Below are 72089 nucleotides of genomic sequence, written 5' to 3' on the forward strand. Positions count from 1 at the left end.
GCACAAACGTGGGTGGGCGTGGGTGCAGCAGCATTACAGAGATCCTTCTGAGTGACGTTCTGCTCTCCAGCTCCAGGGCCTGCTGAGAGCTTGCCACGTGACTCGGGAGTTTACCCTGGCTCGGCGACAGGAGGATACTTTGGGTATATAGTATGTAGTCCCTGGGTGCTGGGAGGAGCTGGGACAGAGAGAGGCCACCTCCCATGGGAGTACTGCCCACTCCATAGCATCCGGCCTGCCCTGCTCCCCACATTCCCATTCCAGCCACCACCACCAGCAGCAGGTGCCAATGCCATTTCTCCAGCCCAGCAGTCCCAGACCTGGTTCCCCTTCCATGTCCAGGTCACTGTGTTCCAAGGTGGAAGGTGGGTGGCTGGGTGCTCTGTGTCTGCTGCCCCCTGCATGCTGCTGGGGCTGAGATCCAACTCTGGAAGTCAGCATGTAACCCCAGCAGAGCATGTACTGTAACTCCATGGCAACAAGCATGTAACCCCTGACAGTGCATGTATTGTAACTCCATGGCAACCAGCATATTAACCCCTGGCAAAGCATGTAACCCATGACTGAGCATGTAACTCCATGGCAATGAGCATGTTAACCCCTGGTAGAGCATGTATCACCTGGCAGAGCAGGTTAACCCCATGGCAATAAGCATGTTAACCCCTGGCATCAAGCATGAAACCCATAGCAATGAGCATTTAGGTAAGCAGAACTTATGTGGCATAAAATGTGTGGTATTATATGTAATAGGCATTACAGTGTGTTGCATAATATGTAATGAGCATTATGGTGTGTGGAATAACGTGTAATGTGCATTATGGCATGTGTTAAAATATGTAATAGGTATTACGGTGCACGGCATATTGCGTACTGGGCACTATGGTGTGTGGCATAATGTGTAATGGGCATTATGGCATGTAGTATAATATGTAATGGGCGTGTGATGTGTAATAGGCATTACGGTGTAAATTTTTGGCGTGCACTGTCCCTGTATGCGCCTTGGAAGCAGTGGCGTAACAACAGGTCCGCAGACCCCGTGACGGCTTGGGGGAGCCAGTGCCAGCATAGTGTGCGGGGAGCTCTGTCCGTGGGGTCCCCCGGGAAATTGTTTTACCGGGGCCCAGGATTTCTCTTGGTGGCCCTGGTGATACCAACTAGTTGTTAGAAACTGGAGCTGTCCAAATAACTAGCCAGTCCAAACCTAGGCCCTTATTCTGGTTGGTGCGGTAATATCCGCGTGCGTTCGTGCCGCCGATGTTTTGTGTCTGCGCATGTGCAGAGGCGTCTCTGCGCATGTGTGAGCGGGACGCACGGCCACATTCCGCATGAAATGTGTACACTACGAACAGGGGTGGAGAGGGGTGTGAAGGGCTGTTTGGGCTCATTACCATATGTTTACACCCCGGGCGTTCCGATGCAAACGCTGGGCGTACGTATGGTAATGCGGCCGTGACGCACGTGTAGGGGGCGGACATATGACATTGCCGGATGTCAGCTGCCCGCCCAGATCCCTGATTTTGCACGGAGAAATGCCTGTGTGGTCTGAGGTTGCGGGAGCTGCCTGGCCACTCGGTCCTGCATTCGATGGTCTGCGACCATCGAATGATGGGGGAGGTTCCCTGAGATGGAGGAGGTGTATTCGTGAGAAATACACGTGCGGTCCGTTCGGAGAGCTTATTACCGCGTACGGACGGAGTTGGCGATCCGTATGGAAGGCGGGGTTTAGGACGCACGGTGCTGGCCGCATATTCGGATCCGGCCGCACCGATCAGAATAAGGGCCCTAGAAGCAAGATGTGAAATGTAATAGGATGAGAGATTCAGAAAGTGAGAGATTTGGTAAGAAATCTCCAGTTTTATAAAAAGCGGCAATCATTTACACTGCAAAACCAGTTTGATTTTGAAGTGTCAATGATTGCCGCTTAAAAATATGGAGATTTCTTCCCAAATCTCTCACTTTCTGATTCTCTCATCCTATTACATTTCACCCTAGGAAGGCAACACAAGCCACTAACACACAAAATAATACAGAAAATTTCTAATATACAGTATATGAAAAATATAACAAAACTGGAAAAAAAACATATTTATGTGTATAATACAAAATATATTGTACATATATATATATATATATATACATATACCAAAGAATAAAGAAGGCACATTTCTGCACGATATATGCACGTTTTACAAGACCCTCTGATGTGCCTTATTTATTCTTTGGTATGTAATTTCGTTTGAGTGACACCAGGGGCAGTTGCACCTATTGAGGCGAGTGTCAGTCCGCATTGTTTGGTGTATATATATATATATATATATATATATATATATATATATATATTGTACATCTAGCTTACAATTTCAGCCAAAATTTAAGGGAGGATGCTTGGTGGTGAAATCTAGAAAGTGATTTGCCACTGGTTTATCCATGGCTCCTATGGCTAATGCCCATCTAATTGCTCTCCTATGTTGGCCATGTGTTCACAAAAGCTGCACATAGTTATTTCAAAATATGCCAAGGGCAACTCAGCTGGTAAATAATGTGATCCATTCTGCAGTGCAATTTTTCTTGAATCCGCACTGCCCTATTATTTTGAGGATGGGGAAAGGTAGCGCCAGGAAGCATTGAACTGTAAGTAACACACTCCACACACTTGAAACAGCCAGACTTTTGTATCGCTAGCCAGGTGCTGATGCTTACTTTGTTCTGGGTTGATGAATGCATTAACAAATGCCTCAGGTTCTTTACATATCTGTAGGCCATCAGCAGATTCTGTTGAAAGGGTTCTGCCCAGTGCTGAATCCATTGCCAAGACCAATTTTTCTTAACAGATCTGGCAATAGCTGGGGGTGCTGGATAACGCGCCGACAGTGGGGATCACGACAGACAGTATACTGACGTCGGAATCCCAACTGCCGGTTCTCTGACAGGGGGGATCCCGACTCACAGTGGCTATTCTCCCTTGTGGGGGTCCACGACCCCCATAGAGGGAGAATAGAACCTGTGGTGAGCATAGCGAGCCACCGGGCCCGCAGTGTGGCGAGCACTGCGAGACCGCAAGGGGCTTCTTTGTGCTCGCCCCCCTGTTGGAGCATCGGCAGTCAGGATACTGACTGTCGGGATCCCCACTGTCGGAGCCCCATACCACACCCTAGTTTGGAAGCTCTCATCATATTGAGTGACCAATGCCATATGTTTTAACCTTTTTTTTTTTTTTCATGTTGGCACGTGCCTTGGTGAGGCATCCTTCAGTCGTGTTTATTATAGCCTCTCTGTGCAAAATGTAGTTTCATTACTTGCAGCTGTTCTTCTGCCTTTATGAACTGGGAAATGGGGAGGTTATTTTTTAAACTGGGTGGCGAGGGGGGGCACCCTGGGACTAGATTGTACCCCCGGGGGATGCGAGGGTCCCGGGGGGGTGCGGGGGTCTGAGGGGTGTCTTACCTGTTCCTGCGTCTGGTTGAGTGAGCCCGTCCTTAGCCCGCCCACTCCGGCATCTCTGCAGCCTGGATGGAGCCTGCAGCCTGGTCACTCCTGCGGCCGCGCCTGTCTGACTTCTGGCCTGCACTGCCTCCCGCTGCCGGACAGGGCTGAGCGCCGCTGGGTGAGAGCGTAGGATCCTGCGCCGGGTGAGTGCTGTGATCCCGTGGACTGAGGTTAGTTGGTGACTTGGAAATAACTAGCGCTGTCCACTGGGCGGCGGCGAGGGAAGCGCTTTTGATTGAATACTCGCTATACGCTGATCTCAGCCAATCAGCTAGCGGCCAGTGTTTTCAAACCCCGCACTGCCGCTCAGCGGATAGCGCTAGTTATTTCCTAGTCACTGCAGAAATCCCGCCAGCTTAACACACAGCGCCGTAGGGACCCCTCTGACCACGGCTTGCAGACAGCGCCGCAGGTACCCCGCGCTGCACGGACCCCCCTGCCCACTCCAGTCTCTGCGCCTCCGCTCACCTCCATCCGGGGGGCGAACTGCCACCCTCCAGTGGCCGGCGCCCTAGGCAAATGCCTAAAGCTGCCTAGTGGTGGTGCCGGCCCTGTGTAGTCCCCAATCATCACCCATCCTGTTATGTCCAAAAAATTTATGTAATTATTATGTGACTGGCCATCATATGGACATTGGTGTTAAACCTGTTGAGATCCTTAAGCATATTGTTGAACTCACCCTCCTTGAAACTCACCCACCTTGAAATGGTCCTCCGTTAAGAGGAAGAAACGCGTTGGTGTTTATGCATATGGATTGATGAGACGGACTGAGACCCGGGAGATCGTGACAGGACCTGGAGCCCAGCTGATATACTCCATAAAACTGCACACTTAAGCTGTTTTGGAACTGTTTCGCTGATCAGTTCCCACATACCCGGTAATTCTCAGTACCTATTCATTCAGGATTCTATCTATGCACTTTAAAGCAGTGCTGTATACAGTATCTTGTGTATTTGAGATTTTTACACGTTTTTATGTCATGTTTTTATGTCATGTTTTTTAATGGAAATGTATTAAATGAAGGAGTGCTTTAAAAAAACGTACTTCACTATTGTATACATCTTTTTCATTTCTATGTGAACTGTCACCGGAGAGATCCAGGTGAAATCAGGATCCCAAGCGCCGGATAAGTCTGATTTCCACAAGCAAAACATTGTATAGACACATCTTTATCTATCTATCTAACTATATTTATTTATTATCAGTTTCTTATATAGCGCATACATATTCCGCAGCGCTTTGCAGAGAATATTTGAACATTCACATCATTCCCTGCCATGTACACGCACAGAAAGATGGGGAAGGGGGGAATGTAGGGAGAACCCACGCACAAGTTACACCTTACAGTAAGATAATGTATAAGGTATCAATTATTTTGTAAATTTATGAGTCCACAATGCGAAAAAATTAATTGAATTGTTAGTCACTCATGTGGAGGTGCACCCCTGAGAGCAAAAATGTAGCATCAGAAAAAAGGGGAGAAAAAGTACTCTCCTTTGTTTGGGGGCACGCTTTTGTAGAAAAAGAAATTTCTAAGTAATGATGATAGAATTTAAAACATAGCTTTTAATGATAGTACTAATAAAAGATTGTTGAAGGACAGGGACACACAAACTACACAAAACGTATAAGATTGGTTAGTATAACCAATAGTGACTCACTCGAGTCTCGTCAAAAAATTGCTGACGTAAAAGAAGTTAAATTACCAGATTTGTATAGTAAATAGACTAATATTAAAGTTTAATCACAATGGATAAGTCTATTATATACGTATTGCTGGTATTTTTACAAGCGAAATGAAAAGACGTATCATAAATATGGTCAACACCAATAATTGTATGGTGTGTACCCACATGCAAATTTCAGATTTTGTAAATTATATCAGAGTGCATAATTCTTATGCTATGACATCTGTATAGTATATATATTCTTGCTTATGCTTATTACCTGGTAAGTCCAAAGACTTTGTCTTATCCAGTGTATGCGATTCATTGTCACATTGGCACCGAAACAGAGTAAAAACAGCTGGAATCTTCAATACAGCAGAGAACCTTTGACAAGAAAGCTACCTGTGTTTGGTTATACACTGTGCAGCTGTTAGGAACCATTAATAATGGTTCAGTTCTGTCTTGTGTTCTGTTCAGATTGTGTTTGGCATTTGACTCTCTAGTGGCCTCCAGTGGTCAGTCTGTGCCATTGCAGCTGAAATCTTCTAGAGACTTGATTTATTCACAAGGCTGATTGATAATGAGCTCATTATTCCTGCTGGCAGGTTGGCTGGATATGTCACAGGTGTGCTAATCACCTGAGTCCTTTTTAAGGCATTCTCCCCAGAAATGCAGGACCGGTGATAGTTTCTGGTTTCCTGTTTGCAGTTTCCTGTTCCTGTTGCTGAGAGCTGCAGTCTTGGGCTTTCTGTTGGTCATCTGTCAGCTCATTGCTCCCTACAGCTTGTCCTGGCTGTACTCCTGTCCTGGTCTGGATTTGCCTAGTCCTGTCTTGGTCCTGGTCCTGTCAGAGCTTAGTCCTGCTTCAGTCTGGATCCGGTTCCGTCTTGATCCGGTCCCGTCTTGGTCTGGTCCTGGTCCACTCTTGATCCGGTTCCGTCTTGGTCAGCATATCACCATCCAGTCCTGCCAAGTCGCTCCTGGTGTACACGTTACCATCCTGTGCTTCCGGAGGGTTCAGTCTGGCCACGTAAGTGCTCCAGTGGAGCCTGGTTCCTTATCTCTTTATTTCGGTGGGCAGGCTGCCCGTTATCCTGAGTTATCCTTACTATTGTCCTGGTCCAGCTCTCCGTGATTCGGAGAGGCCCACGGTTGTGGGCTCATGCCTGTTTTGGGGTACCATTTCTGTAAGTGTACTGTTTTATGTTGGCGTGAGGCGCACGGGTCCCCTTCTGACGGCACTTCCAGCGCTTCCCCCGGGGTCCCTGCCGCCTGCCCGCACCCCCCCCCCCCAACCCTGTCCGTCTCCCTGAAGCGGAGATGGACAGGGTTCTCGTCGCCCAGCCGACGGAGATTGAGACGCGCGTGAGAAGCATGCGAGTCTCAGTCAGATGGTGAGGCAGGAACGCGGAGACTAAAGGAGAAGCCTAGCACCTCGCAACCTATGGTCACCTGCCCAGGACTTCCAATACAGTCAGAGTAGGGTTTTGCCCTGGCCGTTCTAAACAGCAGTCCCGGCTGAGGGCTTAGCCCACCACCATCATCCACACGTGCCTGTCACGGTACTCCAACGGTGGGGTCACACCCAAATCCCTAGTCTGGGAGCCAGAAAAGTGGTGTGGTTAAGGAACTGGTTAGTCTGTTCAAACCTCCCCAGTTTGTTTCTGCAGTGGAATAACAGGGAAACTTGGAGTTGATAGGAGGTTATGGGAAAGGTAGCCAGCCTTAAAGGGCCGTATCATGAAAGAAAACTGTCTGCAGTTTTATGTTAAGTGGCTAGTAGGCAGGTGTCAGATAAAGTCTGTTGTGTGAGTCTGGCACATAATATTAAGCTTCTGAAGATCACCCCAGCTTATGACATAGAGGCATCCTTTGAACATTTGAGGACCCGGCCATGCATCTGGTATGGCCTATGAATGGCTTCACAGGCTGGCTTCCTGGTTAACAAAGTGAGTCAGAGAGAGCCTATGTGAATATGTCTCGAGAGAGAGCCTATGTGGAGATGCTCGCGCACCCCGTGGAGACGGAGCTCGCCGTCCACCACCTCCCCCGCCACCACCTACAGTTTCCATCGCCACCCCGACTCCACCTAACCCTGCCTGTCTCCCTGAAGTGGAGATGGGCTTGAACCATTTAGGATTGAACCATTTAGGACTCAAGGAGGACATGAGTTTAGATTAGAGGAAAGAAGATTTTGTTCCCTTAGAAGAAAACATTTTTATACAGTAAGAACAGCCAAATTATGGAACTCTCTCCCTGGAGATGTGGTGTCGGCAGACACAATAAATAAGTTTAAAATAAGGTTGGACAAACATCTATTGGTTAAAAACATACAAGCAATAATCATAATCTGTCCTTAAATATATCAGTATACACTACGTATAACAAGGGATGAAGCTAATACACCAAGGTTGAACTGGATGGACGTGAGTCTTTATTCAGCTTTAAATACTATGTAACTATGTATGAATACTTTCAAAAATAGAAAATGTCGGAGGCTTAAAACTAGATAGGGAACAGCCTAAATGTAGAGTACAATTTCATGTCACAGGTCATACACTATGGCAGGATTGAGCACAGCAACAAGACACTAGGTAGTTATACTGCATTGACAATGTCTTTCCCAGGCACAAATTTTAAAGCAGACTGGGTTTTCAAGATGTGCTGTTCAAGCTCTTTTGAATAAACAAAAGAAACCGGCAACATTGAGGACTGTAGACACAGTGGTCCACCAAGAAAACAGTTAATCAGACAAAAGAAACAGTGCATCTTCCCTTAGAAATTTCCAGCGGTGCCACCAGTTCAGAACTGGCAGAAACTAGTTGGACAGATATACACCCATCTACTTTTGGAGAAGCCTGGCCTGAAGTGCAATACAATCAGGGAGGCATCTGATTGGGTCCAAATTTATTCTGCAGCAGGATGACAGACACAAACTTAGAAAATTTCATTAAGACCTATCTTCAGGGTAATGAAGAACCAAGATTAATGATATGGCCCCCACAGAACCATGATCTTAATATCATTGAGCCTGTCTGGGATTTCAGGAAGAGACAGAAGGATTTGAACCTACATCCACAGTAGATCTGTGGTTAGTACCACAATATGTTTGGACAACCTCCCTGCCAAGTTCCTGTAAAAAACTGTGTGTAAGTGTACCTAGAATAATTGATGCTGTTTTGTTCTTCACAAATCTAATTACTTCTACTAACAATATATAATTTTCTCCATGGAAAGAGAGAGGCATTCTCCACCTAAATGATATTACTAGAGATACAAGTGCCCAGATTAAAGAAGATACTGCTCTTCCTTCTAATTTTTATACATTTTTACAACTTGGACACTTTCATTCTCCAATGAAACATTTCCTCAACTGTAGACCCCTTTCCGGTTTCTTGGCTTTATACCTGACATGTTTCTTGACCAGAGATTTAATTTTCCTCTTGTACATACTACTTGTTGAGAAATCTTCTCCTCAACATGTCCTTGGCCCTTATTCTGATCGATGCGGATATTCCCGCTTGCGTACGGGCCGCCGATGTTTATCCTCTGCGCATGTGCAGAGGTCACTCTGCGCATGTGCAGGCGATTTCGCCGCAAGGATTCTCTATACGCCGCACAGGGGGCGTAGAGGGGCGTGAGGGGCTACTTATCCTCATTACCCTATGCATACGCCCCGCGTTTCATGGGCGTTCCCATGCAAACGCGGGGCGTATGCATGGTAATGAGGCCGTGACGCGTGGGTACGGGGCGGGCATCTGACATCGCCGGATGTCAGCTGCCCGCCCCCATACAAGATTTCACACGGACAAGTGTCCGTGTGGTCTTGTGTTGCGGGACCTGGTGGAGCGTGCGGCCCTGCATTCGATGTTCGGCGACCATCGAATGCAGGGGCTGCTCCCACCATGGAGGAGGCGTATCCCCGTCCAATTTCATGCGGATCGCCACATATCCGCGTACGGACGGCAGGTGGCTATCCGTATGGAAGGCGGGGATTCGCCTGCACGGTCGCGGCCGCATATTCTGATCGGGCCGCACCGATCAGAATAAGGGCCCTTGTGAGAGTGCTTGAGAGGTGGATTTGGGTACTGCTATAGATGACAAGGAATGGACTGCATTCTAAGATAACACTGCATCAAGTTCAATTTGTGTTAAAATCAAGGATAATGCACATAAGTTATTTTATTGTATTATGTGCCCTCTCAACTGAGTAGAATGTCCCCCAACACATTGGACAGATGCTGTAGATAATATGATACTGAGGGCTCCTTTCTCCACATATGGTGGTTCTTCCTTGATTGCACATCTTTGGTCATCAGCCTTATAACATGTTTACTTCCATTCCTATTCCATTTGATTCTAAGTATTTTCTCCTACCTTTAGGTCTCCCTATGTTGACTAGGTACCAAAACAAATTGATGGGCCATGTATACTCTGCCAGAACATGCCACTTAGCAGTGTATTGGAAGTATCTCTTTCTACTTCAATTGTATCCAACATCTGGTACATCTATCTATTGTATGGTGTACATGACTAGCATCATTAATCATTCTTCCAAATCATTTGACAACCTATGGAGCCCGTGGTTAGCCTCTAAAAATGCCCAGTGCTCCTTTGCCTTTTAAAAGCCAAATATATGTATTAATTTACATATTCTTAGTCTGCGGACCCATCTCATAGAATCATCCTCCTTCTTACTTTTTCACTTATGTCTTTCCTCTTACTCTTCAGGTTATTTATGTTCTACCCTTTTTATGCACTACTGTTCCTCACAGTTTTGTAAGCCAACATTTTCTTTCCTTGTTCTGTATTATGGTTTAAAAATGGATCATGGGATATCCCCCAACTTTCCTTTGTTCCACTACCCTCCTTTTCCCCAATGTCTCCTTTCTTTTTTTTTTCTTTACCTCATAACACATTTTATTTTTATTACATATTATTGATGTTAAAAACATATCTACTACCTATGTTATTGAGATCCTGAAAAAGGAGGCCAGTCTCCTGCATGCCACCAACTTGCTGAGCTACACCAGTGAGTAAGCTATGGTAAAAACACACTCATTTTTGTTAAAAGAGGTTTTAATTGATGAACTTAATTATAGTCATAACAAGATGAAAATGCTAATAATTGTTGCTTGTTGCATTCATTTACTTGCCATTGGCAGATATTTTCTTTAATGTAACTTTCCTCTTAAACTGGTTATCCTTAAAGCACCAATTAATCTATTTTATACAAATGCAACCTCATCAGGATAAATATACAGCAAAGACAGTGACATGTATTGTTTCAATGCACAATGCCACTTTGGACCATTGGAGAAAAAGGTTCATGTTTACATGTGAAGTAACCCTACTTCTTATGTGTGTCATTCCAAACCTAAACTGTATTCTTCTGCAAATGAGTGAAAGCAAAAATAACAATGTTTCATCATACTGCTGTACAGTATGTCTCTCAAGGATTAACTCAGTCATATGTTGTCAATACACCCAAATGGTCAGTATGGCTACTGTATGGTCAAAGACATGTATTTGTTGACCCAAGTAAAGCATATGACATAGTCTACAACAAGAAATGGCAACACTTCATTGAAAAGCTAAGTTGTAGACAGGGTGACCTGAGAATAAGCAGAAGTATCATCTTCTCTAGCTTCTTATTGTTGCCTGTATTAGTGACAGGTTACACTATAGCAGGGTTTCTCAACCCATTGATGATGGTAAATGTACCCTCCCTTAGGGTGTTTGCTCGATGGTAAATGTACCCCCCCCCCCCCCACCCGCCCATGTTTAAAATACTGTATAAGATGAGTTTATTTTTACTAAGCTTCCTGAAGTGCACCTTAAATGTACCTGTGGTACTGTGGAGCATATACACATCCAGGTGTATATGCACGACAGGTTTAGAACCTAAGTTCTAAAGTATTTGACTATGATCTAGACATCATTTTTAGTCTCCAAGAGGTGCAAAAAAAGATTTCTTCAAAGGCACACTGAGATGGTATTTATATAAAGCACCTCAAATTTACATTGTGACCTTATGCACTTTGAGACTGATTCAGAGTCAAAGAGGCTCTCATTTGCAGAGTGCATTTGGCATTAGCACTGCACATGCTCAGTGTTGTTGACAAAGTTCTTGCGAATGTGGCCTATACAGAGCCATAAATTAAAACATGACTTTATGGGGCCTATCTTTTGCATCTAGTAAAAAGCAAGCTGATGATGATGATGATGACTACTAGTAAACCAGGTGAGTTTGCAGTCATACTGTTTCTGAAGATGCATACAACTCTGAATATGGACACATCTATGCATTTTATGCCCATTTTTCTTGATTAACGTATGCCCAAATTGCTAGCACACCACCACTTAACACTGTCATCATGTTTCCCTTACTCCTAAACTTCTCTTCCTTGTAAGTTTCTTCACTATACCCAATCTGCATCTTGTTCATTTCTGCATTTTATATTTCATCATTTAGACTCACTTCTATATAACAGCTCAATAGACATGCCTTTCTTCAACTAGAACAACATCCCTCACCAACAATAAAACCTTTTCCAGATTGCACCAAGACCTTACCTGTTGAAAATATTGCATTTTCTTAAATAGAACGGTCTACCTCTGTGGACTAACATTCTGTAACAAAGAGAAAATGCTATTGTGTATACTGCTTCAATGCTTATACTATATGTAGTAATGTGTGCTGATGGCGATTATGAAGCACTGGATCCAGTCTTCGGAGAAAGCATTGGTCAATCGCGAAATAGTACATCTAAAAGCTGCTATTTATTGTATTCCGAGGACTGAAAGATACCTTCTAAAGAGTGGATGCATTTTTGCCAGTGTTTTAATAAAGACAAACTTTGTAACATTTCTTGGTAAATAAGTGCCTGTTTACTTTGAATAAACTTGGCCAGTGTGATTATTATCAGCTGATTATTAGTACGGCAGGTGTGCTGCATATATAAAGTTATACTTATATAGCAATGACAGGATCAGTTTTATTAACCCTTTACTGAAAGAGCAGCCTGCTTAATAGAAAGATGATTATATAATTTTTTTCCTTGTGTTAAGAGCTGCAAAAATGTTTTAAAAATATATATGTGCATATGAAAAAGAAATAAAATGAATCTGAAATGTGAAGAAGGTTATAAACTGAGCTGTCCAAATGGAAGGAGTCCCTGTATCCTTCCTAATCACTGTCGCTTCTCTCAGCCAACACCGCATCAGTGTCCTCTGTGATCTGTAGAAGTGCATTGGGGTCAGGGCTTTCTCCTCTCAGCAATTCGTCTACCTCTCCTTCTTCATCACCATCCCCTCCAACTTCCATCATTTCTGTGGCCTGCACTTCAACTTCCCCTTCACGGATTTTCTTGACATAGAAAGTGAAGGGAGGTACTTTGTAGACAGCAGTTTTGGAACGAGCATAAACTGGGTGGTCAGGTGTGAAGGACTTTTTTATCTTATCCCTAGAGGTCTTCATCTTCTCTCGCCTCTCATTTGTAACTATCTTGGTTCCAAGCTTGTTCATCTTCTTCTCAATGTTATGTCTGGTCTTCTCCAAGTTCTGCTTGGTCTTTTCTAAATTCTCTTTGGTTTTCACCTTGGTCTTTTCCATCTTTTCCTTTGAGAAAGCTTTTTTTATGTTATCGACTCTCTGCAGTCCACTTCTCTTGATGCGCTCAGCTCTTGACTCTTCAATAATTTCTTCTACCTCGACCTCTTCATCAGAGGAAAGCTGGATATTATCTGTATCTTCCCTGTTCTCCTTCTCCTGGTCTTCCTCTTCCATTTCCTGCTTCTCTGTGTCTTTTAGAGACTTGCTGATGCTAAGCTTGGATGGCATCTTCACCTCATCCTGGAATAAACAGATGAAAACATGACATATTTAGAGAAAGAGGTAACTGCCATGGTCAACAAAATATGTAAGACTTTATTGTAATAAATTATGTACAGCTCTAGTACCAATTATTCTGTGCAGATAAAACTAGAATTCTAAAAAATCTATTTAATGAAAACTAGCAAATACTCTCCAATGAGCATATAAGCAGTATAATACATGACTGTTACCCTCACTTTCACAACATTTGGAGAGCATGGATGACCCACTTTTCCATCCCCTCTTTATTTTTACCATATTAACAACTCTCAATTCTATCCAGTGGGGAATTTCCCATTAGGCATGTGAGGCACATGCCTCAGGCGGCACTTGTTTGGGTGAGACGTTGATGCATGTTTGGTACTCTCAGATCATAATGTACAAGTAAATGTAAAATATTTGCTCCAACTATACCATATTCCATCTTGAATTGATTGTAAATGACTAAGACATGCCCATTATGACCTACAGATGTGTCCACATACATCTTGGTTTTACTGCGCCATGTATGGCACAATTTGGCACACCTTGGACTCTGCAAAAGTCACACTTTGTGATTTTTCAAAAGATTTCCACCTCTAATCTATTACTTTATACAAATTCTACTGCTACAAACAATTTTCAGAATCCACCCACTTGCTACATTTGGAAAAACAGCTAAGCCGTGTTTGTTGTGACAAATTGAGAAAAAAAGCCAAGATGTATGTGGACACATCTGTACTTAGTAACTGTCTATACATAATTAAAAATGTAAAAAAGTCAAAGTTAGTGGCTTTTCTTTATTATTCTATGAAATTGGCTATCATCAAATGAAGGCTTATAACCAATTATTGTTGATCCAAACACCCTCTCCAACTATGGACCCATCTCTCTCCCCCTTTTTTTCCCTCCAAACTCGTTAAACATATTGTCTACAACTGCCTTTCTTTCCTTACTCTCCCTGCTTGACCCATTCTAGTCTTGCTTCCACCCTCTCTACTCCACTGAAACTGCCCTAAAAAAAGTTTGCAACAAACTCCATACTGCCAAATCAAAAGATGGGAGTTCTATTTCACATGGGATGTTGCTTTGAGCAACCAATCAGATGCTATATATTACTGTATCTTCTAAAAGGTGCTAAATAAATAAAAAGCAGATTCTAATTGGTTGCCCATAGCAGCATCCCATGTGAACTAGAACTTCGATCTTAGTAAATGTCCCCCCAAGGTTCTGTTCTTGGTCCTCCCTTTTCTCTCTCTATGGGGTATATTCAGTTAGTGTCGGATCCATTTTGACATTCTGTTGTCGGAATGGATCCAACACTACATATTCAATGCAGCGGCCAAATCGGAATGTTGGAGTTGTTCGCTGATTGATGGTCACCCGGCCGGTGCTGGGACTCGGTGAGCACATCGGCGAGAGGCAGCAATATGTGTCTTGGAGTTGGTGGTATGCAGCCGCTAGGTGGTGGGAGCTGGGACGATGCCGGGTGACCTGCTCTCACCTGGCCCAGCGGCGGGACGGGTGAGTGATGCAAGAGGCGGCGGGAGGGTGTGGGAGGCAGGGAGGGGACAGTGGGCGGCACCAGGCGAGCTTCTGCTGGTCGCCCGATGCTGTCCTTCCTGCCTTAATCTGACATCAAAAAAGCAGCTAGAACTGAATAGGTCGAAACCACTTCCAACCTATTCTAGTCGGAAACTGCCGTCTTTCAGACAAGACGGCAGTTCTGACTGAAACTTAATAAACCCCTATATGTCCTCTTTTTGGGAACTCATTAGCTCTTCTGACTTCCAATATCATCTCTATGCTGATAATACTTAAATCTACCTTTCCTCACCTGAATTCTCCCCCCTGCTCCCTTCACTCTTGTCGCTCGTGTCTCTCCTCGCTCATGTCTACGACTGTCTCTCTGCTATCTCTTCTTGGATGTCCCAGCGCTTTCTCCAACTTAACATGTCTGAGACTGAGATACCAACCTAGCACTTATTTCAGTGTTGTCTTGTTTATATACCTTGTACTTGTCCTCTATTGTATTCAATTGTAAGTCACTGTTTTTGCTTAAGGTGCCCACAGACACATCGATCCCGGCGTGCGTTCTGTGCTTAACTAGCACACATAGCATCGCATCGTATGCCTTGTGCATGCGATGTGCATGCGATGCTATGCGATAAAAAGCTAGTACAAAAAGTATGTGCAGCACATACTTTTTGTACTGTGCAATGAGGTGCAGCGGGAGCGCGCACCCCATCGCATAGCATTGCACCGCCGGGATCGGTGCGTGTGTGGGCACCATTAGTCATTTATGTACTCTATAATTGGGTTCTGCAGATTACGTGTGGGGCCAAATAAGTAAAGGATAATAATAAAATATAAAAAAAAAAACCTTAAGATAGAAGTATTTTGTATCAGGGTGCATCTGATCAAAAAGGGAAGTGTGTTCGATTGACACCCTAGCTCTGTGAGTATTTTCCTGTTCTTGTGTGGGTTTCCCCAGGGTGCAGGGTCAGCGCCACCACTAGGCAGCCACTGTACTGTTCATGGAGTTGAGTGCCTCCCCTTCTTTAAGAGGCAATGAGCAAGAACGAAGCAGCTTCCCAAGTGTGACCAGTCCAACAGCCGGCACTCAGGCACTGACAGTCTGACACCAGGTGAATTAAGCAGCACTGGCAGTATGCTGCATTAAATAAACCTCCCCACCCTGTTTCATGATTGGACACAGACAGTTGAGGTGTGCCACATATTACCATACCCAGTTGTTGCATATTTCCAACCACCACCCTAGGGATTAGGTAAAAAAAATGGGCCGTATGAGATTCTGGAATGCTGGACCAACCCTATTCACTGCAGCGCCCCTGCCTTTAAGGAGCACTGTAAGCACGATCCCCTACAGAGATGTGTGTTTCACATAGGGTGACCAACTTTCCAATGGGCCAACCCGGGACAGGGGGTCTGGGCAGGCTCGGCCCCCCTCCAGGAAATTCGGGGGTTAGGGGGGCGACAGCCCTCCAAATTTTTTTTGGGATATGAAGTACTTTTAGGTGCGTTTTCCTTGCATAAAACTGTAGTTAACGCATTAACTCAGAGCAGTGAACAACTGACCTTTCGTAAATACTGGCGTTAGTTGCGCTTGCGTTCAATATTGTGACATGAACCGTTCATGTCGCCGGGGACGGGCTAGCTGCGTCCTACTGTAATCGCCGTGGCCCGGGAGTGTTGGGCGCTGCCGCTGCGTGAGTGACTGCTATGTGGCTTGAGCATGCGGCTTGCGCAGAGAATCTCGTTAGCGTGGAGGGACAGGGTGCCGCCCATCAGCGTTGTACAAGTGTGACAAGTGCGACGAGAAACTCAGCCTCAGCACAGTGTCTGACTGATGGCGGCGGCCATTTTGGTGGTTACCTTAAGTTTGCACATAGCTGCACAGAGCCATTGGTCTCCAGAAACATGGCCGCGGCCCTTTATTTCCGCATAGCTTGAGGCTCCAGCCTGGAGCTCAGTCACTAGGGTGGTATCAGTATTCACTGTCACTTAAAACCGGGATTTTCTGCTTCCCGAGATTTGTTTGACCGGGATGCGGGATTTACTAGTGAAAATCGGGACAGTCCTGGGCAAACCGGGACGGTTGGTCACCCTAGTTTCACAGGCAGTCTCCAGGAAAAGAGGGAGACATTACAGCTGTCTACCCAGCAGACTGTCAGCCCTGCACAGCAGAGGTGGTTTTGTGCTGCTGCCATTAGATGGTGAAGTTACATCATAAACCGTGTCTAATTTTGCACTGATTTGACTTAATGGATGACTTCAACCACAACTAAATCACCCCCTCCCCGGCTGCATGCTTCCTGTAAACTACCCTAACAGATAGAAAATAAGAACATAAAAAGTCAGTGATAAAAACAAAAATCATTGCGAAAAAGCTCTGTTTTTGTGGTTGAAAATTGTCAGGATATCAGCATTAGTAAGACATATTAATGTTTCCATTTAATCAGTTTACTAGAATGAAATAAAAAAAATCTTAATTTTAGATAAAAACTATTTAAACTATATAACAAATATAGGGCCTGACTGCAGTAGGGATATACACAAACGATGTTGTAAGTCGCGTTGTGCACGCATCCAAATTATTATTTCTCCGATACCCAGTACAGAGTTGGACATAGCGCCTGCAAATTTTAGTGTTTCACTGAAAAATAGATGCTGAACCGCGGGTCCCCCTCCCGGCCCCACTGAAACAAATTCCGTAATGCGGTGGTCCTCTGGAGGGGGAGAGACTAAAATTATGCAAAGCCATTTTGCGTCATTTTAGCGGACCTGCAAAGTTTTTGTGACTTGGGAGCGAGGCTTTGTGACTCCAGCCTTGTCCCAGCCCCCCGAAATGCAGATTTAGCTCTCCTCTCCAGGCTTGTCCTTGAGAGGCAACTTCAAAAGCAGACAATAGTATAAAGAAGCAGTTGCGGCATAATATACAGTTGCAGCTGCATGCACCTCTGATTGAGGGCCAGATGTACTAAGCTTGAAAAGTGATAACATGGAGTGTGATAAACCACCAGCCAATCAGTTCCTCTCTGCCATTTGACATGACAGGAAGGAGCTGATTGGGTGGTGGTTTATCATTCTCCCTTTTATCACTTTTCAAGCTTAGTACATGTCGCCCTCATGCCCATAGCGTCTCAGAAGTTTGTTAAATATTTATAAGGGGGTCTGCAAGTTTTGTTTTTTTGTATTCTTGTAAGTACATAAGTATTGGGGTTACAGAAACTCTCACCTGTCACCTAGCAACACATTTAATAAAGGCTGCGATGTCTGACACATATTCTGTTTGTTCATAACTGTAAACTTATGCTGCATTTACACAATGTTCTGCAGCCGGTTAGTAGTGGAATAATTACTTTTTTCCATGTGAATATTATTTTCCATGCCTTGCTCTGAGCCAGCATCTTCCATACACAGGGAACATTTAGTTCCATCCCCCCATTTAATTGTGAAAGTTGCTTTATAAGGGCAGCTCTCATATTTTTGTATGGGTTTTGGTTTTTGTGATATCATGAGAAGACATCAATTATAAAAATTATATCCTGGAGCCAATCTCTAAACTGTGTAAACCAGATTTCTCAGTAAATAGTGTCAGAGATATTCTTGATGACTTTTTACTTTAAACAGAGCAGGTCATATATTTAACTTTTGTGGTGTAAATGAACCTAATTGGGAAGGTCATTGCATACATACAGGGGGTGATTCAGGTTTACTCGCTATTTAGCGCTTTCGGTCCGGGGATTGTGTTGTGGGGGTGCATATGCGTATGGCCGTCAATATGCATGTGCAGACCCACTATGCGAACACCTGCGGCTAGTATCACATTCCCCAAGGCGTTCGCACAGAGCGGGGCAGGTAGGGGTGTGTCCCATGGACGTGCCTACAAACATTGGTGGGTGTTCCCAGAAAAACGCTGGGCGTCCTCATGAGAATGCAGGTGTGTCGTCAATGTCTGCACAGTGTGGGTAGCTGACATCATGTGATGTCAGCGCCTGCCCCAACATCATATGATGGACCATATAATACCCCTCTTGCAGCAGATATATATTATAATTCACACTGGGTAGCAGCAAGCAACCATCTCAACACATCTCCAAATGTGTTTAGGGGGCCGGTAGGTAGCGTGAGGAGTGCATGTTCCTTGGGGAGCGGGAGGGGGTGTTTAGCATATAACAGATAGGTGTACAATAAGCAGTATAACAATGGCTCCATTGAAGGTTAGAGCTCAGAAGGCAGGATGCTCTCGGAGCCAATGAACATTAAGAAAGCAACAGCAGGGCTTCGTGGTTAGGCACCACCCCAGAGGCTTCCAAGAGGGTGAGTCAGCCTCCAACTCTACACAGTGGCAGAAGATGGAACAAGAGCAAAAAAAAGGAGGACTGGGAAGGAGAAACAATTGACAGGTGCTGTAGCAGGAACCACATCCCCAAAGCATCAGCAGCAGGTACTTCATCTGTACACTGTTCCCACTTAACGGCACTTTGAAGTACCCAATAACTGTAGCCAATAACAACTGCTGGTTGCTTTCCACAGTGTGGAACACAAATCCTGGCATGAATCAGCCCAGCTCAGTAGGCAAGGTGGTACAAACTGGCCTTGATCGTGGCTCCCCCTCAAATCCAGTGTCCTAAAATCTCTAGCCCCCGATGCCCCCTAGATGCAGCCCTGGTGAAAGTATCGCCTATAAGGGCAGAGCTGAAGAGGGTATGTAATGCTCCACCTGATGTTATATAATTGATATGAACCTGACTGATCAAATTCCTTGAGGCTAGGTACGGGAACTAGGTGCTTAGGGTGGTATCAGTCATAGGATCACCGACATCCTGACGGCCAGTATCCTGACATTTTTGGGGTGTCATTTAATTTAACCTCTCCTCTTACTCTCCCCACACCCTCCCTTTCCACATCATAACCCAGCAGTAATCCTCCCGGTACTTGTGTATTATCACGGCGCCCGAGTTTACTACGTACGCAAACGTAGTGAAATCGCATTGCATGCCGTTATGGTATGGCATGCGATGCGATTTTGACACTTATAATGGCATTTAATAATGTCATTTATTAATGCCCCCCCCAGTATCGACGTGATCCTGAAGCGTGGCGAGCGGCGGCGGTACGCGTACGACCGACCTTTTCATACCCCCAACATTCCACGTTGGCGTGGAGCTGATTCTATACAGTGTGGCGAGCACAGCGAGCCACCGAGCCCGAAGCGTGGCGAGCGCAGCAAGCCCCGCGAGGGGACGTGTATTATGTTACATGTATTACGCGTACGACCGACCTTTTCATACCCCCAACATTCCATGTCGGCGTGGAGTTGATTCTATATAGTGTGGCAAACCACCGAGCCCGAAGCGTGGCTAGCGCAGCAAGCCCCGCGAGGGGACGTGTATTATGTTACATGTATTACGCGCGCGATCGCCGCGCTTGGGGCTCGGTGGCTCGCTGTGCTCGCCACACTATATAAAATCAACTCCACGCAGACGTGGATAGTGGGGGTATGAAACGGTCGGTCGGATGCGTACCGCCGCCCCTCACTGGGCTCGCTGTGCTCGCCACGCTTCGGGATGACGTTGATAGTGGGGGGCAAAATAAATGACATTATATGTTATTTTACCATTAAAGGGCATTATTCTATACAATAATAGCATGCGATGCAATGCGATTTTTTATTGCATCCTATCTTTTTAATGGATTCACTGACACAGAGCAGTGAATACATTACATAGGAAAATCGCAACGCATCGCATCGCATGCCATACAATATGGCATGCGATGCAATGCGATTTCACTACCCTGAATAGCCCTCTACGCAAATGGAGTAGTTGGCGCTGTGATAATACACAAATACCATCCTCCCTTCCTGCAGCCAAGCCCCAATCCCCCTCACAACCTAATCCTAACCTTCCAACCCTGCCGCCCAGTCTTAACTCCCCCCTCCACAGCCTAACCACTCTCCCCCCCTGACATATGTTGATATACCGACGCCCAACGTCCATCTGCCAGCATCCTAAGCATCAGTATGCCAACTACATCCCATACCTTCTTAAGCTGTTCAGGCAGCCCCGTTGCTTGTCAGTGACACAAATATGATCAGAGAGAAATTCCCAAACATGGGACTCTACAAGACTCTGGTGATTGTGTATTACACTACTCGTACTATACACATAGCTGTACTGTCTTAAAATAGCTTTTATTTTTGTATTTAGGACTCGGGAGTGCCTCCAAATATCTGCTTCATGCTTGAGATTAATCTGGTTACAAGCAATGCCCAGCAAATCATGGTTTAACTTAATTCAAAAAATGAATCTCTATTCTATGATATAACTTACACATTCTGCTGTCATAGTAACACCAAACTGTTTGGTGCGAAAAGATTTATGGGAATGTGCTTTCTTTGTAGCACCTGCTTCTCCCTGTCATACTGACACAGCGGAGGAACCGTGCTGGACACAGATGTGGTAATCTGTGCTTGAAAACATATTCAGTTCTGAGCCTAAACTCACTAAACCAACTGTAGTTACTTTTCTACCTTCCTGAATAAATAAGTTACCAGAGCGCCCCAGGCGAGGTGTGATGGGGGCGCCCCGGTGCCCACCGGCTACAGGGGGGTCCGCACCGTCTGAGGGGTACCTGCCCACAGCAACTTACAGAGCCCCGTTGGGCGCCGCTGTCCAGCCAGGAGAGAGAGAGCTGCCCACTGTACCGCCCAGCCAGAGTGAAGTGCTGCCCGCTGCCTTCCATCATCATCCGCCGCGTGGCGGCGCGGGAATCGCTTCTGATTTTGAAAACACTGGCCACACGCTGATTGGCTGAATCTCAGCCAATCAGCGTGCGGCCAGTGTTTTCAAACCCAGAAGCACTTCCCGCGCCGCCACGCGGCGGATGATGATGGAAGGCAGCGGGCAGCACTTCACTCCGGCTAGGCGGTACAGCAGGCTCTCTCCTGACCGGACGGCGGCACCCGACGGGGCTCTGTAAGTTGCTGTTCACCTCTGCTCACTCCATCGGGGGGGGGGGGGGGGACCTGGGGGACCTGGCTGCTCCAAACTTCCGCCCTCCAGTGCCTGACTGCAGCATAACCTTTTATGGCTATCTTTGTTGTTTAATAGCTAAAAAGATGGACTCTCAACAGTAAGTAGGTCATTTGTGCATTATCTAGGTTATCTAAGTTCATGGAGCATATCATTTCCTTGCAGTTTGTCCTCACTTGCACTAGAGGTAATTGAGTTGCATTCCTATATGAGAAAGAAATGTTGCAAGTGCGCTTATAGGCTATAATAGCTTAATCCATACATTTTATCGGATACCACTGAGTCCACACACATATCAGTGCGATCGAAATTAGAATGGAGATTTCAGCAGATACTCTTTTAATATATTTGGTTAAGGACTCAGGGGCACATTTATCATGATCACATTTACAATGCGATCTGGGCGGAATATTACCGCCCATGATCGCATTGTAAAATGCGATCATTTCGCCCCCATGTATCATCTAGCAGCCCTGACCCGGAAGCCGGGGGGTCTGCGCATGCGCGGTTATGTGCTGACCCCCCCCGCGACCCCGCTGACCGTACTACAGTATAGGCTACAACGGGCTATCGCCACATTAGAATGGCGATAGCCCAGGGCTGCGATGCCGGGCTGCCCGATGTTGATACATCGGGCAGCTTCGCATCCCCCATAGAAACCTATGGGAGATGCGGCCGGCGGCGGTGCAGGGGGGGATCGCAGCAGGGATCGGAGATAATACATTTAGGTGATACTTAGTAGTTGCAGCTAAACCCCGAAAACGTGTGTTTTCGGGGATTTAGCCGCAAATATTGCTTGATAAATGGGCCCCTAAGGTCTATACCTTCTGTCCGGAGTAGTGGGGCCTGTCACTGCACCGTGAGTGAAACACCGCCACTGCACACTGGAGAACTCTCACATTGACAATCAGTTTCGTCAGCAAGCCATGCGGCTTACATTTTATGAGTAAACGTTATAGCATTATGAAGCGCCCCGTCTGCTTCTTTTCCTAGATTCATTTTTGTTCATAGAGGTACCTGGGATTTATATAGCTAGGAGAAGCGATCTCTTAAGCACATTGGGGTTTATTCTGCTTGGTACGCTGGGACCGTATACGGGCGGATCGGGTTTTATTTTCATCTGCGCATGCGTAGCTTTCGCAATGCTCACGGGCGGGTCTCTCCGTGCGAAAAATCCTGTCCGCAAGAGTACGGTCATTGTGGGCGGCATGTGGGCATTTTTATGGGAGCGGCCGGAATAATGAGGAAAACTGGGCGTAAACATGGGCGTACACGGGGGTGTGCACACAAAATGTACGGTGCCACAACCGCCTTGATCGGCAAACGCACTGTACATTTTGGACCAAAAACAGGCGGATGCAAAAGATAGCTCAAGACCACCCCTAGAGATTCCGTATGAGAGCGGACGCCTGGGTCTGCTAATAACGCTGATTACTACACCTGAATGTAATAAGCAATGCTGCAGCCTATTAAGTGAAAACCATGATTTCACTACCTGCAAGCCACACACAGCCCTCAAACACATTGGAAGCATATGTTTCTACAATTCTCTACATGTAAAGGTTGCTTTAATTTTAGGTAATATTCATTCTAAGACCTGGTTTTATATGTCAAGGTAGTTATTTTATAACCATCTACACCCATTCAGAAAGTGTTTTGGTATACTTTAAAAAGCAGGACACAGAATTTACAAAAGTCGACGTGTCAACTTTTTAACTGTAACACAAACATAACAGTTTTTTATATGGAAAAATACACATAAACCACATCTAAGAGCAACAATAATGGGTACTTATGTATTATCTGGGCTGCCGATTTTTTGATTGTATGCCTTAACTTAAGGCATACAATCAGATGCGATGCGATGCGATATCGCATCGCATCGCATACAACCATATCGCATGCGATGCGATGACCCGATTTTTCCATAGGATTCAATGTTAAAATGGACTGAGTCCATTTTTACATGGAAATCAATGGGAAAAATGGGTCCTTTTCATACCCCTACTATCCAAGTGGGCATGGAGTTGGATATAAACCTGTGGCGAGTGTAACGAGCCACCGAGCCCAAAGCGTGGCGAGCGAAGCGAGCCCCGCGAGGGGACGGTATTCTGTGTCCCCTCGCCGGGCTCGCTACGCTCGCCACGCTTCGGGCTCGGTGGCTCGCTACGCTCGCCACAGGTTTATATCCAACTCCATGCCCACTTGGATAGTAGGGGTATGAAAAGGACCCCTTTTCCCATTGAATTCCATGTTAAAATGGACTCAGTCCATTTTAACATTGAATCCTATGGAAAAATCGGGTCCATCGCATCGCATGCGATATGGTCGGATGCGATGCGATGGACCCGATTTCAAAATCGGCAGCCCAGTTAGTACATAAGTACCCAATAATGTTTTTGGACTCAATTTCTACTTGCACTGTGACGTACGCTCAGATATACGGAAGGTGTCGGTGTAAAAATGGACAACATCCGTCCATACACAGTGGCGTACGCTCTGATGTACGCCAGGTATCGGTGGCTAAGAGGGAGATCTGTCCGTACACGGTGGCGTACGCTCAAGTGTACGCCACTCCCCATTGTCGGTGTTTGTGACCGTCCATGTGCGGCTGTTCTGTGGGCGGACTTTCGCTCACCGCGAGCGTACGGTGAAACGGACCATACGTACGTTTCACCGACCTAACCAGAATAAGGCCCATTGTCTCTTAAGCACATGTGCAATTAGCATTACTTAAACTTTACCCTTCTCTTGTTTTAGGCTTGACAGCTCTTCCAACACAACAGACCCAGGAGGTGGCTGCTTAGTGTCATCTGAAGTTCTCATCCGAATCCATCCAGCGGAAGACCCTGCACATGATCCCCATGCCCATGGTGTGCCCGGATTACACCTCTCTGTGGTCAGCTCCCGGATCTCAGCACATTTTTTTTTCTTAAACCCCATGTTCTCTTCCCTCTCTATATTATGCAACTTTGCCATATCTTGCTTCCCTGACCCACTTTGTGTATGGCCAGACCCCTTTATAGTCCCCAGGAACCCCATGGGTTGGGGTAATTTGACACTCCCTCAGGGCAGGCACCCCCAAGGCAGTACTGAGCAGAAGCAGCAGCAGCAGCAAAGCTCCCGCGGAAGAGAGCAGGAAGAAGGCAGCTGAGAGCAGGTGAGTGAGCCGTACCCACCCCCCCTCCGGATCAGATGCACCCTCTGTCCCCCGCCACCCCCCCATGCTGGTTATTGTCAGTGTCAATCTGCGGTGGGGGTAGCGCCCGCACCGACCCCCCTGGAGCCCGCCCAGAGCTGTGCCATCGCCGCATCTCTAGCTGCCCCTGTGGAGTAAAGCGGCAGCCGCATCACCCCCCCCCCCCCGCAGAGCGGGTGAGCATCTGGGCGCCCCCCCCCCCCTTGCCTGGCGAGAGGTGCCCTGCACTCCCTCCCTGGCGAGAGGTGCATTAATCCCAGGTCCAACCCGGCTCTGACCCATGTTGCTCATTATAACCCTATAACCAGGTGGAATTGTCAGGTTGGTCCATAAGTCGGTAAGTCACTAACGCTGCAATAACCCAGGTCCGAGGTGCGATGTGAAAGTGGTAAGTAGGGGTATAAGTCTATCAATAGTTGTTATTTGCATTAGTATTCTTATCATTGGTGTGCATCAGATAATTAAGCTAGAACATAGTATGTGACCTGCAGATGATATGCATATGTAATCTGTATCCACAATTTTTCTTAAATTAACATTCACAAGAATTTAGTCTATAGGTTATAAAGAACTATTGGTGACGACATGCTCGGATTTCTTTTTTTCTACTCCTTCATCACTACAGAGCTTCACTTTCCAATTCCACCAAATCCCTCAAGCCCAGAGGCAGAACTCTGGGAGGCAATGGAGTAATCTGCCGCCGGGCTCCTGCTCCCAAGGGGGCACCTCTCCTCCCCTGGAAGTTTAAATCAGTTATTTAAAAGCCAACAATATTGCTTCTGTGGCTGAGTTCTGAAATATATATGTGTTCTCTATCTATCTGAACAGAAATATATATTTTATATAAGGTTATATAGGGTTGTATGTGTATGTGTGTGTGTGTGGGGGGGGGGGCACCAATATATATCTTGCCTCCAGGCAACTGGAACGAACTTACGCCACTGCTCAAGCCATTAGGACAAAATAAACTATTGCATGTTATCACTTAGAAATGATCATTGTTTTATACTGGCAGGCATACAATTGATAAAATGGAGTAACAAGGCTGAAAACATGTCAAAGGCTATAAGGTCTAATAGTATAAAGTCTGAGTACAGAAAAATACGTGGAGGGCTTAAAGTATGTCAGTGACAGGGCAACCTGATATGCTTCAAGGAGCAGATGTGCCTTCTTCCAGCCCTTCAAAAGGACCACACGTTGCCTACAATTTCAGTAATAGCTACAAATCATCCCAAAATGATCCCACATGACATTCCCCAGACTGTCACAAAAATTTTCCCACATGCGCTCAAACCCCTCCCCCCCCCCCCCACACACACACACACACACACTTGACATAAAATGTCCCTACCCCTGCTCAGAACTGCCCACATGCCGCTCAGACCTTTAGACATGCTGTCTAGATCCTCCCATTAGACTTTCCTATATAAGCCTCAGACTTTCCACATGTCTCTCACAACGTCCCATGTGACCCTCATACTTCCCAAAGGGCGAGATTCTCTATCACAGAAATGCGGTAAAAACCCTGTTATCGGGGTTTTTACCGCATTTCTGTATTCTCTAACCTCCCTCCGCAGTGTCACCGCTGCGGAGGGAATCGCCAGCAAAAGCTGGCGGTTCCCTGCAGAAGCCTATGGGCTTCTTACCGCAGCGGTGTGTGAGGGATCCGTCACGGATCCCTCCCAGCATGCCCTGCGGCCGGCGCGTCAGTCTGCACATGCGCAGACGGACTCCCGGGTCATAGACCCGGAAGTCCAGCAACGGCGCCGCATCGCAAGGGATAGCTCTTATCGCAAGAGCTGTCCTTTGCGTTAATGACCGCATATTTTAGAGAATATGCGGTCATTAGAAATGCGATGCCGGGTGAAGAGGGCTGTGGATTTTAGAGAATCCCGCCCAAAGTGTTGAAACTGAAATGGCTGTATAAGTAAGCATAGCACACTGCCTCCTCCACCTCTAAATCTATGTAGTGATCATGTAACAGTGTGCACAAGAGCTCACATTGTACGATTACGACACAGCTGAGTTTGACTAGACACTTGCCCCCCCCCTACTCGTAACCTGCCATAAATATACATGGACTATTAATCACTCTGCATCCAAATTCTCTATGTGACTGCTGTCAGATCAGTTGCAACACATGCATAGTAAAAGGGGGGGGGGGGGGAATCAACCAACGCAACAGTGCAAACATTGCGAGAGTTAGATTTGTGTGTTATTTTGTTTCTGTGCAGGGTAAATACTGGTTGCGGTACTGGTTGCGCCCATCGCATTGCATACCATAAGGCTTAATATGGTATGCAATGAGATGAGATGCGATGCGATGGGACCCAATCTTATACAATTTAAAATTGTATACCATTGTATATGGCATACAATGAGATGAGATGAGATACGATTTTAAATTGTATAAGCACAGTAATGGTTGCTTACAATGTTAATTGGCTCCCATATAAGATTTTTAATTATATAAACACCCTAATGGGTGCTTACAATGTTAAATGCACCCCCACGCCACCCCCACTATCAACGCCAACCCGAAGCGTGGCGAGCGCAGCGAGCCCGTGAGTGGCGGCGGTACGCGTCCTCCGACCTTTTCATACCCCCACTATCCATGTTGGCGTGGAGTTGATTTTATATAGTGTGGCGAGCGTAGCGAGCCACCGAGACCGAAGCGTGGCAAGCGCAGCGAGCCCCGCGAGAGGACGCATAATACATGTAAAGTAAAACGCGGCCCCTCGCGGGGCTCGCTGCGCTCGTCACGCTTCCGGCTCGGTGGCTCGCTGCGCTCGCCACACTATATAAAATCAACTCCACGCCGACATGGATAGTGGAAGTATGAAAAAGGTCGGAGGACGCGGGCTCGCTGCGCTCGCCACGCTTCGGGTTCACGTTGATAATGGGGGTGGCGTGGGGGTGCATTTAACATTGTAAGCACCCATTAGGGTGCTTATACAATTAAAAATCTTATAGGGGTGCCAATTAGCATTGAAAGCACCCATTACTGTGCTTATACAATTTAAAATCGTATCTCATCTCATCTCATTGTATGCCATATACAATGGTATACAATTTTAAATTGTATAAGATGCCATAAGATGGAAATCGTGGGCGACGTGCTAATACACAAGTACCCTGGTTGCATTGCAGCTGCAGTGCACATGGTTTTGCCCATTTTGTGAACAAATTTTTACTGCGATCAGATCTGAATAAAGGCCCATGTCCTGAACCAAACCCATAATGTGGACTCATTTTCCATGTTATTCTCTGTCTTATAACATAAAGCAGAGAATAAGCCAAAGCAAGCCCCAGGTGAAATATTGCCAGGCCACTGGGTACTTACATGTCACCTATTGACTTACTTTCACCTGCTCAAAATATGGGGTTATTCTAGTTCACTCTTTCTGACAAAATCCAACTTAGATGGACAAAATCGATTGCACTGCAGGTGGGGCAGATGTAACTTATGCAGAGAGAATTAGATTTGGGTGAGTTATTTTGTTTCTGTGCAGGGTAAATACTGGCTGCCCCTGGCTGTATATTGTTACACTGCAATATAGATCTCACTTTGAAGTAAAACCCCACCCAAATCTAATTCTCTCTGCACAAGTTACATCTGCCCCACCTGCAGTGCACATGGTTTTGTCCATCTAAGAAGGATTTTGTCAGAAAGAGTGAACTAGAATAAGGCCCTGTGTGTGAATAATAAGTGTGCATAAATATGCAAATCTATTTTCAATGTGCTTCTTTAATATAATGATTACCTTATTACATCTTCTAACTCCTACGAACAAAGGGTTTATCTATTTTTTCAAGAAATGGCATCTGGTAAATGATAGTTATATTTACTGCCAATTTCCTTCCCCACAATGCATTGCAGGAGGTGTAAATAATGGTCCAGGGAGCTATTTGTGGGCTGTTGAATGGGACGTCCAGCATTTCCTGGGCAAAAATGGTGGGTGCACCCAGGAAAAAGTTGGATGTCCCCATGCAAATGCAGGAGGTCAACTGCCTGCCGGGGGGCGGAAGAATGATGACACAGGACGCCAGTTGCCTGCCCCATTCTCCGAGCTGGACACCACAAATATAGGTCAGTCAAGACTTACATATATTTGAGTACAGGGGAAAAATCATTTGATGGTCGGCAACCATCGAATGATTTCACCCCCACACGCTCCCCTGCGAATGGATGTTTATGCTAAACATCCATTCGCAATGCGGCGGGATGTTCACATGGCGTCGTTCACATGGTCGTTAAGCAGAATTTATGCTGCTTAGCGAGTCAACCAGAATCCATCCCTAAAGGCATCTCGAGGGATTGTATGATGTATTGTATGCAGATTGTGTGCACATAATCATGCAATGCCGGCCCCGGGGGGTTAGAGGATTGGTCCTCTGATCTGACACGATGACAATGAGTTGGGATTGGGAGCAGATTGCATGTGCTTTTCAGCACATGCAATCTGTCATTAGATGGCTCATACAACCGGGGTCATTTGACACTCCCTCAGGGCCGGCGCCCCCAAGGCAGTACTGAGCAGAAGCAGCAGCAAAGCTCCCGCGGAAGAGAGCAGGAAGAAGGCAGCTGAGAGCAGGTGAGTGAGCCGTACCCCCCCCCCTCCGGATCAGATGCACCCTCTGTCCCCCGCCACCCCCCCATGCTGGTTATTGTCAGTGTCAATCTGCGGTGGGGGTAGCGCCCGCACCGACCCCCCTGGAGCCCGCCCAGAGCTGTGCCATCGCCGCATCTCTTGCTGCCCCTGTGGAGTAAAGCGGCGGCCGCATCACCCCCCCCCCCCCGCAGAGCGGGTGTGCATCTGGGCGCCCCCCCCCCTTGCCTGGCGAGAGGTGCCCTGCACTCCCTCCCTGGCGAGAGGTGCATTAATCCCAGGTCCAACCCGGCTCTGACCCATGTTGCTCATTATAACCCTATAACCAGGTGGAATTGTCAGGTTGGTCCATAAGTCACTAACGCTGCAATAACCCAGGTCCGAGGTGCGATGTGAAAGTGGTAAGTAGGGGGTATAAGTCTATCAATAGTTGTTATTTGCATTAGTATTCTTATCATTGGTGTGCATCAGATAATTAAGCTAGAACATAGTATGTGACCTGCAGATGATATGCATATTTGTTCCTTGCAAATCCCTAGGTTACTTACACTAGCAACATCCAGAAAATAAAATCTGCTTTTGCAATTAACACCTAACAGGAATATAATGGAACAATGGAGAGAGCCTGGGCGGGCGTCGTTCACTGAACAATGAGTGTGAACAGGGGCCGGATACACAAGGTTTCACCGGCTGAATTTTAGTTCCATTACACCAATGTACTGTACATTAACTCTTTTTTTTTTGTCACTGAGGGCAATGGTTTTTTTCCTTTACAGATTGCTTGTTATAACATATGGTAAAAAAAAAAAAAATTATGCAGTTTTTAAAGAGGAACCTATCCCCTCAAATAAAAACATTTTGTAGTCCAGTAGATTATACGTGATGAAAAACAAATTCAAGTGCTAGAGATATTTCAGTATTTTAAAATGAGATACTTCAGGTTTGTAATCTTAGCTAGTTATGTCAGGGAGCAGAAGTGTCACAATGGGGGTGTGCACCGCACCCAGTTACTTATCACCCGTGACCCGGCTCCTCTGCAGTAAAACATCATGCAGCACCTGGCTCCTGGAGCCGGCAACATGCTCGGGCAGACCAGCATGTCTGGGAATGCGGTGAGCACTGACAGGGAGTCTTCCTTATAATGGTTGGGTCTGACCAGGGCCAGATTAAAGCAGGGGCAAAAGGGGTCAGTACCCCTGGGCCCCCCTCTAGCTAGGGGCCCCCTGTGGTTGGCATGTATTTTAAAAAATATATATTTTTTTTTAGCTAAAGGTTTTGTGCATGGCAGTGGGGTAGTGCTGCAGCTTCACCTATCTACCAATGTGACAATAATTAATGGTGCTGAGCATGGGGTGCCAAGGCACACTGACTGCACAAGTGTGCAGTGCATAAATGGGAGTTGACTAAGTCCCATGACACTTTGCACAAGAGGGCAGAGGCTGAGAGGTTTGTGCTGAGCTCTGATTGGTGTAGCTCATTACATGCTTCTCAGGTGCATGGAGGACAGCAGCAGTAACCTAGTCATGGGAGGGTTTTTAATCAGAGGCAGCACTGGGAAGTCTCCTACAAAGTAAGGTGCAGAGAGACAAACACAGGCTTTTCATGATGAAAATGCACCTGCATTGAAACGTTGCTGTTTGTCTCAATAAAGAAATTGGAAATTTACAAGTTTGGAGTGCCGCGTCATTACCCCACAGAAGTCTACATTAAAAGGACGAAGGCAACCAACCAGCAGTTTATTTGGAGGTCGTGCCCGGCCAAATATACAAGTCTATATATATATATATATATATATAGATAGATAGATACAGGGGGGGAGGCGGTGGCACTCGCGGTGTAGGAATAAATACACAGAGGCAGTAGTATCCCAACGTTTCGTGGCCGTGTCGCCACTTTATCAAGGTGCCGTTTATGGCACCTTGATAAAGTGGCGACACGGCCACGAAACGTTGGGATACTACTGCCTCTGTGTATTTATTCCTACACCGCGAGTGCCACCGCCTCCCCCCCTGTACAATCTTGTCTCCACACCGGAGCCAAGTTACGGAGGGCACCGCCGTTATCCTCTATATCCCCGCTGGGACTTGTGCTTTTTGGAGTGCCGCCCTGCTCTCTATAGATAGATAGATAGATATATCTCCCCCTGCAGTTACCCATTGACCAAGTTTATACTGCCTTTGTTTTGACAGTGTAATATTCTCCCATGCAGTTTGCGTCCAGTAATGACAAGTGCAAGGGGGCCCCCCTGTCTTAAAGTGCCCCGGGCCCCCCGAAGGCTTAATCTGCCACTGGGTCTGACACAGTATTGGACAAAAACTGTATGCGTACAGCATGCAGAGAAAGATGTGTATATTCGCCCGTGTGCAAAGTTTAACACGCACCCGCATCTCTACACTTGCTTTAGTACTTGTCATCGATGCACACGCGCACTACTAGCTGTATAGTACTGGCTGTAAAAGAAAACAGCCATATTGATTCTTACATACTGCTCTGCAAAACCCACAGCTGTATTGACACACCATCACTTAGCTGTCTTAGCCCATGAGAACAGACATAAGTGTATTTGCATCTGTTGCAGAGCATGTGCAGTAGAAATACATGCAAGATATGTTCTAACAACGTGTACATTTATAATTCTGTATCAAAGCCTAAGACAATCTTATAGATATTATTAAATGAGCAATGTAAAACCCATTAAGGCCACGTTAAGGACCAGATATCCCTTGAACTTTCCCGGAAGCTCTGCGGGAGTGCTGGCATCCGATTTGGCACTTAGGCCCTTATTCTGATTGACGCGGACTTTACCGCATACTTTCGGATCGCGTGTTTACGGCGTCTGCGCATGCGTGGCGAACGCACCGCGCATGTGCCACGCCTTGACTCGGTACCAGTTCGGCCAGATCCCGTCCAGAACTGATCACCGCTATCATTCGGGAAATAGGGGCGTATTATGGGCGTCATGCGGAATGACACATGGGCGTAGTTTCAAAGTGGGCAAAACGGGGCGGAAACATGGGCGGACACGGGGGAGTACACTTATGTTGGGGGGCGTACATTCGGAAACCACTCCGAATGCACGCGATCAAAAAGGGCAGAAATGTGCGGTGTCCACAAGTGTACTATTGCTTTGCGGACACCACTCGTTCATGCGCTAGGCGAACGTACGCCTAATGACTACAACCATTAACACCTGAACCCAATAGAATCTACTCCTTTACTCATTACTCACTAATAGGACGCTTGTCAGTGCTTTAATTGAAACCATTGCACTTCAATTGCTGTAAGGGTTAATGTGTGCAATGCATGTGTTAGGCATGCTTGTAAGGATATATTGGCATCTAATTGATTCCAATTCAAAATAAGAAGTTTTTTATGAGGATAGGTAATTGAATAAGTGGGTCATGTGATGTATAGCAGAAGATACTTCATAGTGGGTTGTTTGGCGTAAATACTCCGCTTACGTGCGGTAGCACCGCTTGGCTCCCGTTCGGATGCGGTATTCCCGAGCATACACTGTAATACTCTGTAATACCGTGCCGAATCGGAGTGTTTCTCCCGCACACGCATGCTTTGTATGTCGTCCGTAAACACGCCCTGTTCTTAAAGAGTGAGTCCGTCCGAATGCGGAGGACACGTGGGCGTTTCTACGGACGATGGCCGCATGCGGCAAAACACCGTGGCGTGCGGACCGCTCCGTAAGAATGCGGGAATTTCCGCACAGATCAGAATAAGGGCCTTAATGTGCCATTTTTACTAGAGATGTGCAGGCTCTGATTTACTCTGATTTCAAAGCAGGATCTTATTGGCTATCAACTGTCAGCAACTGTCAAGTGATTTGGGCTAGCCAATAAGATTCTGCTTTGAAATCAGAGTAAATCAGAGCCTACACATCTCTAATTTTTACATATGATTTATTGTAAATGATATTAACAGGACTTCAGTGGAGCAGTCTGGGAAGTTTACGGGAAATGTTAAGGGAAACACCCGCAATTTGCACCTGAGGGCTGCACATATGATTAACCTTATGTGCGGTACGTTTAATCTCCCAAACCAGCTGCTAGAGGAGAAAAGGCTTCTACCGGTGGGCCAAGATGGGTGCAGATGATTGCAAGTAGTCGAGGGCGATTCCACTTCTTTTCAGGCTCCGATGCCAGCAGCTGGCATTGAAGCCTACAAATGTGCATAATCATCACTGGAGTGCTCAAGCTGTGTTGCAGTAGCTCTGGCTAAGGGGGCCCCCATAGACAGGGAGGTCCTGGGGTACTCACTACCTGTGACCCCCTGTTAATTTGGCAAATCCAATATCTACTTTCCAGTAAGTACAGAGCTAGCGCCTTAGAAGACGGGGCCTTATTCTGGTTTACTCCTGGCAAATTCCTTCTTAGATGGACAAAACCATGTGCACTGCAGGTGGGGTAGATGTTACTTGTGCAGAGAGAGTTAGGTTTGGGTGGGGTTTTATTTCCAAGTGAGATCTATATTGCAGTGTAAAAATAAAGCAGCCAGTATTTACCCTGCACAGAAACAAAATAACTCACCCAAATCTAATTCTCTCTGCACATTTTACATCTGCCCCACTGTAGATGTCCTAACCTCAGACTCAGGGGAGAGCCATGGCTCCTGGAGTCCTAGGCAGCTGCCAAAAGAGCCAGCCCTGTTATCATGACTACTGCTTCATAACTTATGTATTCACCAAGGTCACACTGTTGCTGTTACATATCATCTTTGTTTTTGGGTCTAGGATTTTGTATTCTTTGCAATTCTCACTTTATCCAACAGGATTTCTTCCAGTGCTCGGAAAATATAGATATTCATCAGCCTTAGCTCTGGCTATCTTCCATTCAGGATAATACACTTGACATCCTGGAATTTGATGGTGAGTGGTTTAGTTTCCATGCTTCAAGGAAGAAACAGCAGCACATGCTTTACTTATTTCTGCAGTTTGTTCCCACATGTATTGGAACAAGTCAGTGAGCGATACTTGCCTACCCTCTCGGAACGTATGGGAGGCTTCTGAACATCGTGTGGCATTTCCGGCCACCTGGAAAGGCAGACAAGTCTCCTGTATTCCACCTCCAAATCCCCCCCCCCCCCCCCTTCCTGCTCCGCATTGCCTAATTTCTCGGCACTGTGAAGCTGAGGGCAGAGCCATGATGATGCTATTTTGTCACCATGACCACGCCCCTATGAGCCGACCAATGTGTATTTTTTATTTTTTCAATCAATTGTTGATGTTTCATATGCAAATCTTAATAAATCAATAAAAAATCATCTTTATTATAACCAAGGTTTGGCATTCATTTAGTTTTTACAAAAGTTTAAAAAGATCCTACTAGTGTTTGAGAGCGCAGAGTGACACCGTGAGGTGTACCCTAGCTTATTTCTGTATTCTGCAAGTTATTAGTAGTGTACCTGACACACACACCGCCGTCCAAACACTAGCACAGTCCACAGCCTCCAGCCAACCAGTTTCCATGTTACTGTTGGTCACTTTATTTATAAATGAAAGTCAAACACTTATTTATTTACAGTTTCTTATATAGCGCAGCAGATTCCGTTGCGCTTTACTTGGGATATCCCAAAATTGTCATTTTTTGGTGGTATTTCCAAATATTATGAATCACTTTAATTATTGCCGGCAAACGATCTGAGGTCAATTAACTGAACTTTGCGCCAAAAAAATAACAGTCGCAGTGAAACTGGAATTTTAAGCAGACATTTTGCACATCTCTCACAGCAGCGTTGGCCATCAAAGGTTTAAGGATTCCTCGAAAGTACCATGGAGAGACCATATCTGGGGCCTGATTCAAAGCTGATTGCTGATTAGCAAATTTAAAGGTGCGTACCCACGGTAAGATATAGTGCAAAATCTAGCACACTATCTAGCTAGTTTCGAATAGCATGCTAGATAGTGCACTATATCTTACCGTGTGCACGCACTATCCGCACTATCCACTGTGATCACTGTGACCACTGATGTATCTGCTTTCATCAGATACATCAGTGGTCACAGTGATCACAGTGTTCACAGTGGTAATAGAAACAATGGGGGACATTTACCAAAATGGATTCGTAGAAAAAAGGTGTATTCGTAGGGAGAAATACACCTTTTTTTTACGAATTTGTATTTTCGGGATTTACAATCCCAAAAATACAACAATTCGTAGTCCTAAAGATGGAACATTCGTATTTGTAGTTACAAATACGAATGTCCTACACCATCGATAGGATACGACAGAAATCACCATTCAAAAGAATGGTGATTCCTGATTTACTAAGCAGCCGTATGGATAATACGGCTGCTAAGTGGTGTGAAACACCCACGCAAATACGACAGGAAAATAGAACACCATTTTCCTGTTCTATTTGCTTTAAGCCTGCACGGATCAGTCAGATCCGTGCAGGCTTCGGTGTAAAAAAATAGAAAAATTAAATAAATAAAAAAAAGAAACGCAAGTCCCCCCGGCCAAAGCATTCATCCCTACCAACCAGTCAGCCTGGCCAGGGGCCCTGGGGGAGTGGGGACCCCCCCAATGAAGGGGTCCCCCCCTCCAGGACTTACCTGACCAGGCTGAAGCCTGGTACTGTCCCCGATGCCCCTGGGCGGTGGGCATCGGGCTGATTATGGTGTAAAAAAAAAGATTAAACTATTGTTTTTTACTGTGGCACTACAAGTGCCAGCAAGCCCCCCCAGCAAGCTGGGACTTGGAGAACCACAAGTCCCAGCCTGCTGGGCATTAAAGGGCCCGCTGGCACTTGTAGTTCCACAGTTAAAAAAATAGTACAATAAACACACTGACACAATGAAAATAAAAGTTTAATACATACATTACATACATACTGATACTTACCTTTCTTGATCCCGTAGGTAGCCCTGGTCCTGATGTCCTGTGTCGTCCTCCAGGTCCATGTCGGCTGTCTGCGTCGTCCTCCAGGTCCATGTCGGCTGTCTGCGTCGTCCTCCAGGTCCATGGCGGTGTCCGGGTCCGAAGAAATCCATGTTGGAGCTGTGGAAGGAAATCCTACTCACCTGGTCCTGCGCTGAAGAAGTCTTCTCCCTGTCCGACGTAATCCAGGTAATGTTGAAGCTGTCGCCGGTCCCCGCTGTCTCCGCTTCGCGCTGAGGAGAGATGCTGAGATATTTCATACTCGGCGCCTCTCCTCAGGATGAATTCTATTGGCCGCCTAGCGGCCAATCAGGAGCCGACTACACAGCCTGGTGTTGTCGTTCTTGTGTGAGTGCCGCCTTCGGGGGTTTATATCAGCAGAGTCTTGATACCTGTTTGTATGGAGGCACCCTGGTCATTTGACCATCTACATTTGTTTTAGTAACCAAAGCCTCTTTGAGTGCCGCCTCAAGGAAAGTATATATATAAATATATATATATTTTTTTTGTTTGTTTTTGAATACATTTGAAATAGATCTTCTTAACCAAATGAAATCATGAAAAAAGTAAACAACTACAATATATATAAAAAATATATATTTTTCAGTTTTTATGTGGTTAATATAGGGCAGAACTATACTGGCATAAATATTTGAACATAATGTTATCAGGCGCATTCCATCTTGATTCTGACCGTTGGAATGTTTCTGTCAGAGTACGGGGCCTGATTCTGGTCAACTTGGTAAGCTGTGAAGAGTCCCAGAGTGGCCTGTGGAGTCGACAATCCAGTGTTTATTTTCAACAATACAGATTCAACTTTTTAAAACTTTTTATACTGTAGGTGAGTCCTGGAAATGGCCAGGATTGAATCCTGATGGCCAATATTTCTGACTGTCGTACATATTGGCCAGGATTGAATACCCCCCTAAATATTCTGCAATTGAATGTACTATCTTCCCATTATAGCCATACAATTTTGACCATCACTATTTACCTTACATAATACTGTATATACAGTCATAAAAAAAATAAAAACTACTTCAGTATAGGAATGTGCGTACAGTGGTGCTAACACACAGCACATGGTTTGTTACCACTACTCTCAGATTAGTGACTCACTGCAGTACTTCCAATTTTTCCACAGTGACAGTTACCATAACACTTCCAAAAACAGTCTTCTGCAATGTAAACTCTCAAGCTGGCCCAGATAACTAAACTTCAAAGATTTATACAGCTTTTTATAAAACCCATTCAGGAGTCACAGGACTGTTCAGAGACTGGAACACCAGCATGCTCCCCGATGTGGCCACTGAATGATATCATTAACGATATGGTGTAATGTGTATGCGCTTTATCCTCTGCCAGGGAGTTAAAGGCAGTTCAAGGGAAAGCATTATCGATTTTGTATTATTAGCAATTTCATCTAATGTGTACCCAGCTTTAGGTTTAACTCTGAAAATAAAACTTTCTCTATACAGTATTTACAGGATATACAGCACTGCATACCTTGTAACAGTCCAGATTTTCAGACACAATGAAAGGGCATAGGACCCTATTCTGATTGACTCGCAAGTGATGCCCGCCCCCCCCCCCCCATCCTTGCTTGCACGACCCCCCACGAATGGATGATTTACATAATTATCCATTCGCAGGTGGGGAGAAATCATTAAATGGTGCCGACCATCAGATGATTTCTCCATTGGTCGCAGTTCAGAGACACCTATATAGTGACTCTAAACTGCCGCCCCCGCATCTCCGTCACAGGCTCATTAGCCTGAGAATGCCCAGTGTTCTCATGGGCATTTCCATATGCTAATATGGTTGCCCAGCGTCCCCCGCCCTTCTCCGCCCCTCGCTCGCCGTGTAGGGTGCATGTACCTGATGAACCGAATGTGTGCACCCTGTGTCTGCACATGCGCAGAAATGCACCTGCGCATCCGCACGGAGGACCGATCGGATCTGAATAAGGTCCATAGTGTGTCTGACAATGGTTATGACCTTAAGAGAAAAACACAAGTTTTGGGCAGTTTGCTGAAATAACTGAAAACCACAATGTAAAATCCAGTTAGATTTTATTATGATTTTATATACAGTACTTAACTTCCAAACTGTACTCCCAGTGGTAATTTGGGAGGACTGTGCCACTATCCTGTTTGTTCCAACAGCATTTCCTGATGAGAGGGTGCTTGTACAACATTACCAGGTGTCTCTGATGTGTTTGTCAAATTGAAGGGGGAGGGGGGCTGGGCACACCGACATAGAACGGTACACGACCTAATGTGTTGTGTTACACACCCCTTTTGTGCGTCACTACAACTTAGTGGCCCCATTTTCTCATTGAAAAAATGGACAGATTCAGTGATGGGGAAGTTCAATGTCACATGGAAGCACCACTGAATTTTCATTTGATCTCTATGTGCCCTTTGTCGCAATGTTACCTCGCAGAAAGCCAGCTAAAGTAGCCTTAGCTTGTGTAGCTAGCCAACGGAAGTGTCTCTCCCCTCCTATAAGCAGTGATGCCTCTAGAGGGGTGGAGTGGGTACTAATTACCTGGGCCAAGGTCTGATGGAGTGGCCAAGTCTGGCCCATGTTACCTGGTGGCAGCAGCAGCAGTTCGTCTTAACTCAACAGCTGCTGTGTGCTGGGCTGCAGTGTGCCCAGGGAGGTGTTTAACCCTTTAGCGCTAAGTGAATTTGTCAAAATAGGTGGAAAACTTTTTTATTCATCATAATGACTTTTTTCTGCATTTTACACTAAGGGTGCATGGCCACTCCTACCACAATTAAGCCCTGCCCTCTGAAAAGTACCTGAGTACCTGGGCCTAGTTACGCTCCCTATAAGACAGGGGCAACACATCCCATAGGAATGCAGTCCTCCCTACACCACCTGCCTGATTTGAGGGCAACTACAATTGACAGACATAGATTCAGGATGTTTGTGAATCTGTGTGCAACCCCTCTCATGCGCTGAGCTCCAGGCCCAAATATTGGAGGTGTGTGCAGAGAATCATTTACAGATTTTTTTTTTTTATGCATTTCTGTCCTGTACACCAAAAGAAGCAAGAGTGAGAGAAAATGATGCTTTAAGATACTGACATCTATAGTATGCATTAAATAAAACTGCAATCGGGCAGTAACGTCAGATTATTCTATGGGTACATTTAATTGTCGAGATATTTCCATTGCACTAAATTCATTAGGATTACATCAGAGGGGGAATGTACCGATGAACCTGATCTTTCCATAGAATTATGTACATGCATTTCTCCTGTTCCCTTGTCTTCCTATGTGCTGTAGACTGTAAGCAGACACTATATTGGTGTTCGCTTGCCAGAAGCTGCAATCCATATTTAGCTTTGTGATTCACGTTTCAGACATGCAGGGTCCCTGCATTCCTGCAGCCTACGGGAAATAGGCAATAGCAGCACTCCCAGAGCTGGACCTTTCTGTCAGACCACTCTCTGCCACTGACTTCATACTGTGGCTCTGTCACAACCTAAGAACTTAGTGTAGCTGGTCATCAGTTGTCCTCAGGACACCTCTAGATTACATTTTTAATTCTTATAGAAAGCTTAACAACCATTAAGTTTCCTAAAAATGGAAAACAAAATGTGTTACAGATACATTCTGCTCATAGATCCTCTTCTACCACATACATATATTTTGTAGCTACACCTGTGACACCTGTGCAGTGTCTAATGTCATTGTTTTGATTCTGCACCATATGGTTCCCATCTGTTGGATTAACACATGTAGACACTTCCTACCAGTGGCAGCTCCTACCTCCTACCTAAGTGTATGAGGGGGCTGCTGCTGATATGGTCTCAGCGCCTGTACATTGTACATGACAGGTACCAGGACCCACGCATGCGTAGTATAGGCCTCAGTGCTGCACATGTGCATACTGCTTCAGTTGCAGACCATAGAAGCCAAATCACGGTCCCGGCACCTGTACAATGCAGATGACAGGCACCAGGACCGGCACATGCGCAGTATCGGCCTAGGTACTGTGTAAGGGCATACCCCAGGTTCTATGGGCTGCTTTGGATGCAGCCCATAGAAGCCAAAGAGACAGCCCTGAGGGAGGGAACATCTCCCAATGGCTGGCAGGTTGGACTTCTAATAGGAGTCACAGTGAAGCCACAGTGAAGCCAGTGCAGTCTCACGGACTGCATCTGGCTTCACTAACACTGAGCACAGTGATGGATTTTACCTGGGTGGACTGCATCGATGATGAAAGTAGTCACCATTGGTCATGGATGATGATTTCAAAACATAGATTTCCGATATCTGAGGCGGGGAGGGGGGCGGAGTCACTGACAGGGTGACTTGGGGAGGGCAGATGGCGGATCATTAGTGTGGGGGCCTCGCCAACGCAATTGCGTCCTTGCGACCATGCCCCCCACCGTGCAATGCCGGTATTTTAGGCATTGTCCATTTGCTCCGATGGACCCCCCTCCGTCACAGGAAGGTCGTGGAAGGCTGCCTGGATTTCAGGAGGCTTGTCTACCTTTCTGGGGGGCCGGGAGGTTGACACGATTTCTGGGACCTTCCTGGCCATTCCGGGATGTATGCAAAATAGAAATCTGAATACAGGATACTGACTGCGCCCAAAGTGCTGCAGCCTATGAAACACCCTGGATATATCACATCCACAACCACAATTTCAATACACAAATTGGATGATAACTGGCGCTGCACCTCCATCTATAACCAATATTAAAAATTAAAAATGATAACAGTGTCAACTATGGTGGAAACCATTTAAGGAAGAATTCTTAACAGCCTTTCCTTTTTTCAATCCGGTCGCTAGATGCACACACTGACCACTGACCTTGGGTCTGGTTCCTATGTTCATATAGAGGTTTCTTTGATCGACTTTTTCAGGGGGGGGGGGGGATATGTCAACAAACCACACTGACCTGTTGACAATGCCCTATAGGCACATCAAGGTTTCTTTAAATCCTCTGTCTGTCCACCTTGGACCAATAGTCTATTCACCCTTGGATCCCACACAGTACGTTCATATGGAGTAGGACTTACCAAGGGGAAATGCCCTATATTCCCTGAAAGGTATCTTTTTGGAATCCTTCCCTTAGACTGTGAATGACAGCAGCCACAAGATTCCACTCCTCCACATGTACAAGATATTTTATTTAGCACTATCTTCAAAATGAATCCATAATAAAATCCATGATACAAACAGTGAATGAGGGGGAAACACACTTGATCCAGGAGACCTTTTCCGGGCAAAGATCCTCCAAACGGGCTTCAGATGGATGCGAGCAGTGTCTCAACAGGATAACAAATGAAATTTCCCCTAAAACCAATGCGTTTCGGGCTACCTTGAAAAAGGGCTCATAGTAGCCAGAAACAAGTTGGTTTTAGGGTAAATATCATTTGTTATCCTGTTGAGACACTGCTGGAATCCATCTGAAGCGCGTTTGGAGGATCTTTGTCTGGATAAGGGTCCATCTGAAGGTCTCCTGGATCAAGTGTGTTTCCCCCTCATTCATTGTTTGTATCATGGATTTTATTATGGATTTTTATTGAAGATAGTGCTGAATAAAATATATTGTACATGTGGAGGAGTGGAATATTGTGGCTGCTGTCATTCACCGTCTAAGGGAAGGATTCCAAAAAGATAACTTTCACCCCCTGTAAACATTTTTTGGGGGTGGCCTAAACGCGGGAGGTGCCCACACCTCCCACGTTTAGGCCGCACCCCAAAAATTTTACCGGGGCCTGGCATTCCTCTTGGCTTCCCTGCCTATAGGGCATTTTCATCAGGATGTAGGCAACCCTGGCCCTTCTGAGCAATATCCTTTCTAAAACTCCTCTAGATTCACAATTTCATCAAACAAAGTGAATGAGTTAATGGCTTTTACTAGTCTATCATTGAAATAAAAGCTGGTGAATATATTCCAACGATGCCAACAACTATTTTTAATTAAGCTAAGGGAGCGGTAGAGTACTGGGGCCCTGAGGGGGATTTGGAATGTGAACAAGGGCGTGTAGGTAACAGCACGGGATTGGAAATGGATGGGTTAACTCAGTGGCTGCTGAAGCGAAAACCAGTGCTAATAAACTCATGACACCTTTTAATACATCATCAAGAGCAAGAATGATCTGTACCATCCACCCACACACAGCCTCTCACATTTGCTGCACTCAAAAAAAAACAAGTGCTTCTGCCTCACAGCTCAAGATATGTTCTTTCTCACCCACTCCTCCCACACACTGACCAGTACATTTAGCAGAGCATTACACAGCCACTGCAGGAAAACATATCTCTAATCAACCCGCAACAGAATAATCGCAATGGCAATGTTACTATAAAAGAGTGCTTGGATTTTCACAATAAACTTTTTTAGACAATTACTCACGATTCAGAAATGTATTTTACAGTGCTAAACATTTAGAAAGAGGGGAATACAGGGCCCACATAAAGAAAGGTACAGGTGGCAAGTACAGCATACCTTCCAACTGTCCCAATTTTCATGGGACAGTCCCGTTTTTTGGGATTGTCCCAAGTCCCGCCCGGGGCCAGCAGTGTTTGGCAGTGGGGAGGGGGAGTTGGGAGTCCAAGCAGCGGGAAATAGATTCTGTGCTCAAGCGCACCATGTCTATTCAGTGAAGCACCGCATGCCTCCAGAGGAAAATCGGGACTACATAAACCTTGGGATTAAAAATGTTGGGATCCCCTGCCAGGACACCATAGGAACGGCTATATCTTCAGCTGGACCTTGTCCAACGTGGGTGATTATTTACACTTCCAGTTCATGCAGTATGATATTTATTTGTGATTGTAATGTGCTGTTAAGTATGATATTATCAGTCACTAATATAAAACAATCAATGACATTTGCATCCACTGGTAGTGTAGTATGACTGGAATGAATTAGGGACAGTGGAAGGTGGAGGTATGAGGGTTTATTTTATATAATACAGTGGTAAATGTTTAAACTCAAAGACAGAAATACTCCGGCTTTCTTCTATGTTCTGTTTCTGTGGGTTATATATACCACTGACATTTTTAAATTCCTTTCAAAGATATATGTGTATGTTTAAACATTGTTAAAATGTGTAATAGGCATGCTAAAAGAATAATGATCATTACAAATTGAATGCATACGATACATGCTTGCAAAAACAAACACACACACACACACACACACACTATGACAAGGGTCAAATATATACTAGATGAAATTCTGAATGAAAATAATTTATTTTGCGCCAGGTTTCATAGCTAGCAGTCCACAAGCAAGTTAAAGGACAGGTCACAGCGGATTTTTTACAAACAGGATGTGAATTCCTTCAAAGACCAGTAAGTTCCAGGACACCTTATACTTTCACATTAAACCCGGCACTTTCACATTAAACACGGGTTGCCCGTTATACATGCCCATAACACAGAGGGCGACCTGAGTTTAACTATTCTTATATCCCAGGTCAAATTGCTGGGTTAGTCGACCCACGTCACTAACCTGCCAATTACCCTGGTCCGATATGCTGTGTGAAAGGTGTATAACACTAACCACTTTCTGACCTATCACCTGGCATGTTTCTCTGGCATCAGGAGCCCTGTCTGTTATCTCTGAAAGCATTTTAAAACCAACTGACAGATATCTGCAATCAGGCTTGATATATACTTGACCACACCATATACCTGGCTTGGATTCAATGTAACCACACCATGGTGTTCTATTTCCCTGCCAGGTATGTTCATGCTGACCCTGTCACACTCCTTACCCCTTAGCTTCAACCATAAGTTCCTCAGGCCATGGCACTATCTTGCCAACCTTTATTTCTGTAATGTGTCCAGGAAGACACCTCTTCACCACCTTCTAGAGTCCCTCCTCATTACTTTACTCCCATCCCCTAGATTCAACGTAGGGGTGACTGAAGGATCGGGATTTTTACATTTCTTTGAGAGAGCATTATTATTGAGGAAAGGCTTCCCAGGGTGATATTGCATCTCAAATTTGTATGGCTGAATGGCCAAAAACCAGTTGGTCACACGGACATTTACTTCTTTGTTTGTGTGCATCCACTGTAAGGGCGTATGATGTGTAACAAGTCAGAACTCTCTCCCTAATATTACCTTAGGAACTCTAATGCTGCCCATACACGCTGCGATCCCGGCGTGCGTTCTGGGCTACAATAGCATCCATCACTTTGCATTGCATGCCTTGTGCATGCCTTTTGCATGCAATGCAATGCGATGTGATGAATATCAAGTACAAAAAGTATGTGCAGCACATACTTTTTGTACTGTGCGATGAGGTGCAGCGGGAGCGCGCACCACAGAGCACACATCGCACCGCCAGGATCGCATTGTGTATGGGCTGCTTAAGGCCCATTTAATTGCCAAGCACTTCTGCTCTACAGTTTAGTACTTGTGCTCCCTGGGTAATAGTTTTTGGCTAAAATATAAAGCCACATACCACAAGTCACAGCTGGTCACAGCACTTTGCACTTTCAACGCACGTCCTGATGACGAGACCAACTGGGTCTTGAAACGTTGACGACGATGTTTATATAACCCTTATGTGCACTATATAAAATCTTTTAATTTCAAGTCGTGAGAGTGCCGCCTCCATTCCTGGGGACGCTGGGGAACCAGGACAGCAGTGTATCGATTATATATATATATATATATATATATGTATATATATATATATATATATATATATATATATATATATATATATATATATATAGACTAGTAAGACCGCTTGAAGCAAAAGCTAGTTTGCTACCTGCTGTGTTTGTGCATGTGTGAGAAAGAGATGTAGTTTCACTCTCTGCCTCAGGGACACTAGACATATATAGATGATGATACACACACACACACACACACACACACTTTAATAGACATATGACATGTCACATATGAACTTGCTAAGAGAGAAAAAATAAATTTTGGACCTATTTATAAAATAATACTTGTGGAGCACAATATGAAAACATTTGTTAAAACATATATGGACATCAACAGATATCTGCAACTGCAATATTTACAGCAGTCCCACCATTTCCAACAGCAGAGAAAACCTCCATATTTTCTTAGGGGATTTCTAAACTGTTGGATTTATCAAGCTCTAGAATTTGGCGTTAGCTGCTTTACTCTATGGGCTACAGAGTGCTGAAATGACCGAGAGAGGGTTCTCTTGGAATGACTGCTGCAGCAGCAGATGTGTAGTAAAGAAACTACACATTCGCAGCAGTGCTGCAGAGTCATGAAAGAGAAGGTATGTGATCGCATTTGCAATCATTTAATTTTATTTTCACACCTTTGTCCCAGCATGTGTATATTCATTCATATGGGGGTGGTACAACCTTGAATAGCGTTGATAAGAAATTATAACTATTGGGTGTAATATCCAATAATTGATGAATCTGCCTCTTGGTCACTATCACAGCAGGGAGGTAAAAGAGGAGCTGATGTGTAGTGAGACCCCCCCTGAGTGAGTGTGTGGTGCAGACAGGTCCCCGGGGTCCAGGGAGACCTACACTGCACACCATGCACCCATGTTTTTCAATACTTACTATCCAAAGTCCTGTGGTGGCAGCAGTAGTTCTGCAAAAATCACCAGAAAATGGCGCATACTCAGTAAGAAATCCACCGGGTAAATGTCTACCACTCCATTTTCCTGGAGACCTGCGCATGCACAGTAGACTCTGGGACCATAGTGCTCAGAGTGTACACCGCTGCCAGCTAGAGAGAAGAGGGCCCAGGTGAAGTATGCACACAGGCCTCCTCCTCTCTAGAAGCTCCCCTGTAAAAAAAAGATAAAGAATAGGATTGAGGTGGGTTAGGAGAAGGTTATGATGAGTGCTGAAGGGTGTGTAGTAGGGTGGCCAATCTCGGGATCAACGGGATCCCGGGATTTGGCCTCAAAATGTATGGGATTTCAATCCTGGAATTGGAGTATCCAATCCTGGGATTTCAGGATGCGCAGTCTAATGCCGGGCAGTGTCTGAGCCTTGCTCAGACGCTGCCCAGCTGTTCCTGACCCCGGTGCGTGATCTACGCAGCATGATTAGGTCATAGGTCACACTGCACAGGCCGCACAAACCCTTTCTCATCCCACTCTTGGCTCTGCTTCAGAAGTTCAGCCGCCTGGCGCAACACCCACCCACTGTCTCCACCTGCTCCCCCGCTCTCAAGTAAATTAATGTGGGGGAGGGGGGTGTATTTTTCTTTTAGGGATTGAAAAAATGCTGATTCCCGGTATTGAAAAAATGCCCTGGGATTGGCATCCCTAGTGTGTAGTGTCTGTAGCAGCAAAGAGCTATGGAAATGTGGTCCACATTTATTAGCGAAAAACATATAAATATGTTTTTTTTTTTATTTGTTTGGATGCTATATTTTTAGGATGGCTCCTAGTCTAAAAATTGTCCGACACACCAAACTTATCTTTGAAGATGCAAAGTTTATCTTTATTCTCAGGCTGAAAGAGTACATGCCATCTCTGTGACTCATGGCTGGCAACATGAAGATGAGGTGGAGTGGGCAGTATTAAATAATGAACACTCAGAGATTGTGAATGCAGGGAAGAGTATGGCCTTGTAATAGGAATATAGCTAGGCAAGAGAGTGTTCTATTCCGTTCAGTGATTTTAGTCTATACACACATTGGCATGCTTTTATATCATTCTAACCACAGAGTACCACAGTGGCATAGCACCCCCCCCCCCTAAATTTAACCCTGCGTCCCCCTGTCTTATATTACCTGTCCCTGCCATCACGCTGTGTCCGCCCGCTGGGAGCCACAGATCTACTAGCAGACCAGCTCTCCTCCTGGCTCCCTATGACAAAATGTCCATCACAAAATTGTCGCCCCCTATAGCAGACTGTTTTTAAAGATGCTAGAGGAGGCCGCCGCTGCCTCCTCTAGCATCTTAAAAAACTGTCTGCTCTAAGGGCGTGGCCATTTTGTGAATGACACTTTGTCATAAGGAGCCAGGAGGAGCGCCGGACTAGTAGATCTGCGGCTCCCGGCCGGCGGACACAGCGCGACGGCCAGGACAGGTACCCTGCAGGTAGTGGCAGCGTAACAATAGCCCCGCAGACCCCTTACTTGGCGCCTCCCCATCACGTGGGGTCTGCGACGCTATTGTTACGCCACTGGAGTAACATCACATCCAGGGCCGGTGCAAGGCACCGGAGCGCCCCAGGCGAGTTGGGGTGGGGGCGCCCCGGTGCCCGGGGGGGGGGGGTGGTACCTGTGACGCTGTCTGCGTCGCTGCAGTGCTGGAGGGGGCAGGGGTGTCCATGCCGCGAGGGTACCTGCGGTGAATCTCAGCCAATCAGCGTGCGGCAAGTGGTTTCAAACCCAGAAGCGCTTCCCGCGCCGTCACGCGCATAGCGCTAGTTATTCTCTATTCAGGGACCCCGCTGCCGCCAGCAGCTTTATACAGTGACAGCGCCGCAGGTACCCCCGCGGCACGGACACCCCTGTCCGCTCCAGCACTGCAGGGACGCCGACGCCGCCGGCGCCCTAGGCAAATGCCTAGAGCTGCCTAGTGGTGGTGCCGGCCCTGATCACATCATCAATGATTTATCCAGTGCACTAGCATGTTACTTGCATCAGGGGCCACTTTATTGTAGAGGATGAGTAATAATTGCAGTCTTGCTGGTGCACTGCTGCTTACACTACACCTTCCCTTCAGAAGATACTGCCTGCCTTTGCTGCAGTTGGCAACATTACCTGGAGGTCACCATAGCAGGTCAGCTAAATTATATTAATGAATATCAGTGAGTTACTAAGTGCTCAATTAAGTATATGTGAACTGTGAGATCTTATATGTTTTTACAATGAATATGAACTGCAATCCAATAGAGTGTGAAACATAGTTGCCTACCTTCCTGCATTCTGCAGGAGACTCCCTGAAATAACAGCAATCTCCCTCTCTCCCTGATTAGTTTAGCAATCTCCCTCATTTCACCTAGCCCACATTACACTATTACATTTTTTGGGGAAAAGGGAATGAGAGACAGATACATTTACATTGAATAATCAGCACCATTTCCCAGCACTTTACCAAGTATAGTAGCCCTTACTAACTGCTTTGGGGCTTATCTACATTTGGATCTAAGTCATTTTAATTAAAAGGATTCCTCTCAGATCTTACCACGATTCACACCCTTTGGGTGGAGCATGACACCCCCCCCCCCCCCCCCCCTTCCCCAATGCTGTGCAAAATTCTCCTACCAAGAATAATCTCCCTGAAACTATATGGTGTGAAATTTATGACCAGCTATGTGGAAGAGTATGACTGTGCACTGTGCCTGAGTGTGACTTAGAATGCACAATTATGCTGTTAGACACATGGCTGTCATTGAGATAACACCAAAATAAGTATTAACCCCTTCATGACAGAGCCAGTTTTTGCCTTCCTGACAGAGCCCTTTTTTTCAAATCTGGCATGTATCACTTAAGTGGGGATAACTTTTTTTTGCTTTTACTTATCCCAGTGATTTTGAGATTGTTTTCTCGTGACACATTGTACTTCAAGTTAGTGGTAAATTTTCGTCGATACAGTCTGTGTTTTTTTGTGAAAAATACCAAAATGTCGTAAAAAAATGGAAAATTTTGCGATTTGCAAAATGTTAAATTTTCTGCTTGTGAGACAAATAATCTTACCACTCAAAATAGTGAATAACTAACATAGACCATATGTCTACTTTATGTTGCCATCATTATTTCAACCTCATTTTCATTTTTTTGGACACTAGGAGGGCTTCAAATATGAATAGCAAATTCTCAAATTTTCAAGAAAATTTCAAACTCTGATTTTTTTAGGGACCAGGTCAGTTATGATGTGACTTTGAGTGACTTGTATGTGAGACACCCCCATAAATGATGCCATTTCAAAAACTGCACCCCTCACAGTATTCAAAACAGCATTTTGGAAGTTTGTTAACCCTTTAGGTGTTTCACAGGAATTAAAAGAAAGTGTAGGTGAAATTTCCAAATTTCATTTTTTTTGCAGATTTGCAATTTTAATACATTTTTCTAAGGAACACAGTAGATTTTACTAGAGAAATGTGACTAAAAATTGATTCCCCCAATTCTTTGGTTTTCATAAATATCCTATATGTGGCCCTAGTGTGCACGGTGACCAAACCACAGGCTTCATAATAGAAGGAGCACCTACTTGATTTTGGAGCCTCCTTTTTATGAGATTATTTTTTAGGCACCATGTAGGTTTCTAGGCACCATAAGATGCTAAAAGTTAGGTACCCCCCCACAAGTGACCCCATTTTGCAAACTACACCCTTCAGGGAATTCATCTAGGGGTATAGTGTACATTTCAAACCCCCAGGGGTTTCACCAATTGTGGTACAACTGGGCAGTGAAAATGAAAAAAATTAATTTTTCATTTTCACAGCTCAGTTGTATCAAAATTGGTGAAACCCCGGGGGGTTTGAAATGTACACTATACCCCTTGATGAATTCCCTGAAGGGTGTAGTTTGCAAAATGGGGTCACTTGTGGGGGGGTTCCACTGTATGGGTGTTTCGGGGGTCATTCAACCAGAATCTGTGCTGCAAAATCCCAAAATCACTCCTTCCCTTCACAAACTGCATCAGACTGTCAATTTTGAGCCAGATCTGCATTTTTGTGTAAAAAAATGTAATTTTTTACAGAAAAATGCAGTTCTGGCTCAAAATTTTTTATTTTCACAAGGAATGAAGGAGACAAAGCACCCCAAAATCTGTGCCCCAATTTCTCCCGAGTACGGCAATGCCTCACGTGTGACCAAAAAATACCAGTTGGGTGCATGGCAGGACTCAGAAGGGAAGGAGTGATTTTTGGTGGTGGAATGAATGGTGGGTGCTATGTCGCATTAGCAAGACCCCCGAAGCACCAATACAGTGGAACCCCCCCACAAGTGACCCCATTTTAGTCACCAGCTTTGGGAGGGGGGCTGGCGCTGCGGCTGGCGGGGGGGTGGGAGGGGTGCTGGCGCTGCGGCAGCCGGGTGGGTGGGAGGGAGGGGGGCTGCCGGGTGGGAGGGGGGGGGGGGGGGCTGGCGATCGGTGGTAATCGGTGCGGTATATACACACACACACACACACACACACACATATATATATATATATATATATATGTGTGTATATATATATATATATATATACATATATATATACACACACATATATATATATATATATATATATATATGTGTGTGTGTATATATATATATATATATATAAATATATTTTTCAGTGCATATGTTTATTTTTTTACTTTTTCTGCAGCTTGATGCTGCTGCTGCTGCGGGGGGGAGGGGGGAGGAGGGCAGCGCTGCGTGCGCTCCAGACGCTCCGGGGGAGCCGGGGGAGCCGCTGCTGCTGCCGGGTGAGTGCCCGGCGGGTTCGAGGGGGGGCTGCACATCGGTGGTGATCGGTGCTGTACTTGACAGCACCGATCACCAGTGAATCCCTGTGTTACCGAGCGGCTTAGCCGCCGGTAACACAGGAAACGCTGTGAATGGCTGTTCAGATTTGAACAGCCAATCACAGCGATCGCCGACCGGGGGGGGCACCCCTGCCCCCCCTGGGCGGCGAGGGGGGATGTCTGCTGTCAGGGACAGCAGACATCACCTAACTGTCACTGCGTCTCTAGACGCAGTGACAGTTAGAAGTCATGACGTATATATACGTCATGTGTCGGGAAGTACTTCCCGACCATGACGTATATATACGTCAAATGTCGTGAAGGGGTTAATTACAAATTTCTACATTTGGAGTTTTGTTTTCCCACTTCCCACCAATTACCTCTATGAATAGTTTTGCAGAGAAATAATAATTAATTTAGATAATTGTATCGTACCCTCTCCTAGGGCCTTATTCAGATTGCATCGGTACTGCGCGCATTCGCACGCAGTACCGATGTTGTGCGTCTGCATGTTTCTGCACATGTGCAGGCGCATGGTGCGTGTACCCACGGCGACCTTTCGGGTCGCCGGGTGCACGCACCCATGGCAGCGAGGGGGGGGCGGAGATGGGCGGGGAGCGCCGGGCTGCCCCATTACCATATGGGAACGCCCAGCGTTCCATGGGCGTATCCATGAGAACGCTGGGCGTTCTCATGGTAATGAGGCAGTGACGAGGGTGTGTGGGCCGGGTAGCTGACATCACCGGATGTCTGCTGCCCACCCATATCACGCCAGCGTGCACGCATATATACGCAACTGAAAAGTCACTTATATATGCGTGCACGCTAAACATCATTCGATGGTCAGTGACCATCGAATGATGTGGGCGGACACCCCAGCAAAGTGAATGGATGTTTATGCAAAACATCCATTCGCTGCTGTGCGGGCGAAGCCGCACTTTGCTGGGGCGGCGGGGGGGGGGGGGGGGGGGCGTGCGTTCGCCGGGCGGGGTTTGGTGGACTCTTGTGGTTTTTACACCACCATATCAGCTCCACAATGAGACTTGATTTTTATGCTAGATCATTATATATTTTAATGTGACATCAGGCTTGATTCAGGTCCTGGTGCTATAGTAGCACATGCCTCAATGTAACAATGTAATTTGTGCATGTGCAGTACAGCATCAGACTGTCAGTGATTGACAGTCTGATGCAGTTTGTGGATGGGGAGGAGGCGAGATGATGGTCTCCATTTCTCCATCACCTTCCTCAACCACAGCCCCATCACCTGGGATTGGTACGAAATCCCGGCGGTCAGAATCCCGGCGGTCAAAATCCCGACGCCGGAATCCCGACCACCGAAATCCAGATAATGGGGGGATGTGGAACGCCGCCCACCCCCTTGCGGGCCCACTGCGCTTGCCACGCAGCAGGCCCCGTGCCTCGCTATGCTCGGCACACTAATTTATCAACTGCTAACTGCCATGTTACAGGCTGTATTTGAAAAAAAGGTAGGTATGAGCTGAATGTCTGGTAGTTCATCTCTCCCGACTTTATCACTCTCCAAGGCTACATCTGCCCCATAATTATAAACTTCAACAAGAAATGAATAGCACTACTACAATACAGTATTTAGAATTATAACAGATGGTGGGCTCACCCCATTCCACTGCCTATGGGCACACCTCATTCTTTGGAAAACCCACTGATCTGTGAGTCATAGGAGAATGCAAGGGTGCGCTCATCCCTTGGCAGGATTCCCTACAAACACTTCGTACTTTCAGGTAACAAAAAAAAAAACACCAGGCTTATTTCTTTTTTTTGAGAAATTAATTTCTAAATAGCAATTCTTCTCTTAGTAGGGACTGTTTATAATTATAGTACACAAAGTACAGACAATAAACCAGTAGGAAGTGAGACAATGGTACAGTCAAATTCCTGCCTTTGGGCTGTACAGTTTAAAGAGAAAACTGTTGTTCAGAAGCTAGATGGACAACACTGCCAGACATTACCTACACAAGGGCTGCATTACATTTACATGTAATCCAGGGGCGCATAGCAAAACCTTTCAAGAGAGAGAAAACATGAGAGAGAGAGAGAGAGAGAGAGTATCAGGGAAAGAGACAGAAAATGAGATCAGGATGATGGCAGGGAGAGAGAACAAGAAAGGTGGTGTCAAGGAGAGAGAATGAGAGAGATAGGGAGACAGAGGGTGTCAGGGAGAGAAAGGGAATGTGAGAGTGAGTGAGAGAGAATGAGAGAAAGAGAGAATGTATCAGGGAGATAGATGTAGAGACACAGGGAGAAAGAAGGAGACAAAGGGTGTCAGGGAGCAAAAGGGTGTCAGTTAGAGAGAGAGAGATAAATTAAGAGAAAGGGTGTGTGTGGGGGAGAGACAGGGAGAGAGGGTGTCAGGGAAAGACAGGTATTAAGAGTGAGCACAACACAGATTCCCATGATAGGGAAATAAAAGGGGAGAGACAGGGAGAGTGGGCACGCAAGAGAGGGTGTCAGGGAGAGAAAGGGAGGGAGAAACAAGGACAAATAGAGACACAGTGTCAGGTAGGGAGAAAAAGGGGAGAGGAGGGAGAAAGATGGCTGGAGGAGAAAGATAAGGAGAAAGGGGCAGAGAGATGGATGGGGGAGCGAGAGAGGGAGTAGAGAGAAAGAGAAGGGGCAGGGGGAAAGAGCAGTGGAGAAAGAAATGAGACAGAGGGGGGCAGGTGGTGAGTAGAGATGTGGTTGAAACAGTGAAAGAGGAGGGAAGAGAGCGAAAAAGCAAAAGAGAGAGGGTGTCATGAAGAGTGAGAGACAGACAGTGCAAGAGAGCGAGGCAGGGTGACAGAAGAGAGAGGAGAGAAAAAAGGTTGGGGTGAGAGAAGTAAAGGAGATATAGGTGAGACAGGGGAGGGGGTGAGAGGCGTGGTGAGGGAAAGAGCATGGCAGAGAGTGGAAAGGAGAAGAGAGGGGCTCTGTGGGAGATACAGTAGGTGGGGAGACACAGAGTGGGAGGGAGAAAAAGAGAGAGGGGAATGTGAAAATCTGTGGCTAAAGAAAAAGAGAGAGGAGAGGGGAGGAGCAGGTGTTTGAAATGTTTTAGACAGTAAAACTTGAGGGGAGATTATGCATTAAAAAGTGATGCCTGTGTACCCTGCTCTGTCCCCCACCACACCCATCTGTGTATGCAGCACTGACAGAGGTTCTCCGGCAGGTCAGCGCCGGGTCAGCAACTGGTTAGGGTCTATTCTCCCGCAGGTTAGTGCCGGATATCCTGCAGATCATCTCAGGTCTCCCATAGTCAGCGCCAGGTCACACACACTTAAGCACTGAGTAGACAGTGACGAATGTCAGTGCCTGGTCTCCTGCATGTCCTGCTGGGGCCTCGACTCTGCTGTTGATTCCAGAAAGGGGAAGGCGTGGCTCCATCATTATGTAACTCCACTGCCAGGGGCGTAACTATAGCACCGCAGCCCCCGCCACCGCGGGGGGGGGGGGGGGGGCGCTGTGCATGTGGGGGCGCCGGGGGCTGCGGTGCTATAGTTACCCCCCCAATCCCCCGCAGACTTACGTATCTCGCTGGTCCCGGCGGCTCCGTTCTTCTGATGAGGACCACCACTGTTCTCTGAAACTGTCTGCTGTATGGGGGCGGCCATTTTGTGGTGGTCCTCAGCAGAAGAACGGAGCCGCCGGGACCAGGGCAGCGCGATAGGTAAGACTGCGGGGGAGGGGGTTAGCATAGGCGACGGGGCGGCTGGGGCGGGGGCCCTTGACGGGGCGGCGGGGGGTGGGTATGGGCGCCCCCCCCTAACGGCGGGGGGGTGCCCAAAACGTAGCTACACCACTGTCCACTGCTTATGGGCTGGGGGGAGAACTGGTGGAGTCTGATCCACATGACATTGGTGGCGCCGCTGCATCCTCTGCATGCTCGCTACCACTTTTTTTATTAAAAGGCAATATTAAAGGGTGCAGGAGATTGCCCCCCCCCCCCTCCAATGCCTGGGCCCCATAGCAGTTGCACCCCCTGCACCCTCCATAGTTACGCTACTGATATAGCCTATGGGGTGTATTCAATGCCCTGGTGGCGAGCTATGACGGCAAGCAGCACTGATAGCTCGCCGTCAGAGTATTCAACTGCCTCCCCTTTACTCACTGTTTCCACCTTGCTGGTTCTATTCAGCGAAGTGGAAACAGCGAGTGTGCCTATCAAAATGTCAGGTCTTACCACGAAATGCAGCGGACTTATTGCATTTGTGGCCCTACCATCCACTAGGCGGGCGTGGTGGGAGACTAAAATAGTGTGCCGAGAGTAGCAAGGCACCATGCCTGAAGCATGGCGACTGCAGCGATCCATGCGAGCGGACGCGGTGCACTGTATTCTGTGTCCATGTCGACTGTGTCAACATTCGGGTTAAAAAACATCAAAAAACCCCATGTCGATCTTTTGACTGTTGAACTTGCCCATGTCGACCTAATGCTTGTGTCGATCTAATGACCTGTCGACCTAGACCCAGGTTGACCTTTTAGCATGTCGACCTAATGGTGTCGACCCAATGCTTGTCGACCAACATGTTGTAGACCTACCCAACAGGAGGATGACTTTTCCTCGCCGAAAATAAGCCATCCTCGCCGCACAAACCCCTCCTTGCTGCCGCATTGAATACACCTTTATGCTGTACAAAAGATGCAATAAAATAGGTGTGGAGAGAAAAAATCTCAGATTAAATTAAAATAAATGTTTGTACGTATAAATGAAACGTATATTTGTAGAATGTTCAAACTTTGCATTTATATAGAATAGCTTATCAGCACCTGTGTTAAAGCAAAACAATAAATATGAAATATATATAATGGGAATTGCCACAAAAAATGTGCCTAAAAAAAAAAAACAATAATATGCTGGCAACCAATAAGATTGTAATTGTGGGCCAGATGCACTAAGCTTCAAAAAAGTGATAAAATGGAGAGTGATAAACAACCAGCCAATCAGCTCCAAACTGCCATGTCACAGACTGTGTTTGAAAAATGTCACACAGGAGCCGACTGGTTGGTTGTTTATCACTTTTTGAAGCTTAGTGCATCTGCATCAGGCCCAAAGTCTTTAGTTGGAAGCAGCACATCGCGCACTCAGCACCATGATACTAAATAAGCTCCTAAATGGTTATAAATTAGTTTTGAAGAAAGAGGTATAAAAGCAGTTCCTAATAAAAACTGCTGAAGTGTCAGGAAGTCTTTGTTACCGTATTTTTCGGACTATAAGGCGCACCTAATAGCCTTACATTTTCACCAAAATAGGCACTGCGCCTTATAATCAGGTGCGCCTTATGTGTGCACTGAGTTTGACTGTCGGACCATTTCCTGCTGACACCAGGACGTAATACGTACACTACGTATTACGTACACTTGCGATGACCCCAGATAATGGCACCAGTGAAGAGACATGCTGTTTTAGCATGCGCCCTATAATACGGTGCGCCTTATGTATGGGTCAAGTACAGAAATAGACCACATAAGTGAGACTGCACCTTATAGTCCGGTGCGCCTTATAGTGCAGAAAATACGGTACTTATCCCACAACTCTATACATTAATGGATAAGGTAGAACCCACTTTGGTTAATGCTTCTATGGCTGAGAGAGAATGTAAACCATAGCGCTTAAACACACAACTGCAGTCGCTTGGACACACAAATACTCATGAGCAAACATAGAGGCAGAGTATATCTAAAGGCTTTTTTTGGCTCGTACAATGCCGTTTTTGTTCTAGTTTGTTCCCCATGAACTGCATAAAGTGTATTCTTCTGCAAACACAGATTTAACTGATCCATCTAATAGAATAAATGGGCTATTCATACATAATTTTTAGTTAAATGGGCAAGAACTTAATGATGGAGGAGTTGATGATATGTTTAGGTCCATTTCGGCTCACTATAATGGGGAGCGCACACAAGAAGAATGGACCTCACGTCCTGTGTGGCATATAACATATGTTAATAGGTTCAAAGTTTCGCAACTTTGCTGGAAAAATACTGATAATCAGCCTTTGTGACTGATTCATTACCGTTAGCATCTCAAATATTTTCCAGCCTGTCAGTAACGTACAGGCTAAGGTCCAAATGTATTAAGCATCAAACAATGATAGTGGAGTGGAGAGTGAAAAAACAACCAATCAGCTCCTATGTGTCATTTTTCAAACCCAGCCTGTAACATGACATGTAGGAGTTGATTGGCTGGCTGTTTATCATTCTCCACTATTTGAAGCTTGATACATCTGGCCCTAATGTCATAAATGGCTGAAGCCGAGTTGGACGGAAATCGGTCACAAGAAAGATATATACTACAGTAGGCGCATGATATACGTCTGAAAATATGTCCAACTCTGCATAGTCTGCAGGTGCAAGACAAAGTGCCTTCCCGGAACTCTGCCAACTGCATTCTCCCTGTTACAGCCCAGTTATCCCACTTCACGAAATGAGGAAGGTAGCTCTATGCACAACAGTCTGCAATAACTTGCATACACTTGTTTCTGGCATGAATAGCGTGAAAACACACAGGATATGCTCCGCAAACAGCCATACCTTCAGCTCAGCATCACACCCACTTTTTTTTTAGTTTAATTTTCGTCAAACAACACTTAAGGGTCTATGGACCAAATGCACCAAGCTTGAAAAGTGATAAAACGGTGAGTGATAGCCAACCACCCACGTCATAGACTGAGTTAAAAAAATGACAGTTAAAAAAATGACAGGATGGTGGTTTATCAGTCTCCATTTTAACACTTTTTAAGGCTTATTACATATTGCCCATAGGTCTTAAAACTATCACCCGTTTGGCAGCGATAGAAGCTAATAGATAACAATTGTCAATATGTCACTAACGTGATCTGGCAAAATTGTGGCACCAAATTGTTGGTTTTCGGCATTGTCTGATATGCATACTGGGGACAAGTTACGTATATTGGGCCTAATTCACTAATGATCTGAACGGGGCGAATTCGGCACCATTCCAATGGTGGGGGTTCTGCACATGTGCAAGCGCGTATTTGTGCAGACCCTGGCACCCCTGACTTTTATTTCCAAAGGCAGAAGAAATCATTCGTTGGTCGGCGACCATCTAATGATTTCTCTTGCTAGCAGAAGCATGCGAGGGGATGTGTTAGCAAATACATCCCCTCATATGGTACCGAGGGGATTCAGCATCGGGGAAGGGGGGCATTCGGCGGAATTAGCGCTTGGTAAGCAGCGATTATTGCTGCTTACCGAGCCAATACGAATCACCTCCATTGTGTGAGGCCTCTATCGTCCAGATGCATTGACCAACATAGACCAAGTATATATACTATCTTCTAGATTGAGCAGGTGCATTGTTGAACATCTCATGTTACTTTAAGGTTCAGACCATGGCTATAGAGCAGTGGTTCCCAATCTGTGTGCCTTGGCTCCCTGGGGTGCCTTGGGACACTTGCAGGGGTGCCACAGGTTAGTGGTCCAAGACCGAACTTAAATTAATTATGGTCAATTACTGTATGTATGGACAAAACCAGTCCTGGTGACCGCCAATCATAAAATATGTGTACAAACAGAACTCTTTAGCACATAACTGAACCTGAGGATCTCGCATAAACACAATTCATTTAATTTTATATTTTTTTCTACATTTTTTTTATTTGCCTAGGGGTGCCGTGAAAAAACTCTGGAACCCTAGGGTGCCATGATTCCAAAAAGATTGGGAACCCCTGCTATAGAGTATTACCACAATTCTGCGCAATCACAACTAACTTGGGCGAATATGTTTACCAAGATGGTCCCCAGAAGAGATTTATCTGGCACATACCCATCAGTCACACCCATTAACCCTGTAATGGCAGAACAGGTATTACATTGGTTCAAATACTGTATCAAACATTAGAACATAAACATAGTTAATATATCAGCATTATGAATTAAATCTTTACATAAGAGACCAATACATAATGATGAATTACATGGAATAAAATATCAAATATTTGTATATATTTGGATGTGCCACTAAGATGCTTGCATTATTTTACATATATTTAAAATAAATAAATATATATATGCGTGTGTGTGTGTGTGTGTATAGCACGTTATATATAGCACTTATCCTACATACGTGTCGTAAATGTGAATATCTATATCATGAAATCTATTGTTTAAGACTCAGGTAACCAACTTTTACTAAGTGACGTTAGTTGAGTAAGAGTGGAAGTAGGTTCAAGAATGAATGTGGATGAACTGTCAGACTATAAGGCTGACAGTGTGCACAGATATACAGACATGGTACTCACCTGGTAGATCATAACTTTGAAGTTCCTTCGTCTCAGGAGCTCAGACTCGTTGGTTTCCAACTTTTTGATCTGTGTCTGCTGCCTTTCCAGGTTTTGTCGCACTGTCTTGACATTGACGCTCACCTTCCTCACTTTCTCTAAAAGTTTACTGGCCGTGTTACTTGTGGTGGCATGGGACTTGGTCAGCTTGGTCAGTTCTCCTTGAATGCTGCCCACTACATTTTCCATCTCTTGTTGTCTTGTCTCCAGTTGGTTTTGGGTTAATTGAATCTGGTCCACTGCTCCTATGATCTTATCCAGCAGACTCAGCACCAATACCCCATTGATTTGGTCTGCTTTGATTAGTTCGTTGTCTGAAGTTTCTCCTGGAGGGGTGTCGGGGATAATGGTGGGCTGCTCGACGATCTGCAAAGTTGTGTCTGCCATTGTGACAACTGTCTTAAATGGGCAAAGTTTAAATGAGATCAAATTAGAACGAGAATAGAGAGGAAAAACAAGCGGTGTGGGATCCAGAAACTTTGATAATGCTGGTTACTGGGATGCTGGCCAGAAATAGCGAGCATGGGATGTGTGTGTGTATGTGTGTGTGAGCTTCTATGCAGAATAGCAGTGCTCTGCATAACTGTACTGGCAGGGTTGGACCTGAGGAAAGGGGGAGAGACTATGTTCACTGAATCCCTATCATTGGGTAACTCCACCCAGAGTATATTGGAGAAGCTAAATGCTGAGCCAACCTCTCCCTCTTCGCCTTCTGAAATGATTAAAATAGTTACAGTATAAGGGAGGTGACTGGTCTCCTTGCATGCAAACACAGGCTGAGGAATGCACCAGCAGAGGGAGAGCACAGAACACTCAGCCTTGGCTGTAATGGGGATTCCTGATACATTAACCTCTTCACCAACATGGGGTGTTTAATGATAGTCAAAGGTTAACATAATGTTAGCTCTTCGCCCAATACAAGAGTTAATGTTTATGATGTTAACCATTTCTGTTCCAGGAAGCAATCCCATTGCAGTACATAATGAAATAACCTATGTTGTATACAGTAAGTTAGGAAGAAAAGCAATATTTCTATTGACTCAGAAGTGCTGCGTGCAGCAGTGTTACCCAGACGTGTCATAAAGGGTAATCCAATCATGTATACAGTGCATCTGCATCATTTCCCTTGGCCAAATAGATTAACATTTATAATAAAATAATATATTTATTGTACTTATTTACACAGTATGATACCAGGACACTGGCAGTCACCTCTTGTTCTAAAGTATGATCTGGAAAATTACTTTTTTTTCATGCATTCAAAGGAATGTGCCAGACATTGGCAGACTGTTATACAAATTGCAACATCAACAAAACAAGGGTCACCAGGCATTACAATCACCATGTACCACTACATAACATACAGACATTACACTAGACATACAAACAGCATTCCACTATATAGCAAGGAGCTAACGGCCCAAACCCACACTTCTCTAAATCTAAAGGGGAAACCATGAGTTCTTGAGAAGGATTATTCATTTGGGCGAGATGCTCTAAAACCAAAAATATGGTTAAAAAACCCTTATGCAAACGTTAGCAATACCCCATAGAAGCCTATGGTCTTCTCTTTGCGACCACCGCCACCCCACACCCAGGGCTGCCAAGAGGTATTCCGGCCCCAGTAAAATTTTAGGGGTGTGGCCTAATCGCGGGAGGCATGGCAAAAAATGTTTAGGGGGTGAAAAAACACTCTAAATTCGAGGGGGAAGTGTTGATGTCACCCCCCTCAGTAGCAGCAGCAGCACACACCTACAGCATGTGCTGTGCTGACAGCAGGCTCAACATGAGCTCTCACGCTGTCAAAGAGACACTCATGCTGAGCCTGCTGTCAGCACAGCACATGCTGTAGGTGTGTGCTGCTGCTGGCTGAGAGGGACTAAAGGGGATGGGGGGGGATCGGGGCCCCCGCCAGTCCCTTCCAGCAAGCCTGAGGCCCGGGTAATTAGTACCCGCACCCCCACCCCTCTGCCCTCCGCTACCCCGCGCCCCCCTCACCTCCTGCTGCGTTGCCCGGACCCAGTGACCTCCTCCTCCTTAGCACCTTCTGGGTGCAGGGAGGAGGAGGGGAGCCCGGAAGTCCCTGCACCCATCTGAGCAGGAGGCTGCTGGACACAGGAGGAGGGAAAGGACCCGCGGGGACCCGCTTACCCCCTGCCGGCTGCTTCGCAAAGGGCAGCGCTTATCGCAAAACTGTCCTTTGCTATACTAATCGCATATGTTAGAGCATACGCGATTAGTACCGATGCGGTAGCTGGCAGAGAGGGGCAGTAGGGGGCGGTGGATGTTAGAGCATCCTGCCCAAAGTGTGTTTGGGGAATCTAACATTAAATTGATATTATATAAGAATGGTACAATCTGCTTTAACATGTGTATGGGTATACAGTCCTAAAGGTCGACACACCAAAGGTCGACATGCATTGGGTCGACCACGCACGGTCGATATGGCTTAGGTCGACACCTGAAATAGGTCAACATGCCTATGGTCAACATGGATGGACGGTCGACACAAGCATTAGGTCGACAATGGCTAGGTCGACAGTCAAAAGGTCGACATGGGTTTTTCACTTTTTCTTTTGAGCCGAAATATACCAACAGGCGGTATTTACCGTACCTGCGTTTGAGAAATCTTGTTCTGATATACCGATATACGGAAATACGGATATACTGATATACCGATATACCGATATACAATACTGATATACCAATATACCTATATACCGATATACTGTACATTACTAATTGTTAATTAAAAAAAATGCCCAGCCCTTTATCTGTGTATATAACATGTTATATAAAATGACTTCTCCTAATATGTAATAGATATTAGAAAATAAAACTCTACAGCGTTAATATGATTTCACTTCCACAACACAAGAATATAAAGTATGAAACACCTATAAACTTAATAAGGAATACAGAAGAAATCTGCAACAGTGGATGCTGTATGACTTCTGTATATGGCAGATGGGTGGGCTCAGGGGAAGGAGACTGGAAAACTCTGCTTATGGCAAGTGGAAAAGTGCTTGGAATCATTACAGTCAGATGTTTCCCCTTTAGGAACACTCCTTCTGGCCGGCAGGGAACTGCAATCTGTTTGGGGGTAGTCACAAAGCAACAATGAATGTGCTGGAAGCCTGAGGATAACATAAGGGCTAAGGTTTTAGAGTAATTAGGAAAATTGCACGGGTCAGATGATTCATACTGAAAAGCTGGAGCCTTTAGGCATTGCCTACTGTAACAGACTGACTCACAGGGACACTTACTACACATATGGAGATTCCTATACACAGATACACAGATACACAGATTCCTATACACAGATTCCTATATGCTGCTTTTGTTGAGGTGCTCCGACATTCTTCCGCCTGATCAGGGCCCCAATTGTGCCACCAGGCTAAACTGACACAGTGCACACATGATTATGTTTCATTTAGAAGCCACACATTTCTGCAAACTAAAAATGTATCTGTGTCCATAACAATGTATAGAATGTATAGAATCCAGACTTTGGGTGGGGAGTCAATAGGTTGACCACTATTGTTTGAAATGCATTGGATACAGTACGTCAACATATTCATAAGGTCACAAATAATAATGGTCAAAACAGTATTTAGTCAACATTAGTTTTTCATGATTTTTTCCCTTTTTTTTTTTTTTACTTTCTCATAGTCTACAAAACTACGTGGGCTATGATTGAAAACTATAAAGTGAGCCGAGGTAGAGGTTCTACTGTCTACTGGGAAGGGGTCCTGGCCACACCCCTGTGGGGAAAACCCCTAGTTTTTGAGGACAGTTGGGCGCCAGTGAGATTGCTGATGTGATTGCACCCCAGCACAGGGGAGAGAAGACACACTGCTGCTACAACTGTCTCCCTTCCCAGCTCAGCACACAGCACTGAGCAGCGTGCGTGATGCAGCGGCAGACTGCCCTCTCTCTTCCACTGCCCTGCTCTACAATGCCCATATCTTCCTTTGATTTGGCCACACCTCTGAAAAGTACCTGGGCCCGGCCAAGCTCTCTACTGCTCTGCAATTGGCACAAGAATTAGAAAGCAGAACTGGAGTATGAATAGGTGCTCTTACAATGACAGAGACAGCGGCGTAACTACATTTTGGGCGCCCCCCCGCCGTTAAAGCCGCACCAAACCCCGCAGTCTAGATGTTCAGATCCGATATATCTGTGGGTACCTGGGGGAGCGGCAGGCAAGGACCGCAGGCGGCGCAGATGGAGACCGGGGGCACGGCGGGAGAATAGGAAGAAATCCTATTCAAAAGACCGGGCGGCCGCTGATTGGCTGAGCTCTCAGCCAATCAGCGGCCGCCCGGTCTTTTGAATAAGATTTCTTTATATTCTCCCGACGCGCCCCCGGTCTCCATCTGCGCCACCTGCCGCTCCCCCAGGTAGCCGTCAATGCAGGTGGGGGGGACACTGCGAGGCGGCTGGGGGGACGGACGCTGCGGGGGACGGACGCTGCGGGGGACACAGAGGCGGCAATTACTTACAGCTGAGCCGGGCAGGGGGAGCCGGGAGCTGTCACTGTCAGTACGGAAGAAAAAAAAAAGCCCATACAATGAATCGGCAGCCTGTGATTGGCTGAGCGCTCTCTCAGCCAGTCAGCAATTGGCTGAGAGAGCGCTCAGCAGCCAATCACAGGCTGCCCATTCATTGTATGGGCTTTTTTTTTCTTCAGTACAGACAGCTCCCGGCTCCCCCTGCCCGGCTCAGCTGTAAGTAATTGCCGCCTCTGTGTCCCCCGCAGCTTCCGTCCCCCGCAGCGTCCGTCCCCCCAGCCGCCTCAATGCCCCCCTGCTCCATTCACATTGCAGCTAACGTAACTATAGCACTGCAGCCCCCGGCGCCCGCACATGCATAGTGCCCCCCCCGCGGTCGCGGGGGCTGCGGTGCTATAGTTACGCCCCTGGACAGAGATCAATTGTTCATGCAAATATGGGCCATGCAGTCCTGCATTTAAGAGAAAATATGCCTGTTCAGACTAGAGACATGGCTTGGTTGGCTGATGTATATTATTATTACCCCCACTATCAACGCCAACCTGAAGCGTAGCGAGCGCAGTGAGCCCGCGAGGTGTGGCGGTACACGTCCTCCGACCTTTTCATACCCCCACTATCTACGTTGGCGTGGACTTGATTTTAGATAGTGTGGCGAGCCCAAAGCATGGCGAGTGCAGCGAGCCCCGAGAGGGGACACGGATTACTTTACATGTCTTCCATGTCCCCTCACAGGGCTCGCTGAGCTCGCCACTCTTCGGGCTCGTATTAAGCGCCCCCTCGCGTGGCTCACTGCGCCACGCTTCAGGCTCGGTGGCTCGCTGTGCTCGCCACACTATCTAATTTTAACTCCACGCCGACGTGGATAGTGGGGATATGAAAAGGTCGGAGGATGCGTACCGCCGTCCCTCGTGGACTCGCTGTGCTCGCCACACTTCGGGTTGGCATTGATAGTGGGGGTGGCGTTGACAATGGGGGTGCATTTAACATTGTAAGCACCCATCAGGGTGCTTGTACAATTAAAAATCGCATCACATGCCATTTGCTGGCATGAAATGCTATGCGATATTTCATTGTACAAGCACTCTTGTTAATTTAACGGGAATATCACTCTCCATTTTAGTACTTTTCAATATTAGTACATCTGGCCCATGGTGTCACATTGTAGGGCTGTCAGTACACATTATGCCCCACAGTAGTTCCAATTCACATTATGACATACAGTGTTCCCAGTTTATATTATGTCTCATTACAGTACCCCCTGTTCTTACTGTGCCTTGTTTATTGCCTCCAGCCCATATTGTGCCACATTACAGTAGCCTCCCGTTTAAATTATGCTGCATTACAATGGCCCCTTACCATTATAACATCCACTACACACTCCTCTCACTTAAAAATGTAATGTCACACAATTTAAGCTAATTGCTATTGCTAAGCAGGCAAATCTGGTTCATTAGTATGCAACTTCATAACCTGGGCATAGCAAGATTAAGGAAGGGATGCAGGGTGTACTGTACCCCCTCTGTCATGGCCCCCATGCCAGAGTACAGCCCATAGAAGCTAAATCACGACCTGTACACTGCAGATGACAGGCCCCAGAACCAGCGCATGCACTGTATTGGCCTCTATACTCCCCATGTGCAGACCACAGAGTCTATGGGCTGCAGCCGTAGCAGCCCATAGAGGCATCCTGGAGGGAGGGAACACTACCCAATGGGACTGCCTTGGGGGACTGGCAGGTTGGACTTCCTATGGGAAGTCACGGCCAGTCAGAAAAGCCAGTGCAGTCTCACAGACTACATTTGGTTACACTTATTCAGAGCACAGTGGTGGATTTTACCTAGGGGGCAGGGGTGGGTGGCTGCAGTGCTGCAGCCCATAGGTTAAAACCACCACTGCTCAATCCCACTATTTTAACCAACAACTATACATGAAAGTTTAATTTCGGTGGTGGGATAGCTTCACATTTAGAACAATAATGAATCAATTAGTATTGTTGCTTTAAGGCAACCAGTGCATAAATATCATAAAGGATGTGACAGTATATGTCCACTCTATGGCGTAACTAATAAGTATGCGCCCCCCAGCCAGAAATGTTGCCGTTGCGCGCCCCCCCCAATGTGGTTAAGAAACACCCCCCCTAATGTGGTTAATAATATGGTGAGTGACCATCAAATGATTACTCTGCTGTGCGGCAGCTTGCAAGCGGATGTGTATGTGAATGCAACCACTCCTAAGCTAGTAAGCGAATGCGGGCGTCGGGGGCAGCCATTCAAAGGGTCGGCGGGCGGTGTTTACCTGCTTGCGAGGCTACAAATATATGCAGCTAAGTGAACAAGTATGAATCAGGCCCAGAGGGGGAGCACTGATTTATTTCAACGCAGTGCTCCCCTCTGTGTCCTAGACTCTGCTCGGCAGGCAGCACCATGACTGACTGGGGACTTGCCGGCTGGGGTGCACAGCGCAGCATGGAGGGAACACGCTGCCACTAGCTGTGGCCGGGAAAGTCAGGGGACTAGAAGTGTCTCAGCGGTTGCCAACAGTGCAGATGTCCTGTGGGCAAGGCACTACTGGCCCAGACCTACTGTAGTTACGGCCTTGTGCGTCAGTGTGATAGAGCGCAGGCCAAGGGGTGAATAAAGGACACTACTGTGTGCTGTAATGTGAATTGGTACTAGTATGTGACCATGCCCCTTCCTCATTAAACCACACCCATAATTTTTGGTGTACGCCTGTGCTGTGCAATGTCACTAAGCTTTTGGGGGGGGGGGGGGGGGGGGGTATAATTTCCATTTTTGGCACAGGGCACCAAGATGTCCACAGATGCAGCCATTATCATCGGTTGAGCCAGCGATGCATTTCTGGTGGCAGGCGCACGTAGATGCGCGATTGTCTCACACGCTTGCACTTCCAGTGCTGACAGTGGGGTACATGAGCTTCTCAGATGCATGCGCGCCACATTCGCTGTCGGGCCTCAGCGAATGGCGCACTGAGGCCTGGCTAGATTGGCCTGGCTCCATCTCTACCCATGGCACTGATTTACATAATTGCTTTTTCAAAGCATCCAACAAAATAGTGTATGGGGAATTTTAGGATATTTTCCTGTTTTGTACTGTTTTAATAGGAATGGGGAGCTGCTGGTTTGATTATCATTGCACATAGAGCCACTTTAATCCATTGCCTGGCTGTTTTCAGTTGAGCCCAGCACCTTGCCCCAAAGCTCTGCCAGCTGCTAGCAGAGTACATACTACTCACGTTTACTGTATATTCAGAACATTTCTGCCTAATGTACAGTTTTTGGAAATCCATGTTGCACCTTACTACATCATTTACAATGTCAATGTCAGTCTAATTATATTTTATATGTCATTTGTGACAGGCACGTCTGACGGAAATGCCTCCTATTGGTAACTTCCTGCCCTTTGTCTATTATACTAAATACATTTTAACACCATTCTTTAAAATACTTATTCATTTGGCTTTCTTCTATGCAAATTCCAACCTTGAAGTATGTTCGTTTTAGAAAATATGTTAATCCAACAATACTTAATTATCTAGAATCATTTTATAGAATAACCCATGGGTCCTCAAACTGCGGCCCTCCAGATGTTGTGAAACTACAAATACCAGCATGCCTTGCCACAGTTTTAACACTCCCTTATATCAAAACTGTGGCAAGGCATGCTGGGATTTGTAGTTTCACAACATCTGGAGGGCCGCAGTTTGAGGACCCATGGAATAACCCCATTGTTACAAAAGTTATAGCTAATAAATGATTTGTACTAAATGATCTGCTTTGAAACTGGCCTCTTTTAGTACAGGAGGCCTACATAGGAGGGTATCCACTAGATTCTGCCAATCTGTAGTAGCCAAGAATTGCTTAGCACGGCTTGCCAAAATTTCCTAGACCAGCGATTAGCTTCAAGTCCATTCGCAAGCTGCTCACCAGTGAATGATTTTTCCAGTGTGTATTCTCTGTATGTAGCCCAGGACTTAATCAGCGACTTCGATAGAGCACTCGGATCGGGGACGGAGCTGATGTTACATGTCTTCCCCTAAAACATCAGGGCGCGCTGTCGTTTTCGCCGACACTCCCATAAAATAGCCGTTTACCACCCTCCAAAGCCGGCTTCCTCTCAATAAATTTGTGCGCGGCCAATAATAACATTATTTGCTATGATCCGTTTGCATGCAGAGTCAATCGGTAACCGGCCAGCCTGCAAACTCACAGCCGTGTGCTCAGGTCTATATAAGCCCAGTAGATAGGCAGGTCTTGCTACTGAATCTGCACAGTTTGTGTAAACAGATGTGCCCATATAAGAAAAAGCACGTTCTGGCAGCAGCCACCCCAGCAACAAGGCTGGTCTTGCACCAAGTTTCTGCTTGTCCTCTGTGTTAAAGAATGTCATGTAGGTTTGAATGAACAATGGAGATATTTAGGAACAAACTGAGCATAGAAGACAGTGTGGATTGAGTAGAACAAAGCAATCTCTATAGACATATATTTATCAATTTAAGAAAACATCTGGGCTGAGCTGAAAAGGTGTTCAACTGAAAACAGACGAGCAATGGATTAAAGTGGCACAATTGGTTTTCTAAAAACAACATGCAGGGTTTTAGCAATATTTGTTCTCTGGTGCATATATGAGTCTCCACCTTCAGTGCATAAATATAATATTTTTACCCAATTGAGAAGATGGAAAAACTGCAACATCCAACCACTTTAGAAGCACCCACTTTATTCATATACACTTTTCTCAAAAAATACTGTTTGGTGTAGGCATATTTTTGGCTTAATTATTAATCATGACAGTGAATGGACATTGGGTCTATGTATATCCATGTTGCACATGTGTTCTTGGAAATGCCCTTTCCTGTAGTCCCGCACTTGGAGTATACAAAGTGTTTTTATTTTTTCTCCCATAAACCCAGGAGTACAAACTCTGTAATGCATAGAAAGCTGTAATTTGGGTTCAAGTAACACAACAATCACCACACAACCAGCAAGTAATTACCTGACCCGGATAGAGAGAACGAGTCTGCCACAGCCAGTCCCAATAATGCATTGTGCAGGTGACATCATGAGCACACCCGCACAATGCTTCATTTAGATTCGGATTGCTGAACACCCAGATGGGCAGCGGCACATGGGATCAATGGAAGATGAGGGCGGGGTGGGCAGAGGGCTGGGCAGCAGGACAAGGGGGAGCGAAGAAGTTGCAAAAAAAACACAACCCATTATGGTTTGCACAATAATTTGGATAATAAATATCCAGAAAAGGGATACTAAACGTATACTGTAATATATTTTATATAATCTTAAATGTACCCAGATGAGGTTGCCTATACTGCTGTGGTACTGTTTTTGTTAGTTCCATGGGCGATATGCCTATTCACATTCCATGGGCATTCCATTGGGATGCATTAGGTGACCATATATACAGTCTTAAATCAGGTCGAACATGGCAATTACAACGTGGTGAAACCTGGGGATGTGCCAAGAACATCACAGATTAAGTAAATTACTGTGAGATTAGGAGGGTTGAAAATGATGATCCAAGATGATTTCTTGAATCAGGTACTCATTACATGGAAACAAATCTGGCTTCCCCAGGACCAGTCACTTTTATATATGCCAACACAGATCCAACAGATCTGTTCCAATCCCCACTTCTCTAATGTGTGTACCTGCCATCCCAGCATACATCATATTACACATATGGTATGCCCCACATGACTTTTGTGTTGTCTCAGATGCCCAAAAACGTAAGTTGACACAAGGGCCTGTACAGTGTCAGATGGAAATGGTAAGTGATGTATGTCTGTATGTATGTTGTCTGTGTAAGGGGGGTTAGGGGATGTTCAGGAGAGGGAGAGAGGGCTTTTAATATAATGGGGGAAGGAGCTTAATTTAAAGCTGTGAGTATTGGTGGAATAATTTTTGGATGGGGCTATGTGTATTTAGTTTGTTAGGGTGGTCCTGGTAGTACCTATTAATTCAAGGTTAGATGATGGAACGTTATTTAATAGTAGTGTAGGAAAAGGGTCAGTGTGCAGTCATGCATTTGTGGGATAAAATGTGCATTTTTCTACTAGTTGGCAGCCTGATGCCCAAATAAGAACATCTGTGAAGGCCTTTCTTTTGAAGGCATGGCAAGTGTGTAGTTGGCATGTCAATCTGGAAGTGAGGGGAGGAATCTGGGTTATTTAAGGATGCTGCAGGCCATTTGTTAGCATGACCGTTACTGGATATTGGCCGGTGTGTAGGGAGTAGTTCTCTGTTAGTGAGTGACATGGCTGTGGACATACTGCTCTGTGAAAGTTACTGTTTGGAGGTTATCCAGAAAACAATAAAACAGTCGTGAATTAGTTCAAAAACAGTGTGCATGCTCCCACTATCTACTTTAACATAGTAGGGTGAATTAAGGACTAATAGATCTGGAGATTGAGATGATGGAATGATATTTTGAAATGTGAATTCTTATTAAATACAAACAAATATAAATATTTTTTAATCCCATACCATTTATGCACATCATTCAATTTTTATTTTGTTATTCTATTCATATATTTTAATGGATAAACTGATCATTTTAATTTTTGTGACTTTGTTTATGAATTTAGTATTATTTGTCAAATCTACTGTAAAAAGTACTATTTAGGGAACAGAAAGAAGACATGGGGCTGATAAGTGACAGTGGTCGGCTGGGCCATAAGACATTAGTAAGGAAATCTTATTTATCTGTAGTTCTCACTATGTTGAACTACAAGGATCATGGATGGTTGATATGTGGTAATCTTAACGTACTGTCCATGCTCATCCATAGCCAGGAGCATAGGCAAATCTAGAAATATGGTAATGGTGGTCCCAGACTAGAGACAATGGATTTGCCGCGCGTGGGAAAACCCCATTAAGGGGGCGTGGCCTAAAAGGGTGTGGCACCATTTCAGGGGTGTGGTTTAACAGGGGCAAGTCACTCCTCCGTTTTTTTCACCGCTGTGGGGGTATGTGCCATGTCCACAGATTCATTGGGATGCCCAGTGCTCAGCAATGGCTTTTATTTTTTTTTTAAATGCTGTAATCTTTCCTAGTGCCCTGCCGCAGGTCACTGAGAAAGATTACAGCGGTTTATTTTTTAAAGAAAAGCCATTGCTAGGCACTGGGCAGGGCATTGGGAAAGATTACAGACTTTTAAAAAATAAAAGCCATTGCTGGGCTGGCACTGGGCAGGGCGCCGGGCAAGAGGTTTCACATTGCATAATAGAAATCACAGGCAGCAGTGAATCAATCTCACTGCTGTGAGATGGGAGTAAGTGGGAGTTTGGCAATTCCCGCCGACACGTGTCCTGTGCTGACCGGGCTGCTGCACCACACACACGTGCACGCTAGCCCCCGCCGCAGCAGCACATGCAGGAGGGAGGGAGGATGGAGGGAGGACGGAGGAGAAGGAAGATGGCGCCGCCCAAGGTCACGTGGCAGCGCACGCTCCACAAAAGACCATGGGAGGAGCTGCGTCCAGTCGGGCATGCGCGCAGCCCTCCCGGGTCCTGTGAGCATATTTATAATGTAAAATCCGGGCAGCTGTGGGTCATATTTACCTACTTTTGAAAACTAGTTTCAGGGAGATTTTAGCTGCTAGTAGAATGCGCCTTGCCATCGAGAGGGTGTATCTAATTTCACCTATGGGAGTGACTATTTCCATTAAGGGGTGTGACCTGCAGTGGCAGAAGAAAACTCTGACACAAGGAATTGTTAGGTTTCAGGTGTATACCCGCAGCCAGGACTGCTGTTTAGAACAGCAACGGCGGGATTCTACTCTAACTCTGTTGACCCCCTGAATTGGGTAACCGGCTCCTGCAGGGGCTAGGCTTCGTCTGTAGCCGCCACATTTGAGAGGGCGAGTTAAGCCCGCTCTCACTCCGGTGCAGCCAGGTGTTACGGATGGACAAAGAGTCGGGACCCCCTTCAGGGTGTTGCCAAATGGATAATCTAGCTACTGGCCTGACTAAGACTAAAAGAAAAGAAGGCAACTAGCCGTAACTAACTATGCAACTAAGGCGCCAGCGACCTAGTCGCTCATCAACTGCGACCACGTCACAAACACAATAAGTAATACACCACACCAAAAAAATCACACAACCAACCGCACACACGAACACTGAACACAGAGAAATTCCCACTGGGACCACCCAGTCTAGGAACAACTGAGAACACAACAATCGCTGAATAAGACCCCCTGAATACCTCAGTGGAGAAAAAAGGACAAAGGATAAATGGCCCAGGAGGGCACCTTGCAAAAGGGTACAGAACAGGGTCCCCAACCGGGGAACTTACGGTACCAGGAACAACTGCTGACCAGCCGATGCACACCAGGAGCGTGCCAGCAGCAAACAGGCACCGAGCAGGATAACCTAATACAGGCAGGTAGACAGCACTGGAATAGGAACTATCACCGGCAGGGTCTGACTGGGCCAGCTCCCTTAAAAAGGGAGAATGACCAATGGGTGACCGCCTGCCTAATTAGAATCAGCTGGGACAGCGCGTGCTGAACATTGTCCTGCACGCTGCCCAGCAACA

General features: G+C 45.9%; 1 protein-coding gene across 1 annotated transcript; it reads right to left on the reverse strand.

The window, feature by feature from the left end:
• Positions 1–10214: 10214 nt before the first annotated feature.
• Positions 10215–59596, reverse strand: CAVIN1 (caveolae associated protein 1). Its single transcript, XM_083146920.1, has 2 exons — positions 58962–59596; positions 10215–13008 (listed from the first exon to the last, which is right to left on the reverse strand). The coding sequence occupies exons 1-2, from the start codon at positions 59385–59387 to the stop codon at positions 12343–12345; spliced, it is 1092 nt and encodes a 363-aa protein (XP_083003046.1). The 5' UTR covers positions 59388–59596; the 3' UTR covers positions 10215–12342.
• Positions 59597–72089: the final 12493 nt, after the last annotated feature.

Source organism: Crinia signifera, chromosome 6, assembly GCF_055691185.1.
Source record: "Crinia signifera chromosome 6, ASM5569118v1, whole genome shotgun sequence".
NCBI classification, from domain to species: domain Eukaryota; kingdom Metazoa; phylum Chordata; class Amphibia; order Anura; family Myobatrachidae; genus Crinia; species Crinia signifera.

Bases quoted from the DNA above. Each gene is read 5' to 3' on its own strand.
- CAVIN1 (XM_083146920.1), bottom strand. From the start codon at position 59,387: ATGGCAGACACAACTTTGCAGATCGTCGAGCAGCCCACCATTATCCCC. The intron at 13,009-58,961 runs GTGAGTACCATG...TGTTTATTCCAG, and splicing joins TCAAAGTTATGATCTACCAG to GATGAGGTGAAGATGCCATC.